Source organism: Pogona vitticeps, chromosome ZW-PAR (assembly GCF_051106095.1).
Source record: "Pogona vitticeps strain Pit_001003342236 chromosome ZW-PAR, PviZW2.1, whole genome shotgun sequence".
Classification (NCBI taxonomy): Eukaryota; Metazoa; Chordata; class Lepidosauria; order Squamata; family Agamidae; genus Pogona; species Pogona vitticeps.
In genome coordinates, this window is record NC_135800.1 from 11,693,859 (window position 1) to 11,764,188 (window position 70,330).

The following is a 70,330-nucleotide window of genomic DNA, read 5'->3' on the forward strand; positions in this document are numbered from 1 at the left end:
TCATCTGAGAGTGCTGCCTCGGCCTAGCTTACTTAGAGTCCTGTCAGTGGTGCAAATTAAGTCTAAGGACTACAAGGCCCACTTGACCTTTTCACAATAATATCTGAGAGTACCAGGGTGTTCTTATGTGGGCAGACCTGCGAGAAGGAGTGTTGTATCAAGGATAGCTGAGATTGGACTCACTCAGCCCATTTTAGCATGTGCAAACTCCTGATTGCTCTCTGTCCAGGCTTACACGTGAGTTTTCGAACCCGTGCTTGCGACAAGCACTGCGCCATCCTCATCCTTCCCCGCAGCAGCGTCCGTGCCCTGTGTGGACTCAATAGCAGCACATCTCTGTGTTAGCTCGCGAGCCATGACCCTTAGCCTAGTTCTCCTGTGGCCTTTGGACTCCCTAGCCGATCTACGCACCCCGCGTGGTTGACCGGGCTGCTTTCCCAGTGTTTGAGCCTCCAAGGCCTCAATTTTATCCTGCAATTTTTGCCAGACCGGCCATGATTCCTCATCAGAAGAGGAATGCGGCGGTGACGCATGGGTTACCTGCCTCCTCTGTGCCGGCTGCTTCCCTTTCTTGTTTCCAACCCCTTTTCGTGGTGCCATTTTGCGAGGTTACTGTGCTACCCAGGCCGATACCCTGATTCTCCTGCTGTTCCTCCCCTCTTCTCTTCTATTTCTTATATATATATGACAACCAATTCGCACTTGGGTAATACTTAGCCGGGTCTGGATATTTAATAAACCCAATAGGAAGATTTATTTAGTTATGTATTTGGATTGGCGCCCTTCCGTGCACACTATGCAGTTACAGCAAGCCTGGTTACAGTCCAGGCGCGTGGCACGACGGAACGCTCAACCCAGATGCAGCAAGGTGCTTATGGATAGGGAATGATCAGGGCCAAGGCCTGCTTCAATACCTTAGCAAGGGTTGGATTACAATTGGTGTATAATTACTTTGTTGCTTCCAGCCCCCCCCTGAGGCTAAGGCACGCTCCACCAATTGATTGGCGTGAATGAAAAAGGGGGATATCCCCTATGTCCGCCAACCCTGAAGCGTATTTCCTCTTTTCCCCTTTTTTTTTTTTTTGAAGAAGAAATTGGATGTGATAACTTTATTCAATTAAATATCACCTTAGGCTGTACTCGTTAACCAGTCAATTAATTCATATGTTTATATATATGGCTCTGTAAGAGTGATCAATGTACAAAATTAATTGCAGATGAAGTTGATTGTATATAAGATTTAATCAAAGTAATATTCTCAATTTAGGCTTCACTATGCAACCAGCCAATTAATTCGGATATATGTATATAGTTATATAACTAATCAATGCATAAAATTAATTGCAGATAAGGTTGATTGTATATACAATTTATTCAAATAATATTCCCAATGGAGGTTTTACTATTCAACCAGCCAATTACTTCACCTATTTACAGATTTATACCCGACTAATTAAATGTATATAAAATCAATTGTAAATACAGTGGAGTGTAGTTAATTTTGCTCATATAATGTGTACAATTTATGCTGTACTAAGCACCTAGCCAATTAATTCAGCTCTTCGTATATCAAATGTAGATAAAAGTAAGTATAGCACACTTTATTAAATAAGCAAAGCTCAGTTGGCGCTTTAGCACTTAACCAGCTACTCAATTCGTCAATGAATAGATTTATCCGCTACTAATCAATGCAACATTCCATCAACAATTACTGTTTCCTGCCCAATGCTGCGAAATTAAAGTGCTATGGCAGTGCCCGGTACTAGGCAGCCCGTTGCGTTCAGCAACAGTGGCCGGAAACCAGCGCCGCCGCACTGAGAAGGCGGGTGGGCGGGGCCAAAAAATGGGCGGGAAATTTAACATTGCAATGGCCCCCGGCGCTCCGACCGGACAAAATAAAGCCTTGCGGGTGGTTCGCAACCGGAAACAACCGTGGATCGGTACCCTTTAGGTGCCGGCCGCGGTACCGAGCGATGCACTAAAGAGAAGAAGGAAGCCGACTCAACAATTCCTGCGTAGGGGAGGGACGGGGTAATCCTAGAGCGGGTTAGGTTCGAGAAACTCTTGCGGCGCCGCTTATTAGAGAGCGGTTTGAGAAATCGGGCGAGGCGGTGTAGCGCGCCCTGGCGCGGCGCCGAAGGGAGAAGACCGAAGGCAAGACTCCCGGGGCGATCTCAAGTAAGGAGAGGGGGGGGAAGACGAATTCAGCCGCAGTAGGTGTTGCCTATGGTTCCTCCCAAACTTTCTCTGCTCCATTAATCGTGCTTCAGTTATGTCACTACATACTTGGGTGTTTCCTTTCCCAAATTTCCATCATTCTTTTTTGAAAACCACGGGCTGTTTGGTTTGCCTCGCAATAACATTTGATAATTTCTCAATTTTGCATTTACACCAGGCATAGTCAATCAATATTATAAAAACATTGACTGGAATTATATAGCAGATGCAAGTCTTAATCAAAAACCTTAAATATCAACACATTATTCCTCATATTGCTTTTTTAAATTTCTTCCTCTGATGTGATTTCTGAGATTTGCAACTGCTTACAGTACTGTATGTAATTTCTTGATATTGTTCCCAAAGCCTCAATGACTGCGGGGACCACTGAAGTGTGCTTTTTCCAGATGCAAGATGGCCAGGTCTCTGTACTTGATTAGTTTTTCCAATTCTTTATTTTCAACTCTGGCATCCCCTGGAATTGCAATGCCAATTATCCAGACCTTTCTTCGGTCTATCACTACTCTGTCTGGTGTGTTATGTTCAAGGTGTCTGTCCGTTTGAATCCAGAAATCCCACAAGATCTTGACTTCCTCATTTTTGACACCTTCTCTACCTGATGCTCCCATGGGTTTTTGGAGGCCGGCAGGTTATATTTTTTGCATAATGCCCAGGGCACTAACTTTGCCACTCTGTCATGTCTAACTTTTTAATCTGTTTGTGCAATCTTTGAACATTCACAGACAAAGTGTGACACATTTTCATTTTTTTCTTGGCAGAGTTGACATTTGCTGTTAGTACTAATTCTATTAATTCCTTCAGTTTCTTAATTTTAGCCATGCCTGTCTTGAATTATTATGTGTTTAATTTTTCCAGCTGTTATTTTGAAATTGTTGTTTCTAGAGATGGGGCTATTCGTCTGAGAATACCCACACACAGGTGGATATAATGAGGGTCCATCCAGTTGCCCGTTCACTGCGGCCGCCGGCTCCGTCCTCCCTTCTAATTGCTCTGGAGCTGGGGGTCGACCAGCCCCTCGTCAGGCCGGCAGGGAGGCTCGTCTTCCCTCCTTCTCCCAGGGGTGGACCTGGCTCAACATCTTTTGGGGGCCCTTCCATCCGGACCCAAATTCTGCTGGTCTTTGGCTGTACCTGCCATGAAAATAATAGACTGTGATTTCATTTCAAAGCAAGCTGTCATTAATATAAATAGAGAGGGGAAAGAAGTGTGTGTGTGGGGGAGATGCGGCTTCCCCCTCCGCTAGGCCAGTCTCACTCTCTGCCCCCTGACCCACCCACCCTGACCTGCTTTCTCCTCTGGAAGGGTGGCCTGGGTGGAGGGCACAGGTCCCTTTGTCCCCCCCTTGCAATGATAGGGAGGAGCCATCTGAACCCTCGCCTGTCTGGTTTTGTCTGGCGCAGGCGGGAAGTCCAACCCTACTCCCCGGAGGCTAGCACATCTGCTATTTAAAAAGGAGGCCCAAACCTACCAGTGGAAAAATAATGAACCAGCAAAATTGATGGGTCCCCGGTTGGGTCTCCCACTGGCAGACCCACTGCCTCCACCAGCTCCCCTTCCCAGGGTTGGTCCCTGGGAAGGGGCCAAGTAGATGGAGACCCTAACCCTCACCCCCTGCTCCTGCCCGAGGCCATACCTGGAGGAGCCAAGAGTGCCCGGTTTGATCCGCCAAAGGTGAAGGACAATGGAGCCACCAGCTGCCCCTTGGCCTTCTTCTTGCAAGAGGCGCTGTTGCTGCAGAAAGAGAGGGCTGGGTAGGTGGGAGGAGGTCAATCCTGAGACGATTCCGGCAGGATTTGCTCCTCTGGCAAGGGAAGAGCCATCGTCCAGCCATGGGACCTCTGCAGGGGCACTGGCAACTGGACTACGATGCTCATCGTCCCAGACCACTGACAACCTGGCCATGGGGGCCTGACCTTGGCAGGAGACGGCCGCCCTCTCCCTCCATGGAGAGCGGCCAACCAAGTGCCAGAAAGAGATCCTGGGGGGGGTGTCCCTGGTCTGCTGCCCCTCCACCCGGCCCACAGGCCTCCCTTGAGACTGAACGACTGCCCTCACCTGGGCTGGATCTTCTGGGGGGCAATGGAAGGAGGGGTCCTGTCTTCCTCATGCTTCCACTTTCGGGGCAGGGAGGCAGGAGGGACAGGGGAAGGATGGATCGGAGTGGAAGACACCCGGGGAGGACTTGTAGGGGGAGGAGGAAAGGGGTCAGGAGACATAGGAAGAGGATTCGGACTGGCAGGAGAGAAGAAGGGGGTTCCTATCTTCGATAAGCACCTTTCAGACCATGCTCTCCAAGAGCAAAGGAGGAGGGACCTGATTCACCGCTTGGTACACAAAGGTCAAGAGAAGGGCCAGTCCTTTCACTGCCTCTCGGACCAAGACCGTTTTCTTGTCCCCTTCGGTTGCCCGCTTCCCCCGCCCCCTGGGATTTGTCTTCTTTTCTATCCTGAGGAGAAGGACCAGGTGAGGAAAGAGAGAGAGAGAGAGAGAGCCCAGCCAGAGAAGAAGACGATATACGAAGTGTTTTAGTTTAAAGCACTCTTCATGTGACATTTATTGCTTTCCTTCAGAAGACAGCAAACGACAAAGGCACCCAGAGGCCCCTTCCTTTCTGTCCACACTCCGACCCACAGAAAACACTCTTCCCAGATAGTTGATCTGTCTCTCGGTCAGAGCAAGGGGAGCAACATTGCAGCGCCAATCAAAGCCCACACTCTCTTTCCTGGCTGTCCCTCTTATAGGCAGAGAACTCCCTTCTGGGCAAGCAGGGGTCAGAGTCCGATTTCCTGGGCCAATCCCATCTGTTGCCATGCAGGAGGGAATGCTTCCTTTCCCATGTGGACACTTTTGTCCATCGGCTACAGACTTGGCTTGAGCCAACCAGCTTCCCCTCTTCTGGTCTGGAAACAAGTTCCAATTTTGCACTCCCTCTTCCAGCTGCAACTCCTTCCGGATGGGGAAACGGGTACGTCTTGCTCCACCACACACAGACAAAAAACACGCTCGGTCACTCGTAAGACAGTCCCAGAGCCTTCCTGGAGAAGAGGCCAGGGTTGCCTCATCTGCCACAGGACAAAAGGAGGACTGGACTTTCTGGGACAGCAGAAGGACGGGCACAACCTGGGGAGCACAAAGCCCTGGCTGCTTGGCCCTTGGACTCCGAGTTGCGCCTTCCGTTCCTCCTCGCAGTCGGCCTCCGAAGCTCAGGGCCTTTTCTCTTCCCTTCTCCTCCTCGAACTTTCCTGCTGGTTGCTCAGCTTTCCCTTCTTCCTTTCACCCTTGCCCCATTTTGTGGGGGACGCTCCTCGTTTTGGGAACCTTCTTCCCTGCTTCTCTGCTGTGATGGACACAAATCTTTGGCTGAACTGGACCAGCGGAGAGCCTCCCCTCCTCTCTGGCTGGACCGTCTGCCCATCATCAGCACCTGAGGAAGGACCTCGCTTTTGCTGACTTCCCACAGGAAAGCGCCATAGGCCGGTCCCTGGGACGGGGGAGAGAGGGAGAGCATTAACAGGTGTGGGAAGCTGGGCACCCCTCAGCTGCAACCAGGCAGACCCCACCACCATCTGGCCACCCCCTGGAGATGATGCTTTCCTATAAAATGATGGAATCATGAAGTTTTAAATGGCCTCAGAGGCCATTGCTTCCAACCCCCTCCTCCAAGGAACATTTCCTCCCGTGGGCGATCTTGGGCAAGCCAAGCTGCCGTTGTTTTTTCCTCAGGCCACACTCTTTTTTCTCCTGAGGCTCCCTTTCCCTCCTTCTGGACTCCCTGTTTCCTTGGAGGGAATTCCCTCCCGGATGCCCTTCGCTGGGTTTCCACCGGGTCCCCTTTGAAAACACAGCTGGTGACCAGCACCTCTGCCTTCACCCTCAAACTCACGCGGGTCATGTGTGTTCTTTTCTCCCCATCCTCTTGCCGAGGGTGGGGGAAGGAAGGGGGCAAGAGCCGGCGGCCCCCCGCCTGCCTGCCCAGGACCCGGCAGGTATTTGTGGGTTCCCTCTCACCCGCCACGTAACTTCCTCACCCATCTGCCTCTCTTGGAAAGAAGGCAACAGGCTTTTCGGTTCAACTAAACAAACACAAACTAATTTTATTTAAAAACAGGGTAACATTAACATTAATATAAATAGAGAGGGGAAAGAAAGGGAGAACGGGGGGGCGGCAGAAAAAGGAAAGGAAGCAATCTTGACATCGCCGGCTTGCTTGCTTCTTCTTGGGGACCCTGCTCTGCTCTCTGTGGGGAGACCTGGCCTCACCCTCCGCTGGGCTGGCCCGCCGGCCTCGCTCTCCCCCCGCCCCGCCCACCCTGCCCCACTTACTCCTCTGGAAGGGGGCTGGGGTGGAGGGCACAGATCCCTCTGCCACCCCTGCCCCAATGGGGAGCAGCCCTCTGAAGCCCTTCCCTTCCTGACCTGCGTCTAGACGTGTCTGATTTTGTCCGGCGCCGGCGTGCAGTCCATCGGCTCCTCCCCGGAGGCTGGCACAGCTGCTATGGAAAGAAGAGGCCCAGGTCTACCAGAGGAAACAAACGAACCAGCGAACTAACAAACCTCCCGGGGTTGGTCCCTGGGAAGGGGCTGAGTGGATGGAGACGCTAACCTTGACCCCAGCCCCCCTCCTCGAGGCCTGCTTATCTGCTGTGAAGGACACAAATCTTCGGCTGAATGGGACCTCTGCAGGCACACTGGCACCTGGACTATGATGCCCATCGTCCCAGACCACTGATACCCTGGCCAAGCCGGGCTGACCTTGGCAAGACATGCCCTGGAGAGTGGCCGTCCATGTGCCAGGAAAAGATGCCGGGGGGTCTCCCCGGTCTGCTGCCCCTCCACTCCGGGCACTGGCCTCCCTCTAGACTGACCAACTGCCCTCACCTGGGGGGTGACAGAAGGAGCGGTCCTGTCTTCATCTTCGCCATGCTTCCGCTTTTGGTGCAGGGATGCAGGAGGGTTGGGAGCAGGGCGGATTAGGGTGGAAGACACCCGAGGAGGACTTGTAGGGCCAAGAGGAAAGGGGGCAGGAGAGATAGAGAGAGGTTGCATAGGGGCAGAAGAGAAAGGGGCAAGAGACATGGGGAGAAGATGTAGAGGGGAAGGAGAAAAGGGGGCAGGTGAGATGGGGACAAGACGCAGACGGTCTGGAGAGAAGGGGCTCGAGGACATAGGGTGAGGATGGAGCTGGGCAGGAAAGAGGCGAATGGGGGGGACCCAACGAGGAAGATTCCCTTTCCAGGAGGAAAGCTTGCCTTGCTCTGCATAGGGAAACAAAGGCTTTCTCAGTGATCAGGACCCTCCCCCCCAATCAGTTCAAATCAGACAGGAGCCCAGGAGTCCCTTGCCCCCCCACCCAGGTCCATCTGTCCCCCCCCATCCACAACCCGACAGGCAAGGCTCTGGAGGAGGGATGATCTGCCTGGGGGAGGAAAGCAAGTTGTGGGTCCAAAGGGGAGAGAGAGGGAGAGAGAGAGCAGTCAGCACCCCCCATATATCCTCCCCCAGACCAAGGAGCTTTCCTCTGGGAAGAGGGGCAGCTGACCCGGTAGGAGTCCCTTTTTCCTTCTCCCTCCTTCTCCCTGCAGAAAAAAGGGGACCTTCCCTCTGGGGGGGTCTCCTCCAACCCTTTGCCCCTAGACTTTGCCCACTGCTCCCTTTTCCCATGGGGGGGCTGCAGATGCCTGTGTTGGGGGGGAGAGGTCTTGGCCATGTACAGGTGGCCAGGCTCCCAGCCCCATGGGACCTGGGTTGCAAACAATGTCCTGGGTCGGGAGGGCGGAGGTCTAAAAGCCCCTCCGGCTTCCCACCTGGTTCTCTGGCCATCATGGGGTGAACTTCGCTCCAGGATTGCGCGTGCCCCGCTGAACTCCCCTTGTGGCCCTTCATGGAGCAGGCTGGTGGGTGTTCGGGGGGTGGGGGGGCACTGGCCAGAAAGAAGGGCCCCTCCCAGCTGCACATCCCCCCACACCCTTGGTGTGCCTTCTCCAGGCTCAACCCTAGCTCTGCCCTCCCCCTGGAGAGATGTGGGGAGCAGGAAATGGGGAGGAAGGGGCACCTTGGGGCCCCCAGGGGGCCCAGGCTGAGGCCAAAGGGGTCCCTGGGCATTGCTGGTTCCTCTGAGCAACGGTGAATGCTTTGGCCTTAGGGTGGGGGGGCAGGCACCAGAGGAGCAGAGCGCGGTCCTTCCAGGGTCCCGCCAGCAACACGTAGGGGACCCGCTGTCCCTGGGTGGCTGCCTCGTTCGCCACCGCCAGCATCTCCTGGGCCTTCCTCTCCATCACCTCGGCCGGGGCGGGCGGCAGGTTCCACACCACTCCCCAGGACGCCATCGGGAGAGAAGGGGGTGAGGAGGAGGAGGAGGAAGAGGAGGAGGAAGGTGGACCAGGGGAAAGGAGAGCAAAGAGGAGGAGGCGAGGAGGAGAAGGAAGAGGAGGAGGAGGAAGAAGGACCAGGGAAAGGGCCAAGAGGAGGAGACCAAGATGAGTGAAGAGGCGACCAAGAGGGGACCAAGATGAGCCACGAGAGGAGGAGCAGGGAAAGGGACCTGGACCCACGGAAGCAGAGTGGCCGGAGTGGCGGTTTGACTGTCAATCTGTAAAACTGGAGGCAGGGCATCTGGTGGGAGCATCTTTGGTTGCCTTAGCAACGGTGGAAGCTTCGACCTTAGGCTGGGCGGGCCTTAGCTTAAGCCCCGCCCCTGGCTGTGCCCACCTGGCTGCTCTCTGGCTTCTGCACCTGGGATGGAGGAAGGTGGCCGACATGCTGACCCAAGGCATGCTGCCGCCTGAGATTAAGGGGTGGAGCGGGTATCAATGCTTCGCTTCGAGGAACTGCCGAGAGGGGCCTCAGAGGAAGGAAGCAGATGAGGGAGATAATGCCAGACCCACCTAGATGGCTCACGCCTTTCTGGTTTTGCCTCCTCTTACAGTCCCCTTCCCTGCTATGCTCTGACTCCTCAGGGCTTTCTTTTCATCTGAGTCTGATGAGATGCCTGCTGTTCCAGCTTCAGCCTTCAGGGGGAGCCAGTTGCTCAGGATCTGCTCAGCAGGCATAATCAGAGGACCTGAAAACAAGTACAGTACTGTACAGAAAACCTAGCCAAGGAAATGTTTCAAGTGAAAAGATGCCAAAGGCTGTTCAGCTCATTTGGCGCTGCTGCTTAAGGGCACATCCACACAGATGTGTTGCCTCTGGTCATTCTGGGGTGGCTCTTGATCTTTCTGATTTTATTTTATTTTTGCAGTTTTGAAAAGTTCATGCCAATATTGGCATCCCCATATGGTGAGGAGGTTTGTTGCCGGGGGCTCTCAGATGCACAGGGCCACCCCGCGACTCCCTGCCCCCGTTCGGCTGAAATTGTTCCTTCCCTGCTCTGTTTTGCTCTCTCCTCTGTTCCAGTTTTCAAGCCAGTCCCAACCACATTCTGCTCTCCTGCTTGCAATGAGAAAGATAACAACTAACTTATTTAACACATGGACAGTCTGCTCTGCCTGACATATATTTGTGTATATAGCATTGCATATTTCCTTTTGACAACTATTAATGATGAGGAACCTTTGAGAGACCAGAGGCAATGGATTGTGGGATCTGTCATTCTTGCGAACTCTGTAGCACTCATAAATGATTAAGGGAAGTTTGGGGCACTTAATCATCTAATTTCACCAGATTGGCAAAACACATTCAAAAGGCTTTTGGCTTCACAAGACTGGCATTGCACATTATAACCCAACAGGGTCTGCAACCCTGAAGTGGAGTGGGAAGGGGCCGATAAGGCCATCTAGTCCAACCCCCTACTCAATTCAGGAATCCAAATCAAAGCAGTTCTGTCAGACGGCTGTCCAATTTTTTCTTGAATGCCTCCAGCACTGAAGTGCTCACCACTTCCCAAGGTAATAGGTTCCATAGTCATGCTGCTCTAACAGCTAAGAAGTTTTTTCCCCTGATATTCAGCCTAAATCTGGCTTCTTGTAGTTTGCGCCCATTATTATGTGTCCTGTACGCTGGGATGATTGAGAATAAATCCTTACCCTCCTCTAAAAGACTATCAAGTATTTGAAAAGTACTATCAAAACTCTTCACAGCCTATTGCTTGGATGTCAAATCCTCCTCAAAGAAGCATGACTACAAGATAAATTTGCATAAAAGGGCCCATTTTTTAATTCTCTGCATTTTTAATAAAGGGGGCAGAGAAGGTGCCAAGCAGGATTCGCATAGCTTCAGAAATCCAGAAATCATTTCAACGAATCAATATGGCCTGGGTCCTGCTTTTCTTTACACTTCTCAATTCTTGTGCAGGTAACCAAGAGAAGAGCTAACATTAAGTAGATCTGGAAGTCAAAAAAGGAATTAATCGTGATGCGTATTAACTATGGGTGTGTGTGACGTCCCTCTTTCACGTCACAATGGTCAGGACACTCTCTCATTCACACTTTATTTATGCTGCCACCAACCACTCCCTCATAAGACTCTTCAGACAAATGTATGATTTTAAAAATAAAAACTTGCATTTTATTGATAACAACAGAAGGAATGGTAAATCACTTTATCGACTAAAATAAAAAGGCAATCAGTAATAATAAAGTATCCCCTCATACACACTCTCTCTCAGACCTTAACTAACTCAGTACTTCATGCCCTAACTCAACTCTCACTCTCAAAAACTAAAACTGACCCACATCATTCACTCCCCCCCTTATATACACAGCTCCACCTCCTGGAGTCCCACCTCCTGCTCTGCTATAGGCAGATGGGTTCCAGCATAACCATGATAGGCAGGTGACGTCATCACAGCCGTCACATAGTGTGAAAATTTACTGGTATTCAAGGTCAGAGAATCAGCTTTAACATTCCTTCAGCCCATTCTTTTCTTTTTCATAAAAGTGTGGATTCCCAGCCAATAGTGACTCAACCTGCTTCCCAGCCAGTGTTGCCTGGACAAGCCACGACCCTTCACAGCATGAAAGGCCGTGGTAGCAGCTGGGGCAGCCACACTGGCTGGGTTCAACAGAAAGCAGGGCAGCCTTCCCCCCCCCCCCGCTTTGTGCACTGCAACGGCTGCAGCAGCAGAGGAGCAGGGATTCCCCGACCGCTTCACTGCCTTGGCGTCAGGGAACTCAGGATCTCTCACCATCACCCACGTTGAGGCTGGAGACGAGGCCGTTGGCTACTGTTATGCTTGGTCTAGCATTGCTAGCAGGTTCCACGGGGGTACAGCCTGATGGGGAACTGAGACAAAAACCTTCCCTCTTAAAAACCTGAACTGCTTCATTGGGTCTGGAAGTAGCATTTCTTTTTTTGACAACAGGGCAAAATTCTCAAGTTGTTTGTAATCGTCATTGTCTAAAAATGTCCCTCAATTCCATGGGTCCATTTCTTCATTGCCAAATAAAGGCTTCATTGTGGAGATATTTCTTCCTCCATACCCAGTCATTCCAGTTAGAAGGCAGGTGAGATGGGCCCCGGGATATGTAGTCCTTTCTTATCAGAACTTTGAAGAGTTGGTACAGTATTTACTGCCAGGAGAAAGATAAATGTTTTCACCTATGGCCAACAAGCCAGGATTGTCCCATTTATGAGCTGTTACCACTCATTCCAGCAGGAATTGCTGAGTTGCTGTCCAAGGAAGAGAGACGGGACTGAAGGAAAAGTTATATTCCAGGATTGGATCTACTGAACACAGGAAGTGAATCTGGTCGGCTAAGGGGATGCCCAGGGAAAAGGAATTTAAGACCTAGCAAAGAGAATAGAGGGATGCCCCCCCCCTTTCTGGTTGTTAGCTAGCCTGCTTGTCAGCAGCATGAAGGAGGGAGAGATTTAACCTGCTTGTTAGAATCAGCTTAGCTATCCAGAGACAATTAGAAAGCATTTGTTAATTAAATATTTTATTATTTTAATTAGTGATACTTTAAAGGTAAAGGTAAAGGTTCCCCTTGACAATTTTTGTCCAGTCGTGTTCGACTCTAGGGGGCGGTGCTCATCCCTATTTCCAAGCCATAGAGCCAGCGTTTTGTCCAAAGACAATCTTCCGTGGTCACATGGCCAGTGCGACTTAGACATGGAACGCTGTTACCTTCCCACCGAGGTGGTCCCTATTTATCTACAGTACTCGCATTTACATGCTTTCGAACCGCTAGGTTGGCGGGAGCTGGGACAAAGTTACGGGCGCTCACTCCGTCGCGTGGATTCGATCTTATGACTGCTGGTCTTCTGACCCTGCAGCACAGGCTTCTGCGGTTTAGCCCACAGCGCCACCACGTCCCAATAGTGATACTTTAACTAGCCTAATTACTTAAGTATTTGACTGCTATTTAGCATTATGCATTAGCAATCTTTTTATTTATTTATTTATTTTTATTTATTCATTCTATTTGTATCCCGCCTATCTGGTCATTGCGACCACTCTAGGCGGCTTACAGCACATAACACAACAATAAACATATAGAAAAGAAAAATTAGCACACTAAATAGCAATTCTTCAAGATGGAAAAATAAAAAATAAATCATAAAAGAAGAAGAAAAGGGGGGAGAGTCAGGAATTAACTGGAGGGAAGGCCTGCCTAAACATCCATGTTTTTAGTTGGCTTTTGAAAATACCCAGTGAGGGAGCCGCGCGAATCTCCGGAGGTAGATTGTTCCAGAGGAGAGGAGCCACTGCCGAAAAGGCCCTGTTTCTTGTTTTTTCCTTCCGGGCCTTCCTTGGCGTCAGGCCCCTCAGCTTCACCTCCTGACTTGTTCAAGTGACACAAGTAGAGCTTGGTGGGAGTAGGCGTTCTGCCAAATATTGAGGCCCTAAACTGTTTAGGGCTTTATATGTAAGCATCAAGACATTGAAGTCAATGCGGAACCGAATGGGCAGCCAATGGAGAAATATGCTCCACTAAGGAGTCTGGCCGCTGCATTCTGCACCACTTGGAGTTTCCGTGTCAACTTCAAAGGTAGCCCCAGGTAGAGCGCATTGCAGTGGTCTAATCTTGAGATTACGAGCGCATGTACCAAGGTAGTGAGCGCCCCTGTATCAAGATAAAGTCGCAGGCAGGCTATCTGCCAAAGATGGAAAAAGGCCGTACAGACTACTGACGCCACTACTGAGTCTCCATGGTGAGCGCCGGGTCCAGATGGATCCCCAGGCTGCAAACCCCACTCTTTGCGGCAAGGGTTACCCCCCCCCAAACAAGACAGAGTCACCCAAGCCGTCAAAAGAAAGAACCTACAACTTCTTTCTTTTGACTTATTTCTTTTATAAACATAATAAATTACTTTTACCCAAGTGTGAGTCTGGGGAAAGAGGGAGGGAGTGGATCTACCAGAAACCCAAGCCTTTGACTAAGTTTGCTTCGTTTGTTGTTTGGGTGACCTGCCTTGTCTGCTTGGTGTTAGTCCCAGAAATGCAACCGGAAATATTTCTGTCTCGAGAAAGCGGACAGGTAGAAACCTAAGTTTAGAAGCTTGCCTGTGACTGCCAGGACACACACCCTCAAAGTGTTCACCCAGCGTGGGAACACAGGGTGGTGGTCTATGGCATCAGAGAGGCTCTTCCTAAGGGCAATTGCCTTTGTGTGGCGAGATAAGCAGGGGTTAATTTCATTACAAGTAGGTTTCAATTCGAAGGCAGGTGAGATGGGGGGGGGATGACAGGAAAGATTCCCCTCTGGAGAATCCCCTCACCTATGGGCTTCTCTCTTGCTGAGTGCCTGGAACTTGCACAGATATCCTTCAGGAGCTAAACAAGTATCTATTTATTTTCCCAAGAGATGCATTGAGAACATGAAGTTCAAAACTTCGGTGCTCTGACTCTATTTCTCTCCCCACAAATTATGTTTCACCAAGTTCAGTGGTACCTCCTCCCAGGGAAGTGGTCACATGGGTACAGGAGCAGCTTCTGGTTTTCTCTCTCCCATGTGCAAATAGGAACACACATTCGCATGTCCTGCTCAAGTTGCCATTTGTGCACCAGAATCAAAGGAGCTGAGAGAGGCCTCCACACTTCCTTTACTTCTTGTTTCCTCTTCAAACCGCTTGGTTGTTACTGTGGAGGGACCCCCCCCCCACGGGGCTTCCACCCTCGGTGCTTCCGCTCCGCCCATTCCTTCTTGCATGGAAGACAGCTCAAGGAGAAGGAGGGTTTTCTAGTCCTGCTCTCCCTCTTAATGGATTTCCATTCAACTTGAGACATTATTTCTCTAGATAAAAGCTGCTAAAGCAGAGGTATCCACTCAAGAGCCAATAATGTAGAATTTACATTTTACTAGCAGAAACACCAAATATTCTCTCAATTCCATGAGTACCTGCTGGAGGGGGGAATCTTCACCACTCCTTAGGATGCCCTTCCAGGTCTACTATCCAGTCAGTCAGAGGATTCCCTCCACACTCTCCTTTTGCCCAACACAAACTCTACTCCTTCCTCCAATTCCTATACTGTACCCCCTCTCCTTCAATCCCATCATTTAGCCTTTAGTTTTAAACGCTTTTGGCCCGTAGAGGTCACTGTTGGTTTGGGGTCCAGTAACAAGAAGCATCAAAATTAAACTAGAGATGGTATCTTCTGAAGTCATCACCATCATTAAGTTTATGTAGCAAATTATCTTAGATTAATTGCTCTCCCCTCAGTTGAGCTGTTAGCACCAGGCTTAGGGAATACTTATCAAATTTGTGTATCACATAAAATGGGGTGGAATAGCTTTATACCCTGGAAGACAGAAATAAACTTCAATCTTTAGAGACTGTGGCACTGGGCTGTACACAATGGAATAAAATTTAACAGGGATAAATGTAGAGTTCTACATGTTGGGGTGGGACTTGGGGGGAACTAATGAACAGTTACAAAATGGGGGTACCGGGGGCAGAAATACTATGAGTGAGAAGGAACTTGGAATTGTAGTACTGTAGAACACAAGCTATGAGCCCTCATGCACATCACACTCGATGTGTGTACAGTGGTGCTTCGCTAGACAATGATAATCCGTACCACTGAAATCACTGTTTAGCGAAATCATTGTCTAGCGAAAAGCATTTCCCCATTGGAATGCATTGAAAACTGTTTAATGCGTTCCAATGGGGAAGAATCGTCGTTGTCTAGTGAAGATTGGCCATAGGAAAGCCGCTTTGCGAACCGCCGATCAGCTGTTTAAATCGCTGTCTTGCGAAGCTTAGGTCCTGAAAACACCTGTTTTGCGAGCGCAGGGGGAGCTGTCAAAATCGTCATCTAGCGAAAATTGGATTGCAAAGCAGGGACCAAACATTGTCCAGTGAAATTCCCCCATAGGAATCACTGTTTTGCGAATCACTCTAGCGATCACAAAAAGTAATTATCTAGCAAAAAAACTGTCATGTGGGGTAACTGTCTAGTGAGGCACCACTGTATGTGTGCTCCTGTGACTACTGCTCCTCTCCCCTTAGCCTCTAGGGGTAGATTTTGGTGACAAAAAAATCAAAGTGACACGAGAGACCCCTTTGCAGGAACTGCTCCTGTCCCTTGAGACAAAGCAGGACATGGCCTCCTACTTCTGAAACTCTCTTGATGGTTCATGCAGAGATGAAACCTGTTCTATTCAGGGCACGAATTAGAAAAATGGATATTCATTTTGCTTCATCAAGGTCAACAAATCACAACTTACAAATGTATGTTTTTTTCTGACAGATTGATCAGTCAACTTGCAATTTATTTTATTTATTTATTTATTTATTTATTTATTTATTTATTTATTTAAAAACCCAATAAAATGGCCCCACAAGGACTAGAAACACCAAATTCACGGGGAGCTTCCCACGACTCTCCTCTCAAACCACTTGAATATTCATGAAATGTGGGTTTTGGATGTCTGAGTTATACACCCCTATAAAGTTTACTCCCGGCCATCTAGAGACATCAAAATCATATTGAAGCTTCTACTAACCCTTCTCTGCAATTCCCTCCGAGTTTGGTGAAAATTGGGTTTCAGACGTCCAAGTTACACACCCACAAGTTCAGTCCCCAAGAAAAGTGCCCTTTAGCAGCTAACTTTTGGGGAAACCCAATCTTCACCAAAGATGAAGGCCCTATAGAGAAGTGTCAGGGGAAGCTTCAATGCAATTTTTTGTCTTTCAAGAGGCTTAGGGGGCATTTTATGGCCAAACAAATCAATGACTCAGAAATCATTATCAACCTCTTAAAGCCTCCTAAGATTCCCCCAAAGACATGCACACATACATTTAATAGAAGCAGAAAACATCTCATATTCATATGGGCCCAGTGGTGATCTGAAGATGATGGGTGTGGATCTCTATCATGCAGAATGTCTGGTACAGCCTTCCAAAATCTGACATTAGAGGCGTAGCTTTCAAATCACATGGACTCAAAACTACCGAGATGTACAACAACCTAATAGTGTTCTGAGGACTTTGTTCAACTGTCACACATTTGACCCCACACTAGACATTGGGACAAATAAAAAAACGAATCACGGTATTTGTGGAAAATTGCTGATCCGTTAAATATTCGTCCCTTCATATTCGTGGGTTTCAGAGACCCCCACAAATACGAAGGGACAAATATTTCCCCATTTTATGCGTCCCTTTGTGATTAAAAAAAAAACCATTCTGCCTACCAGCAGAACTAGGCAGCCACCCAACCCCACAGTCTCTACCCGCCCACCTCCTTCCTCCCCCTACCTTAGCCTCCCCACCCCCGCCGACACCCACTTACCGTAACCATTGGCACCACTGCCGAGGTCTCCATCAGGCCTCTGCAGCCATGGCGTGTAAAAAGGGAAACTGGCTGCCCTTTGCAAATATGGTGGCTGCGGTTTCATTCAAGTTAGGGAAGCTGCAGCGGCCATCTTTGCAAAGGGCAACCTGGATTCCCTTAAGGCAGGCCAAGGGAAACACACCCTGCCCCTGCCCCCTGCTGCCACTGCCACACCCCTGCTACCACCTCCCCTATGGTGGTGGCGCGGCAGTGGGAGGTGTGGCAGCATGGGGGTGGGGTGGCAGTGGGGGGCCGAAGTGGGGTGTTTTTTAATAACCCCCATGAATCGATGAATATATTCATTATCCATTGCTTCATGGGGGCAACTTTGTGCTTCGTGAGTCATCAGCTTTTGACAACTCACGAAGCGGGACGACTCACCAAAATGGTGCGTCGTCCCCATCTCTAATCATGACCATCTCTGTTCTGAACAAGAGTGATGGAGCCCAATATGTCTTTTAGAACAACTCCTGTATGAAAATCACTGCTATCCTATTTGTTTTTGCTGTGATGTCAAGTGTTCCGCAAAGAGACATGATTGCAAGATAAATTTCCATGCAGGAGGTCATTTTTGAATTGTCTGCATTTTTAAGAAAGGGGGCAGAGAAGGTCCCAGGCATGGTTCTCATTGCTTCAGAAATCCAGAAACCGTTTTGCCTAATCTGGGTTCTGCTTTCCTTTACACTTCTTAGTTCTTGTGCCGGTAACCAAGAAAAGAGCTAACTCTTTTCAGATTCAGATTTGGGACTGAAAATAAACTATTTTAATGTGTGATCAGTAAGTCACTGGGTGCTTTGAGGTGAACTTTTAAAAAACAACAGCACAGAGCTTGGTGGGGAATCGTTATTGGTAGTCTTTATTTTTTATCAAGTTCCAAGCTATCAATTTTCACTTACACACACAGTTTCATTGAGCTTCATGTCTTTTTTTATTTAAAAAATAATAATGACTGAATTCTCTGTCTCTTCCCCCCCCTTTCCCCTCATCTTGTTCCATGTAGGCTTCAGAGAATTCATATCTGGAACTCAGTGCCACAAGATGTAATGCAATCTTCTGATTTAGGTTGATGGAAAAGAATCATTAGACTTATTTTTGGAGGAAAGGAGAAATGAATTAAGAAATGCATTTGGGATGGTTTAGTGGAAGCTGTTCCACTAAAGATAGCCTACCTCAATGATAAATCTCTGATTAGCACTGAAAGCATTTGAGTCTCAGAAGGATGTGTCCTACGAGGGCATTTTGTATTTAAGGATTCAGAGGTGCTGGGATGCTGAGCAGCAGTGATGGAACGAAGCAAGCGAATGGCCTAACCCAGAAAAAGCGGGAGGAGCTCTGGCTGTGATCTAGGTACACACAATTAGCTCTTAAGGACTTCTAATTATAGACTAATTTCTGCCTTCCAAGTATTTTGCAATATTTCCATGATTTCTGCAGATCCCTCCCTTCCCAAGGGGATGGGGGATGAACTTTGCCTTTTTCTGGATTTGAGCTTTATAATTTAAAAAGAAGAAATCAAAGATGCTTAAAAGGACAATTGCTACTTTACAGGAGCTGTTCCCCCCCCTCTTGTGTTTCAAGCTGCTACCCATCAGTGATGGGATAATTCTGTTCTCCTCTTTCCCCCACCCAGCCCAGGATGGCCACCAGTGGAAACCCACCGAGATCTGCTCTGGTTTCTAAGTGCTCAGTAGCATGTGGTCGGTTTTCCCTCTCCCCCCATAATGAGGACTAGCAACGTCATTTTCTAAAACAAATCTGGAGAGCCTCGCATCTTGTGTTTTGTTGATGAGCCCGTTTCTCAAGGGTGTCCCTTGTTTGTTGTGGTTTTGGAGGCCTAAAAGGCAGGAGGTGGAAGGAAAGGGACGTATCCGGCCCAAGTACACGGTGAGGTCCTGATTCTGTTCAGCAATGGGAGCAAGTCCGTTCCTTTTCAAGGGCATCTCCTGCACACGTTCCCCTGGGTTCTTCGCTTACAGCTTCTTCACTTGTGGGAGGGCACACAGCATTTCAAACAGGAGATTTGCTCCCAGGAGAGCTGTATTGCCTGTAAACCAGAGGAAGACAAAATATTCCTAAACCACCGTGTAAAGAGACCTGAGCGCTTGTCCCTTGATTTGAAAAAGATTGGCTGCTTTCAGCAGGGGAAACAAGAGTCATTGTGGCGAGAGTTCCACATGCACGCAGGGCAAGGCACAAGACTGGACACGCCGTCGACCTTCAGAAGCTACGTCTGAATCTCGTTCTGATCCATTACTCTGTCTGCCCAAAAAGCTCAGTAACAACTTTTTAACTTTCACCGTGACCTTAACAGATTGGAGAGCAAGGGGACTTATAGCAGGGAAGAGAAGAAATAAAAAGGTTGCATCTAGGCAGGAGAAATCCAACGCACACATATAGGATGACTAAAATTGTGCAGTAGTCAGTGTGGCAAAGGATCTGGGGAGCCGTAGCAAGGCCAGAAAGCTGAGCAGGAGCCAGCAGCGTGATGCAGCAGCAAAAGAAGCGAATGGAATTCTAGGCAGCATCAAGTCTGTTGTCCAGAGGAAGGGCGCCGTATTCTGAACACTGGGGGGAACGGGGTCCAATTTTGGGCCCCTCCGTTTGAGAAGGATGTAGCTGGAACAGGTTTGGGGGTGGGGGACAAAAGGGGTGAAGACCCCGGAAGCCAGATGTTCTGAGGAATGGTGGAGGGCGCTGGGAGAGGCTCGCTGCCTGCCAGAGCGGAGGCGGAGGGGACAGCCAGCGCCAGACATGGACGGTGGGGCCAGCTGTCGTCTGCGGGCCCGAACTAATAACAACCAAATGGCCGAGAGGACTTGATGGTCCTTGGAGACTCTCCCAAACTTAATTCTACGGTTTGTGGGAAAGGGAAGACCCCAGAGGTGCTGCAGCTCGGAAGCTCTGGGCATGAACAGCAGCATGCCTTGGGGGGGTCTCATGTTTGGGAAAACAGGAAGGCGCTCAGCCCTGCTGGGTCTCCCCACTTACCCGATGTGTCATAGATAGGAGCCACTTCGACAAGGTCGCCGCCGACGAGATTCAGCCCTTGGCAGCCGCGGAGGATCTCCAGAGCCTGTTGGAAAGCAGGGGAGGGCAGACGGAACTCTAGAATTGGTCTCCCTCGAACCCACAGCTACAGTAACTGGGGGGGGGAGGGCATGGAAAGAATCTGGGAGACCTTTGCCCCCTGCCCTGCCTGTGGTTCCACCAGGACCCAGCAGCCACCCTGCCCCCTCTCCCCTGACCCCATTCGGGTTGCTGGCCACCTTTTCCTACACTCCTCTCCCCCCACCCACCCCTGCCATTCGGAAAGGCCGGAATCCTCCTCCTCCTCCTAAGGCTAACCAAGCATTAGGCTAAAATACGCTAATTTCCTCCCGTTCCCCCTGCACCACCCCAGGCTTGTCCCTTCCTTTGGCTCTGGACTCTTAATGCCATGGGGCCTGGGAGGGGGGGCTTGTGGGGTCAGTGGCCTCTCCCCACCTGTTGGCCCACCTCACAGGGCCATTGAGGGGGTAGATGGGGCCCTGGGATCCTTTCCTGGGAAAGTTTGTGCTCCTCGGAGGAAAGGCAGGTTCTGCAGTAAATTTAATGTGTACATTTTCTTCCTCCTAACATACATGAGTGGGTGTAAATCTTGTTCTGCAGGAAGAATCCCCGTTTGTGTCAGTAGCCAGAGCGGTCTCTGGAACGACTCACGGGGCAAGGGGGGGGGACACTCACACTACTTTAAGGAGCTGCCGCGGATGTCCCTCCTCCTGCAGCAAACCGCACAACTGGCACACCAGGAGGAAAAGCATGCCTGGACCTACGCGTGCACCCTCGTCAAGTGCAGGATTCTGGCCGGCACCCTGGACAGGGGGAAAACGGGCCCAAACTCCGGGAGCTAGAATGGGCTGCCAAAGAATCCCAGTCCATCTGAGCTCTGCACCGTTTGGCCCGACAGCCAAGCCAGAGGAATCGGGGAAGTCGGCAGGCAATGCACGGAGAGAACAACGGTCCCCGGAGTGTCCTGGCCACTGCTTCTCAGAGGCGCACTGTCTCTAAACATGGAGGTTCTACTCCGGCCTGCTAATAGCCCAGACGTCTCCATGGACCTCCTGCTTTGCAGATTCCCCCCCCCCCCCGGTCCCATTTTAAAAACCCTCTAAGCTCAAGGGCCTTGGCACAGCTGATGGCAGGGCGTGCTTTGTGAAAAACATTGTTTTAAAAAGGCCATTCCAAATCTTCTTTTCTGGGAATATCAAGTTTTGTTGTGTGAGGAGAATCCTAGAATCATGTTGGAAGGGACCTCTGAGGCCATCAAATCCAAATCCAAGCAGATCTGACACAGGATTATCCAAATTCATCTTCAATGCCTCCAGCGTTGGAGCGCTCACCACCTCTCAGGTCACAGGTTCCACTCTCGTACTGCTCTCACAGTTAGGAGGTCTTTCCTGATATTCAGCCGAAATCTGGCTTCCTGTAACTTAAGCCCATTATCACGTGCCCTGCATTGAGGGATAATTGAGAACAGATCCTGCCCCTCCTCTGTAAGACTTCCTTTCAAGTATTTGAAAAGGGTTGTCTTATCATCCCTCAGTCTTCTTTTCTCAAGGCTAAACCTGCCCAGATCTTTCCGTCTTTCCCCCTAGGGCTTGGTTTCCTGCCCCCTGATCATCCTTGTTGCCTTCCTCTGAACTTGCTCGTTTGTTGGCATCCTTCTTGAAGAGTAGTGTCCAGAACTGGACACAGTACTCCAGATGAGTACCAGGGCCGAATAGAAGGGAACTACTGTAGTACCTCACGGGATTTGGAGACTATACTTCTGTGAATGCAGCCTGAAATAGCATTGGCCTTTTTTGCAGCCACATCACACTTTTGGTTCATATTCAGCTTCTGATCTACGACAATTCCAAGATCCTTCTCACTGAGACAAGTATCCCCCGTCTTGTAACTGTACATTTGGGTTATTCCCCCCCCCCCAAAGGTTTAGAACTTTACACTTATCCCTGTGACATTTCACTCTTTTGTTTTCAGTCCAATGCTATCAGCCTCTCAAGAAAACAACTCTTTGACTCTCCTGCTGGTTTGGTGATTTTATGAACTTCTACCAACCCTTTTTCCACCACTCCCTCTCAAGCAGCTGTGGCTTTGATCAGGCAGCCTTGGGGCGTGTTTGTGTGATTCCAAATTCCACAACTAAAAATGGCCAGGCAGCCTCTCTTAGGGTTCACCACATCCACACTCCCCCTGCCTCCCCACTGTGCACAACTGCAAAGACGTTGTGTTGTGAATCACCTGTTCTTTCATGATTCTTACCTGGGCAGGGGTGAGTCCTGCAATTTCGGGTGTCCCAGTGCCGGGGGCGTAGGCTGGGTCTATTCCATCGATATCAAAACTGATATAAACGGGCTTGTCTCCCATCTGCGTCCTCACTTCGGCCATCAAGGGGGCGAGAGACTTCATCCAGCAGTCTTCTGCAAGCACGACCCGGAAGTCCTGTTGCGGGTGAGCGGGGACGACGAGCTTTAGAGCGGCGCATTGCAACCCCGAGAAAGCAGCCTCACACTTTGCGTTACAGTTTAGAAAGGAGATCGGGAAGGTGGAAGACGGGCAGAGGAGGGTGGCCTCCTCAGAGGAGGGCTGAGGGTCTGGACCTTCTCATCTCCAGGGCAAAAGGAGCCTCTGCCGAGGGAGATTAGAGGACTTGAAAAGGGATTTTAGGGTGCTTCCGATACCTGAAGGGCTTCTGCATGGACAAAGGAGCCTGATTTCAAGGCTCAGCAAAAGAATCCAAATCAGAAGGGAAGAGGCAACAGCACCTTCGCTCCAGTTTTCCAAAGGACGGTTGATGGCCCTCCATATTTCTTGCATTTCCGTCCACTGATAATTTCAAGAATGCCGGCAGTGGAACCGTACTGACATCCATGGACACGGACCCGAGGGACTGCCGCAACCGAGACCTTCTCAGGCCATCACCACCTCACCTGGCCTTTGAGTCACCCCCCCACCCCTTGTGGCGGTGGCGCCCACCCTCAGGACCCTCGACGGAAGGGGATGCGATGCCACCCTTGTTAAGGTATTGGCATTTTGTCCACACAGGGTGTGTTCTTCAGCCTGGGGAGTTTGTTAAGTGGCGGTTGGGGGCCCACCTCTCAGGGAGGTTTCCACTGGAGGTGATTTGCAGAAGTGGGGGGGGGGTTGGACTAGATGACCCTTGGAGAACCCTTTCAGCTCTCCTATTCTGGGTTCCTGTGGACCAGAGTCCACAAACCCCAGCTGTTGAGAGGTCAACTGTTGCTTCTATTTCTTTTTTTTTTAATTTGCACATTATTTTGTTTTTAAGGAGAAACTTAGCCATAGGTGGAACAATCACCAATCACCTGCTCTCGGCTATACTTGTATGGGTCTGTAGAGTACGAAGAGCCACGGATGCCAATCTGGACGACCCGCTTGCAGTCCAAGAGACCCTCGTCCACGCAGCGCCGGAAGGGGGTCCCGTGGTAGATCTTTTCCCCTAATGCCTCATCCGCGGTGTCAGTGTGAGCATCCACATGCACCAGCCCCACGGGCCCATGTCTGGTTGAATAGGAGACGTCACAAACAACACAGAAGAAAAGGTCAACCTGTTTTTTGTTTTTGGTTTTTTTTGCCATCATAAGAATTTGCTGTCTGTTTGTGCAAAATGTTTCTCCACTGCTTTTACTGAGCATTGTTTGATGTTGCCCTCAACATTCCCTCTAAGGCATGCAGCCACACCGCTCCACAGCACTGCCTTGGAGGCATGCCATCAAGCCCCCCGTGCGCTTCCGGTCGCACCCAGAAGCCTGTGCGCCTGGAGCGGGGGGTCCCGTCCAGCGCTCCAGACATTTATTTACAGGGACGGTTGGTCCCCACCTGGAAAGAGTGCTCATTCTACAAGAGGTCGCCGTGTTAGTCTGTGCCAGCCTCTCTGGTGAAATCCAAAGAAACAAAAAACGAGACAAGACAATATGAAAACACGCAGCACCTTAAAGCCTAACGGTTGTATTTTAATGTAAGCTTTCGGGGACACGTCCACTCTGTTTCTTTGGACTTCACCCATTTACATGGTCATGTTCTGTGCCACCAAGTCCGAAGAGACGTACAGCGACCCTAACATGGTTTTCAAAGTAAGTGAGATGTTTGAGGAGTGGTCTTACCAATTCCGCTCCACCACGTCAGTTCCTGCGGCCAAGCGGGGACTTGAACCCAGGCCTCCGGACTCCTAGTCCATCCCTTTATTCACTGCACCATGCTGGGCATCCTATTTATATTATGCTATTCTTATTCTTCTACTACTGCAGGTTATATTTCTGTCCTGCCTTTCCTCCCCTCACGGTCCTTACCACAAGCCAGTGAGTTAGCTTGGGCTGAGAGATCGTCACCCAGTGACTTTGAGGCCTGAGGGGAAGAGCTAAACCTTTTTCAGTTTTTGCCAACCTCGCAGGCTGCCTTTAGGAGGTTTGGGCGGGAGGGACCCTTCTGTGTCCAGCACTAACCCCTCGTTCCTTCCCTGCCTCTGAATTCAAAGAGCTTCTTTCTCGCTCTAGAGTCCATGGAAGTCTGCTGTTGAAAGCAGTCAGTCTGACGTGTGTTACATACAGCACTGATGTTACCTGTCTGTCATGGGTTTGGAGGGAAAGTTCCATCCTATGGGGAGTGGAAGGCGGGACATCAGGAGGAGGGGCTGTACTGTATATATATGTGAAGCCTGTGTGGTGAAGAGGAGACGCTGGGATGTGAAGAAGCAGCAGCTGGGAAGAAGAAGCTGGTGTGGGAGTCTGTGTGTCAGACAGGGTACTACTGTGTGTCAGAGTACCAACCTGATAGGTTCAGGTGTCTGTTGGTTAGCCAGAACTGATAGGTTCAGGGTCTGTGCTTCAAGTTAAGGGTTCTGTGTGAACCAAACTGTATGCATGTATGATTGAGAATAAGCCACGTTACTTTATCTTATTCACCTGATCGTTTTATTTTTCCCTGTGTGTTGTTTTAAATAAACCTTATTCTTTTATTTGTTTAAAAATCCATCCCTGGTCTGTGTGACTTCTTATAGGGAATGGTTGGTGGCAGCTTAGTTAACGTGTGGCAGATCCCAGTAGGTCTGGGTTTGTCACATTGATTGGTGTCCAGCGTGTGGGATACGACTGGTCCAGTTGTCCAGCGGTCCAGCAAAGCCTTGGCAAGTGTGCCCAGAGCAAGGGGGGGTCTAGTCAGGGACAATCTGAGGCGCGTAGGTAATCTTCTAGGTGTACCTCACGGGGAGGTGCGCTAGTGGAAGAACGTGCCAACTGGGGAGACTAGATTAGGGTGCTCTGAGGCGGCCTGGTTTTGGCAGGAAAAAAGCTGAGGCAAAACTGTGTAGTAGCAGTGATCTAGCCTGCCTGCTGAGAGGCCCAGCAGAGGGGGGTAGACTCTGACTCGCAACTGTTGCAAGTTAAGTGCTGAAAGAACAGCAGCCTATAGAAAGCTGGTTCTGAGGCAGAGGAAAAAAAAAAGTGGTCGCTTTATTTTGAGGCTTGACTTTTTAAAGCAGCTTGTTCTGAGGGGGGATTATGCCCTTGACTCGAAGCCAGATGGCAGAAATGGGTGAAGTGAAAGACCCCCAGATTGACCAAGGTTCTGAGGATGAATTTGGCTCAGTGCAAGGTGACAGCACAGGAGAGCAGAACCCAGAACTCAGAAAATTGCTCATAGCCCAACAGCATGAACTGAGGATGAGGCAATTTGAAGTGGAGGAAAGGGAAAGAGAGAAACAAAGGCAATTTGAGTTAGAGAGAGAGAGAATGGAAAGGGAAGAAAGATTGGAGAGAGAGAGAATGGCGTTTGAATTAAGAAAATTGGAACTGATGAATCAGAACAATAATAACAATAGGGATTCTGAGGGAGGCCAATTGTCTAAGGCTGACCTGAAGAAATTCCCTGTGTACCACAAGGGAGATTGTCCTGAGGTGTTCTTTTCCCTAGTGGAAAGAGCGTTTGTGGACTTCTCAGTGAGGGAAACTGAGAAGATGACCATCATGCGATCTTTAATCAGTGGTAGCCTGGCTGAGGTCTATGCCGAGATGCCTGAGGAACTGATGAAAGATTTTGCAGAGTTTAAAAAACTGGTGTTTGCAAGACATGGGATAAATGCGGAACAGCTGAGACAAAGATTTAGGTCAATCACCAAAAAGCCAGAGCAGACTTTTACCCAAGTGGGGGCCCAATTGGTGAGGCTGCTTAAGAAATGGCTATCGCAGGAGGGGACAGAGACCTTTCAGCAGCTTAAAGATTTGATAGCGCTGGAACAGTTCTATTCAGTCCTGCATGGGGAATTGAAATTCCAGGTGAGGGAAAGGAAACCAAAATCTGTGGTAGAAGCTGCCGAGATCGCAGATTTTATTTCGCAAATAAGAAAGCCCTTGGGTGAGGGGAAATCTGTAGGTAAACCCAAAGAAACCTACAGCAAGTACTCTCAGGGACCGGGGAAAAGCCAGCAAGGGGGAGGGGCCCATGGTGAAGGGAAGCCCTCAGACATGAAACCAAGACCTCAGATTTTGGAGGGAAAACCAAAACAAGATGAGAAAGACTCAAAATACGCCAGAAAATGTTATTTCTGTCAGGGAAAGGGCCATCTAATCTCAGAGTGTGAGAAATTAAAGCAGCTAAAAGGAATTGTGCCTCAGGATTCGAGTGGAACCAAGCCAAAAGCTGTGTTCTGTGTCCAGAAAGAGCAAGGCTCATTGTCACTGAGGGAGCCTGTTGCCATGGCGACTCAATCTGGAACAGTGACATCTGCTGATCAGGCTGAGGAAAATGGTCCTCTTGTAGAGGTCAGGCGCTGCTTGCTCGTGAGAACAGATTCTCAGTTGTTTGAGACAGCAGGGGTGGACGTAGGAATACTTGACCGTCAGTATCGGGGGCTGCGGGACACTTGTTCCCAGATAACCCTGTGCCATCCAGATATTATTCCTAGGGAATATATAATCCCGAATGAGAGCATAAAGGTAGCAGGGATTGAGGGGCAGATAATCTCACTGCCAGTTGCGGAGGTACCTGTCAACTTTCAAGGCTGGAGGGGAGTTTGGCGGCTAGCAATTTCATCGACTCTGCCAGCAGCCGTGCTCGTGGGAAATGACCTGGCTGAACATGTGAAACGGGTGCTAGTGATTACACGCTCACAAGCCACCACGGGGACAGTTCAGGGGGGTAATGATGAGCCGGAGACGGAAGCAGGTGGGGGGAGTTCAGAAGCTGTGGTGGAAACCTTGACCACAGACAGCAGATTTGGACAGGAGCAAAAGGCAGACGCCACTCTCCAAAAGTGTTTTGAACAGGTGACTGACGCCCAGCTAACACCTGAAACCCCAGTGAGATTTCTGGAGAAAAAGGGGATTTTATATAGAGAGACCCTAAGGAATATCTCAAAAGGGGGAGATGGGATCAGAAGTCAGCTGGTGGTACCTGAAAAGTATCGCCCCATGATCTTACAAAGGGGGCACTCTGACATGTTTGCTGCACACTTAGGGGTGAACAAAACACAGCAGAGAATCACACAGAATTTTTACTGGCCTGACATAGGGAAGCAGATCAGGGAGTTCTGTAAACAATGTGATGTGTGTCAAAGGCAGGGGAATAGCCGCGATAGGACCAAAGCAAAGTTGTGCCCTTTGCCTGTGATTGACACTCCGTTCAAATGCATAGGGGTGGATATTGTGGGACCTTTGCCCAAGGCCACAAAGAGGGGGAACAGGTTCATTCTCACCACTGTGGACCATGCCACGAGGTACCCTGAAGCCATACCCTTGACTAACATTGAAACTAACACAGTGGCAGATGCCTTGGTGGGGTATATGTCCAGGATGGGATTTGCCTCAGAAATAATCACAGATTTGGGCGCATCGTTCACATCAAAGCTCATGAAACGCTTATGGCAAATCTGTGGAATTAAGCACAAGGAAACCACTGCTTATCATCCTGAAAGTAATGGGTTAACTGAGAAGTTCAATGGGACTCTAATGCGCATGATTAGGGCTTACTTGGCAGAGAATCCAAACAATTGGGACCAGAAGCTGCAATCCCTTTTGTTTGCTTATCGATCAGTGCCACAAGCCAGTACAGGGTTCAGTCCATTTGAACTTTTATTTGGGAGAAGGGTGAAAGGGCCCCTTGATTTGATCAAACAAAATTGGGAGCAGATCACCCAGGATGACCCACAAGACGTTGTGACATATATAGACTCTTTAAGGAATGACCTAAAGAGAAACCTAGAGCTAGCAGCAGAGACCCTGCAAGCTCAAAAGGTCAGAAAGAAAGCTTGGGATGACCAGAAAGGCAGGGAGAGGCACTTTGACCCAGGGGAGGGAGTGCTCTGGCCTGGGCCCTGCAGAGAGAACAGACTGCAGCTGGGTAGCCCAGAAATAAAATACTTGGGTCACATGGTAGGGGGAGGAGTGATAAAACCCCTGGAGGCCAAAATAGAAGCTGTTCGTGATTGGCCCAGACCCAACACCAAGAAAAAAGTCAAATCATTTCTTGGGTTGGTGGGCTACTACAGAAAGTTCATCCCGAGGTTTAGTGAGATTGCGGCTTCGCTGACCGATCTGACGAGGAAGAAGGCTGATGACCGCATCCCGTGGACCAGCGACTGTGAGGAGGCGTTCCAGAGGTTGAAGCAGGCGCTCATCAACTATCCAGTGCTGCGGGCTCCAGACTTCGACCGGGAGTTCATCATCTACACCGATGCGTCTAACAGCGGGGTAGGAGCAGTTCTGTGCACTGACCATTCACCATTGCAATGGTTAAAGACAATGAAAACCCACAATAGCAAACTTATGAGGTGGGCTTTAAATCTGCAGGACTATGACTTTGAAGTGAAGGTGGTCAGAGGGTCAGTGAACTGTGTTGCTGACGCCTTGTCAAGAAGACCTGAAGAATGAAGACGGCGAAAGAACATGGACTATGTATATATATTGATGACAAAAAGTTAAATGTACCTGTTTTTTTGAACTTGGTTTGTATGAATAAAGGTAAATTGATGTAATGTATATGGTAAATGTTTAAATGCCTAATTGCTATGGTTAACTTAGAATGTAAGTATAAGTAAGTATAATATGATATGTATAACTGTTGTTGTGTGTTTTATCCAGGTTGTTTTTTGGTGAAAAGCACCTTAGCTTTCCCCCTACAAAACAACTTATAAAGAGGGGAGGTGTTACATACAGCACTGATGTTACCTGTCTGTCATGGGTTTGGAGGGAAAGTTCCATCCTATGGGGAGTGGAAGGCGGGACATCAGGAGGAGGGGCTGTACTGTATATATATGTGAAGCCTGTGTGGTGAAGAGGAGACGCTGGGATGTGAAGAAGCAGCAGCTGGGAAGAAGAAGCTGGTGTGGGAGTCTGTGTGTCAGACAGGGTATTACTGTGTGTCAGAGTACCAACCTGATAGGTTCAGGTGTCTGTTGGTTAGCCAGAACTGATAGGTTCAGGGTCTGTGCTTCAAGTTAAGGGTTCTGTGTGAACCAAACTGTATGCATGTATGATTGAGAATAAGCCACGTTACTTTATCTTATTCACCTGATCGTTTTATTTTTCCCTGTGTGTTGTTTTAAATAAACCTTATTCTTTTATTTGTTTAAAAATCCATCCCTGGTCTGTGTGACTTCTTATAGGGAATGGTTGGTGGCAGCTTAGTTAACGTGTGGCAGATCCCAGTAGGTCTGGGTTTGTCACAACGTGTTTGTCAGTTTGCTGTCAATCTGTTTGCAACAATAAGCAATGAAACATTTTTATTCTTTCTACAATTAATACCTCAGAGTTACTGAGAGTGTCAGTGCCAGGTGATGAGGAAAAAAGGGATGAACTAATGTGGAGAATTTGAAGTTGTTCTGCTCTGTGAATCCTTGCACTTGTGCTGTGCAGCTAGAGGAATTTAACCCGAAATTCAAACTGCAACATGACCAGCTTCCCCGGGTAGTAACCCTCTAACCATGGCACCACAGTAACTCTCTTCTCCATGCTCCCTTCTCAAGATGTAGAACATGTCAGATTTTAAAAACATGCACATCCAACTTTAAAAGCCAGCTGGCCAGCTGGAATAACACAGCTTTGGCTGCATGCCTGAAGCTCGACAGGGAAGGACCCTGGCTGACTTTGGGAAGGGTTTCTATAATGGGGGAACAGCTAATGAGAGGAAGCCCTGCTCTGAGTACTCCCCAGCCCATTATAGCCTCTTGGAGGGTTGCAGCTTGTGGTCTTTCCAACATGCCGGATTCACCATCCTCCCCCGGAAACTACAACTCCCAGAAGCCCTAGCGACCACAGCCAGTGGCCAGGACTGCTGGGAGCTGTAGTGCAGGAACATACGGGGGGCTCAAGTTAAAGATCCCTTGCTCCATGAAAGGATGGAGATCAACCACCCACCCACCCACACACACACACACACACACACCAGCGTGGGGGCCAAAGTCTCCAGCCCAGCCCACCCTGAGGACACGTGGCCAGGGAGCCCTCCACGGAGGAAGGGGGAAAGCCGAGGGCCGAAAAAATTGGTATTGCCTGCTTGGGGAACGAACGAGTTCACGTCCGATGCCAGCCCTGCTCCTGGGACCGAAGACTTACTTTTCTGCCACGGCCTGTAGGATAGGGTAGGTTATCGTGTGGTCTCCGCCTGTCAGAAGGAAAAGATGCAGAGTAATGAAAGTGGCCCACAGCTGGATGCCTCCATAACAGCACCTGGGTGCCTAGGGATAAAGCACCCGGATTTTTTTCAGTATCCGGGAGAGCGAAACCACATGCCCCACCCCCACCGACCACAGTGGTCTCCTTTGACCTCTCAGCTGAGCTGCAAACTTCACAGCAACTGGAGCCAGAAAAGGGGTGGTGGTGGATTTTCTAAGGAACACCACCTGGTTGAAAACTATTGCAGGTGTAACACAGGGTAATTGGATAGGTAATTAGGACCCATCAACACTGCAAAACACCCACCTTTCGAGCAAACTGCTAGAACCGGTGCGTTTACTTTTGCTCAATGCTGCTGCCCAGGGCTTGCAACTTTTCTTGGAAAGAAGGGCTGAAAGGGTTCTCGTGATGCATGGCAGCACTGCAGCATGGGCAACGGCACCTCCACGAGCCCTGGTCTACTCTGCAGCATCGGCGGCTGAAGCGAGAAGGACCGGGGAGTCTCACTGTCCCACTCCCCAAACAAAGAGAGTATTTTTGGGCTCCTGGTCTCTTATTTTACACAGAACTGGGCAACGAACTACCTGCCACATTAATAATACCAGAATGTGATAAATTCATGGAAAATAGCTAGCGCCCCCTCTTACCAAATCACTCAATCCCATTCTCCAAAAGTCTGCCGCTTTGTCACCAAAATCTTTTCACCGGACCTGTAAAACTATGAGAGCAGGTGATCTTTCGAGACCTGCCGGGTTCTTCATCAGGCTGGGCATGGAAGAGCTTTTGAAGAGGAGGGGGAGAGAGAGAGCGCTCCAAAGGTCATCCTGGCTAGATTGTGAAGCACACACCCTTTGTCTGTCGTTGAACTCAAGTTCCCACATGGAGGTTTGGCACGGCTGTTGGAAGGACCGAGTTTTGCCTCATCATATCCCTAGATCTCTGGGATGATCGAGAACAGATCCTGCCTCTCCTCTATAAGACAGCCTTTCAAGTCTTTGGAGAGTGTTCTCCTCTCCCTTCATTCTTCTTTTCTCAAGGCTAAACCTGCCCAGTGCTTCCAGCCTTTCCTCCTCCAAGGGCTTGGTTTCCAGCCCCTGGTCCTCCTGTATGGCCTCCTCTGGACTTGTTCCCATGGGTTGGCCTCCTTCTCCGAGTGCAGAAGGGGACCCTCAGGGTAGAAGAAGTCAAGAGGGGGTGATGAGGAATCCTGCTGGGTGCAAAGGCTCAACCCTTTCAATCCCTTGTCCTGGGATTTTGCACCCAGCCTTTTCTGGCTAGTTCTCCTTGCGTGTTGCACTCAAAGCCATCCTGCCTTCTTACCCAGTGTAAGGGGTATGCAGCCCCCTGCCACAATCTTCTGGAAGGCTTCTCGGATTTGTCTGCAGCTGTCCCTCAGGTTATAGAGGTTGACGTTGACGTCGCCGATGTCAGCCACCACAAGGGAGTGGTAGGGATCTGCCCCGGTGCTAGGGTTGAACCGCCTCACCATCGCAGACTCCGCCCGGATGTGACGGGGGCCGAACCTGGAAGAGGGTGGTTTTCTTTTTATTTTTGCGATGCACAATGAATACAATGGCTACCTGAAGAAGGCCAGAAGTTTGCTTTTCAAACTCCTCATATGCAGCGGAGAAACAGACCCCATGGTCCACCAGGCTTAATACCAAAAGAACAGGATGCTGGCCACCCAGCCACCCGCGGTGAGGAATTGGCAGAAGACCTTGCAGGCAAAGTTGCTCGGATCCGCTCGGACTTCAGCGCTGGTCCTTGCGGATGCCACTCTGGGCCCTGCTTTTCACGTTTTAATGGTGCAGTTTCTGTTTTTACAGCCTGATGATGTGAACAGGATTCCTGGAAAGGGGAATGCCAGGCTGCACGTGTGTGTGTGCCGGACCCTTGCCCTTCCTGACTAATGGAAAGCGCCCAAGGGGGAATGGCCACTGAGAGTCTGGGAGTGGCGAAGGCTTCGAGGAAGCCGTAATAAGACCACGAGGCCCTCCCTGGATCCCACTTGACTGGGCAACTCTCGGCCAGTCTCAAAAGCTCCATTTCTGGGGAAAGTACCAGAGCATGTGGTGGTTTCTCGGCTCCACGGATTCCTGGAGGAAGTGGATAACCTACACGCATTTCAGTCTGGCTTCAGGCCATGTTATGGGATGGAGACTGCTTTGGTCGCCTTGGTGGATAGCCTATGCCAGGATCTGGACAGGGGGAGCGTGTCCCTGTTGGTTCTGTTGGGCCTCTCAGGGGCTTTGGATGCCACCAACCATGGTGTCCTTCTGGCCCATCTCTCCGGGATGGGACTTGGAGGCCCCGTTTCGTAGTGGCTCCGGTCCTTCCTGGAAGGGAGAATTCAGAAGGTGGTGCTGAGAGGGGGGGCTCCTGTTCAAGACCCTGTGGGATCCCTCAGGGTCCTGCTTGTTCCCCATGAAATCTCTGGGAGAGGCTCTCTGAAGTTTTGGGGCTCAGTGTCACCAGTATGTGGATGACACCCAGCTCCATCTCGCCTTCCCATCCGATTCCAAGGAAGCTCTCTTGGTTCTCAACCAGGGCTTGGCATCCGTCATGGGCTGGAGGAGGGCAAACCGACGGAAACTTAATCCAGACAAGGCCGAGGTGCTTCCTGGTCAGCCGGAAGGCCGATCAAGGAATAGGGATACCATCTGTGTTAGGTGGGGTGACGCTCCCCCTGAAAACTCAGGCTCGCAGCTTGGGTGCCTGTCTCGGTTCATCCCAAGAGCTGTGGCCAGGAGTGTCTTTGCAGAGTTAAAACGGATGCACCGGCCACGCCATTGCTTGAGTTTTCTGATTGGGCTAGAGTGACACATGCCTTAGTTACCTCTCGCTTGGATTACTGTAACACACTCGACCCTTTGAAAAGACGGTTCAGAAACGTCAGCTGGTTCCAAAGGCAGCGGCAGCCGGACTCTTGATTGGGGCCAGTTATAGGGAGTAGAAAACGCCCCTTTTAGAACGCTTCCACTGGCTACCCACCCGTTTCCGGGCCCAATTCAAAGGGCTGACCATTCCCTATCACGCCCTCTCTACAGCTTGGACTGTATCTCTGCCCCCCCCCAGCCCACGAGCCTCCTCTCTGTTTAAGAGAGTCAGAGTCCTCTTGGTCCCACCGCCAGCGCAGGCATGGCTGATGGAGAGACGAGGGCCTTGTCTGTGGCAGCCCCCCCCCCAGTCACAGAAGGCTCTCCCTGGGGAGGTCAGGGTGGCCCTTTCCCTTTGATCCTCCCCACTGACAGCTGGAGACCCTCCTTTACAGGCGGGCTTTTAACCACCATGACGGAGTCCCTGAAGGCCATTTTAAAGTTAAGGTAGTTTTTAACGTCTTACTGGTCTCTTGATTGTAAAGTGCTTTCTGGCCTGCCCCTCCTCCCTGGTGGGGGCTCCGGGACCACCAGGCAGGCAGCCTCCGCCAAGGCTTCCCACGGAGCAGGGGCGGCGGGCGCCATCCGCCACATGGGCTCCCTCCAGGGGATCTCAGCTGGTCCCTCCTCTCCTGGATGGGGGGTGTTTGGGTCCAGGGTGCCCTTGGGACCAAGGGCAGGGCCCCTGGGGAGGCCTTGCAGGTGAGCTCAGAGGCACCTACCTGGCGGCAGAGGCAGAGGCAGGGCGTTGGATTCCCCCCCCCCCCGGCCTCCAGGACAGGGGCTGGACTCTGTGACCCACAGGGTGCCCTTTCCAGCGCTGCTGCTCTCAGAGACTATTCGTGTCCCTCTGAATAGCTCTCCCCCCCACACCTCTGCCCCCCCCACGGGGGCGAATTGCTTAATGTCTCCTGCACCAGCCGAGAGTTGGGCCCGCCCGGGCGCCCAGGCTCAGAGGCCACCTCGGGCACAAGCACCCCTGGCCCTCTTTGAGGCGGAGAAGCAGGGCGGGGGGTGGGCTCCGTCCCCACCTCTCCGGCCCTTCTTGCGTGGGGGGGGGACGGAGGGGGGGGAAAGGCCCGCTCGGGTTCAAAGGGCCAGCAAGCCCGACACACACACACACACACACATACACACCGCGCGCCCCGCCTTCCCAGATTTCCTGCCCTTCCTCTTGGCGACGTCAACAGCAACTCGGGGGCATTGCACTAAGTTGCCACTTCTCACGTTACGCTGGGACAGACAACCCGCGGGGCGGGGCGGACCCTCTCCTGGGCCTGGGGGGGGGGGGTCCGGGCAGAGGACAGGCGAAGCCCTGCCGTGTCCTTTGGGCGGACTTTGCGGGTGACCCCGAGGGCAGACGGGAGAGAAGGGGATGACGGCGCCTCTTGTCGAAGGAGGTCGCAAAAGGTCCCTTGGAAAAGCAAGAGGGAAGCGCTCCCCCTTTTTTGGGGGGGCGCGCCGGTCAGGAGCGCTCGGCCTCCTCCGCCCCCCCCCTCCCCGAGCCCGGTCGCTTAACGAAGGCGAAGCGGGAGGGGGGGCTCGAGGGGGGCTGCTGGGGGGGCCGCTGGTTGGGGCCACCAACGGGGCTCTCCTGCCCTCGCCCCCACCCCCGGCGCGGCTCCTAAAAGCCCCTTCAGACTGGCGGGGGAAAGCCCCGACCGACAGGGCTTCGTGGGCCAGAGTCCTTCCTTCGGTCTTGGTTTTCTTCATCTCTTCCAGTGTCATATTTGAGTCCTCTTGTATTATTTGCATAGGTCCTGTTTTTAGCTTTCTAATATTGCCTTTTAACGACCTATGCCGCCTTGGGTCTCTTTGAAGGAGAAAGGCAGAGTAGAAATATTTTACGTACGTACGTACGTACGTACGTACATACATACATACATACGTACATACATACATACATACATACATACATACATACATACATACATACATAAACACATTTTAAAGGATAGAAGTGTACTGTATAAAAAACCCGAAGATTCCAAGTCAGCTGCAAGCTATGATGAAACCCATACAAAAACCAGGAGTTAGAATTAGTGGAAGATGGCGAGTTCTCACGTTCGTTGCTTAGGAAAAGGCCTGGGGGAAAGTGGATGTCGTTAAAGCCACAGGGAAGAGAGGTCTGGCAGGCGTTGGGGATGCTCCTGGCTCTGCCCGGGCTGGGCTGTGGTTTGAGGAAGCCATCAAAGGGTTTGATCCTGGCTCCACCACCCATTGGATGCACATCGGGTGGGCTCCACGTCCACAGGGCCACCCCCACTTCTTCTCAAGACCTCCTGTCGCGTGGTCCTTATGAGCTGGGTTTTCTCATCGTTTTCCCCCAATGCCGTTTGCAGCCGATGGATGGCATTGCATTGCCCTCCCTCTCCCATGTGTAGTTACTGTTTCACCAGGCCGCCTAACCGTCTCCACGACATGCGAAGGGTGCAGTCCGTGTGCTTGACGTCCAAGCAAGGTGGTTCACAGGCTGGGGTGATGCTGCGAAAGGTTCTCTTCCTTCTGCTACTCCGGGGAGGGAGGCTTAGAGACCCCAATCGGCCGAGGTCCACCTGCCAGCGGGCAGAACAAAAGCCCCCCCCCCGGCAGATTTTAGATGGCATGGGAAGGGAACTCACTGGGGATGATTGCCATTTTAGAAACAGGAAAGATGTTTGTCTTCCCCATTGCACCAAAGTAATTGGGTTGCATTTGGATATCATGCCCCTTGCCTTGAGCCTGGATCTTCTGCTCCACCTCAAGCGGCAAAATGGCTTGGATCAGGCCCTCTCTCAACCGCTGGAAATCCGACAGTCTCCATTCTTACTTCCGAGACTTTGGCAGACATCTTCCGCGTGCTGTCGTTTAGTCATTTTTTGGCTTTCAGGACTAGAAACTTGCTTCCACTTTCAAAACAAAAAGCTGTGGTTGGCTGGAGCCTTGAATTCCCCAATCAGCACGAAATATCCATGGAACAGAAAATTTGGTGTTCTGAGGTATCAGTCCCTGCGCTTGGTGTCCTGTGGGACCCAACTCTGGCAACACAGCACTGGGGTCGAAGTTCTGATCCAGAATAAGGCCGATACTTAAGCAAATAATCTCTGGCGTGTTAGAGAACACAAGCTTTATTGCACCAAGTAATCAACTTTCCCACAACCGGCCATAAAAAGCTTACTATTCATGGCTACAAAGTCTAACATGTTATTAACCTGCTGTAGGTGAAAAATGATTCCCCCCCCCCCCCCCATGGAAGTCTCATGCAAACACCGACACTCCATCTTAGCTCTTTCCAGAGAGGTCCTGCTTCAGGGTCCATGTTCCCCCACCTTCTTCCCTGATCTAGGGTTGTCTGGATGTGTCCCGCTCCCACCATCCCACAGCTGGTGCTGTTCTGACAGCCCTAGCAGAGGAACGCTCTCCCGAAGAGACAGAGCCACCCGGGAGAAAGGGCCTCTCCTTGCAGGAAGCAGGGCAGATCTCGCCGTGGCGGGGTCTTGCTGAAGCAACCTCTCGACCAGCTTCCAGGGGCACCGTTTCCGGCAAGGGCGGCAGCTCCTGGTCGCGGTAGCGCCTGCTGTCCAGTGTTGCTTCCCCGCTGCCATAGAAAGGTTGTGGGCACCGAGGATCTCGTAGGCCACGGGCCTGACCGCCCACGTGTCTGCTCCGGTGTAGTCTATCAAAACGCCTGGGCCGGGAGCAGCAGTGGCCACCTGCAGAAAGAAAGGCCGGAGGGGGTGGGGATGGGATCCATCTCTTCAGAGCCAGACGCCACAAAGGAGAGGCAAATGGAAGGCCAAACTACACTGTTTACAAATTTATGTATTCATTTGTTTTCATTTAAAATACATTTGCCTTGGCTTCCTCCTTAAAATGACCCAAGGTGGCTTTCAACGTTAAAATGACAACATTTAAAAGCTAAGAACAGTAAATATACAAATATTTAAAAACAGAATTAAACCAGTATTATATTAAAACACAACTGTATTAACTGGGTTTTTTTTGTGGGGGGGATAAATTTTTTTTGTCATCTACTGTTACCTTTGTGCCCAGGGGAAGCCCCCCCCCAAGTCCCTTCCTTCCCGCTTCCATCCCCACGACTGCTGGGTAAGGTAGGTGGCCGAACCCGTCCCGCCTGAGGTCACCCCGTGAACTTGGTGGCTGTGTGGGGATTTGAACCCAGGCCTCCTGAATCGTAGCAGCTGCGACCACGACACGACTTTGGTTAATAATGAAGAATAAGGAGAGCAAGGCTTGGAGAGTGTCAGCCGGTCCTTCCCTGTGGTGCCGTGAGGAACGTCCCACTCCGAAACGGCGATCTGTGGCAAGGGAAGACCAGTTGGATAGCAGTAATTACGGGGGAGCCTGAAATGCGAAGGCTCTTCCCAGCTTCTGCCTGGAACTCGCTCAGCCAGGAGGAGCCCCACCGAGGGCAACGCTGCTCCCCGTGGGGAAAATGCCGGCCTTACCTCCGGGGCCATGAGGCAGCTGTTTCCGCCACGATCCACGTACCAGCTGGGGAAGGGCAGCTTCAGGCCCAGCTTCTCATCAGCCAAGCAGCAGCCAAAATATGTGGTGACCAGCCCCGGGCATCTCTCTAGGAAAAATAGGGAGCATTAGACGGGGTGGGGGGGGAATGGAACTAATTGCTCTTATGTTAACAGCAGCTAGACTGATATTTGCAAGGAACTGGAAAAATAATAATCAACTGATATTAGAGGAATGGTATAATGAGATGTGGATTCTAGCTATTAATGATAAATGAACTTGCGAACTGAAAGTCAGAAAAGATTATTGAAGGAAAATAGTTTTAACAGGATTTGGAACCCTCATCTAGAATACATATTTACAAAACATAAAGGTTATACCCTAGCATAAGAATCATTGGATTTTTGGAAGGAGATGGGGCATGGTGATGTAAACTAAGATAAAAATTTATATTCCCAATGGTGGTGAGTTCCACTGTATACTTGAGTTATGATTCTGTTTGTCATTTATGTTTTTGTTGTAGTAATAAAAACAAAAACAAAAAAGAAGTGGGGACCATTTGCCTCGTGGGGTCAGGCCTGAGTCTCATCCTCGGGACAAGAACTGTGCAGTGATGGTGGCTGGACTCAAATTAAGAGCAGCTTCACTTCAGAATCCCCTACTATGGCTTAACGATCCCACAGCGCTGAGTTTCCGCTTTCTTGACTGAGTGGGACCTCAGGACTCCGAAGAAGAGATCAAGGGCTGGCAATCGGGGAAGTGAAGGAAACGGGGCGGAATCCGGAGGGCAGCTGATACAGAAGGGCTCTCCCTTGGCCTTCCATTGGCACAGTCCTGAGTCCAGAAGGGTCTTTTCAGGACCTCTGGACACGGGTGGGCCGCCAAGCGGCAGGGGCCCATTTCTGACGGCCCCCATAACCTCTGGGAGTTATGGGTCCCTCTCCAAGTAAAAGCGCCAGCTTCCTAAAAGACGTGGTGGCCTTAAGGGCAGACGGTGCGATGGTGCAATGGTTTGCTGATGAGACTCAATGGCTTGAGTCGCTGAAACGACATGAGAAAAGTCCCTGGGAGAGGCCACAGAGAGGAACGGGGTGGGGTGGGGGCAGGCCGGGGAGGACCGGGTGCTCAGGATACCCCCCCCCAAGAAGCCCAGGAAGGGCGTTAAGGACCCGAGGTCCCCACTCCGAGCAACGAGAGAAGAGGTTCAGCTCCGCCATGATGGCAAGGAGCAACGGGCAGGCCCCACGCGCCGCGAATGGGCGAAAGCGGTGTGAAGAGGGTCTTCTCTCCTCTCCCGCCTCCACCGGTCCTGGATCTACTCAGGAGGGATCTTCACCAGGTGAGCCTGAATTCCGAGCCTAGAAACAGACAAAAGGCGTCTCCGTCTCTTTTATTCAGAACGTGCCAAAGGGATGTGGTGAGCAGGACTCCTCCATCCCCTGAAGGGCTGCAGCCAACATTCTCTTGTTGGAAAGTGATGGCCGGAAGCCAGTGAAGAGGGGGACGGGCCCATTCTTATCACTCTGCAAGCTTGACACTTCCTGTTCTTGCCAGCTAAGGATACATAGGCATCCTTCAGTCTCGAAAGACTATGGTAACATGCTCTGAATTGAGGAGTGTCCCCTCCAGAGCATGAAGCCTGGGTAAAGTAATATGGAGGATAGGATGTTACCCAAGCAGCAGATCCCCCCTCTCCATGTTGCTGAAATGGTCCAATGGAAAGGCAAGAGCCAATACAACTGGTTCCAGCAATGTCACAGGAGTTGGCAGAACGACACGAGCTGCCTTCGGGACTCCAGATCTGGATTTTGCCTCTAGGTTAACTCCTGAAGCCTTTTCTATGAGTGGATATAGCCACAAGGCCGTGGAGGTTTGAAATCAGAGTTTTGCTTCTCCTAGATGGGCTGCCTTCGAATGTATTTGTTAGAAAATTACATTTATTGCAAACAGTTTATTTACTGAAAAACAGATACATATACTGTATATGTATTGACATAAAATTAAAATAATGTCTCAGTTTTTAGTGGCTAATTTGTAACAGCTAAGGATAAGATATGTCAAAAGCCATGGGAAACAAGAAACCTGAGGCAGATGATGACCTCTCTGCCCTCTCTGGACTTACTTTCTTCATCACCACCAGGAAGAGGGTGCGGCTTTGCCCAATTCCAGAGGGATTCAGGGTGGAAGACAGGACATCCGGATAATCGACTATGGCGCCAGGGAATGGGGCACCTTGGAGATGAATACTCGGACATTTTGGATTTCTTTTAGTTTTGCCTGCCGGACGGAGGACATGATCCTGAAAAGTCGGACATGTCCTCCTTTTGCCGGATGTCTGGCAACCCTAATCCTGCCGCCTCAGGGGCCCCCTCGCGCCCCGTGGGACTGGGGTGGGGGGAAAGGCAGGCGAGAGGTTTGGGCCACGGCGACACCCCGCCCATAATATAAAAAAGGGAGAGGAAATAGAAATGGCGAACCTCAAGCTGAACCCATTGAGGGACGTGAGACAGGGGCCACCTATGTTAAAAAACACCACAAGACGGAGCAGCCAGCTAGTCGAGGAGGGAGGGAGGCCTGTAGGTTGGATTAGCCTGTCCTGCTCTGGCTTGGTGGGTGTTGACTGGACTTGGCCTGGCTTGGCTTGGCGGTTCTTAGCCTGGGCCACCTGATAAAAGCATTTCTTGGCCTGGGCCAGCTTGGCTTGGTTTAGCCTGGCTTGGCTTGGCGAACATGAACACGAACCGCATGTTAAAAATAAGACACAACCAGCCAATCGAGGAGAGAGAGAGAGCAACATGTAGGTTACCTTGACTTGGCCTGGCCTGGCCTACCTTGTCTGTGTGTGGCGTGGCCTGGTTTTGCCCTGCTTGGCTTGGCCTGGCCTCTGTTTTTTGCCTTGGCTTGGCTCAGTCTTGGCTGACCTTGCCTAACCTGGCTTGTTTTGGTTTGTACTGGTCTGGGTTTGCTGTGCTTGGCCTGGGCGGGTTTGGCTTGGCTTGGCTCTGGTTTGACCTGATCTTGCTTGGCCTGGCTTTGATTGGCCTGGGCCAGATTGACCTGGTTTGGCATGGAGAGGCTTGGCTTACATTGGCTTGGTTTGTCCTGGCTTGGCCTTTCTTAGTGTGACCTGGCCTGGCCTTGCTTTGCTTGACTTGGCTTTGTCTGGAACAGCCTGGATTGGCCTGACTTGTGTTGGCTTGCCTTGCCTTGTCTCGTCTTGGCCTAATCTTGCAGGGACTTCCCTCTCTTGGAATGGCCTGATTTGGACTGGCTTGGCTTTGGCTGAAGTTGGCCTGGTTTGGTTGGCAAGAGACTTTGTGAACAGTTTGGTTCTTCGAAGATGGACAATGATGTAACTTTAATTACTTTGTTTTTATGGTCTTTCTAACATGACATGTCATCAAAGTGACCAACATGAATTTGACCCAACTCCGGGAGGCAGTGGAAGACAGGAGGGCCTGGCGTGCTCTGGTCCACGGGGTCACGAAGAGTCGGACACGACTAAATGACTAAACAACAACAACAACAACATGACAAAATCTTATGTCAATATGTTTTGACCTTCCTTTTAGCTTCTCAGAAGCTGCTATTTCAATATAAGCTGTATTGTCTTCTATTACTGGCATAGGCCCCTTTATTTGTACATTCAATTCTTTCAATAAAGTTGTGTAACAAATTAAGTTATTGCAGACTTCTGACAAAGCTATAAATTCAGACTCAGAATTTAGCTTATCCTTCATGGCTGTGTTCTTCTAGTCATGTAGGCAGTTACTTAATTATTGCCACCTGTACTAATACCATAATTGGTTGCTAATTACAACATATTTCTTTTAAGACCTCATAGCCTTTGCCTGGGCTTGCATAGCCTGGCTTGGCCTTGCATGGTTTGGCCTGTATTGGCTTGACTTGGGTTAACTTGACTTGAATGGCTCGGTCGTGGCTGACCTGTCTTGTCTTGTCTCAGCCCGGCATGGCCTGGTTTAGCCTGGCCTGGCTTGACATGAACACAAACTGCATGTGAAGAACACGACACGATCAGCTAGGCAAGGAGGGTGTTCGAGCTGTAGGTTGGCTTGGCTTAGCCTTGTCTGGCATGGATTCGCTTGGCCTGGCCTTGGCAAACATGTCCTGTCCTGTCCTGGCCCTTTTTAGCCTGATCTGGCTTGGCTTGACTCGGCTAGGCCTGGGAAGGTTCAGCTCAGCCTGGCTTTTCCTGTCCTGTCCTGTCTTGGCCTGGCTGGGCCTGATTTGGCTTGGCTTGGCGTGTCCTGTTCTGTGGTGTCCTGGCTAGGCTTGGCTTGGCCGAGCCTGCCTTGCTTTTCTTGTTTTGCTTTCGCTTGTCTTGGTGTATCCTGGCCTGGTCTGACCTGGCATGTCCTGTTGTGGTTTGGCTTGACTTGGCTTTGCCTCGCCTAGCCTTTCTTGACCTGTCTTATCTCAGCCTGGCTTGGATACACTCGGCTCGGCTCAGCTGGTCTGCCCTGTCCTGGCTTGGCCTGGCTTTGCTGCGCCTGGTCTGGATTGACTTGGCTTGGTTAGTTTGACTTGGCTTAGTTTAGCCTGGCCGGGTCTGGCTCAGCTTGAGTCGGCTCAGTCTGTGCTGTCCCGTCTTGTCCTGGTTTGAGTTTGCTTCGTAAACTTGGTCGCTGAGCTGGGAAACTTTCCGATCGGGTCAGCTTAGGTGGGTTCGCCTTGGCCTACCTGGCAGGGTTGGTGGGAGGAAAATGGTAGGAGGAGTTTTGCATTCTGGGCCTACTTAATCTCATAGGCAGAAGGGCAGGTTGTCCTGCCGTGATCAAAGATATAAACACTGTGATGAGAATCTAATAGAGAGAATTACCCATCGGTTGAACTTCACCAGATAGACTTCGACAAGCCTAGATAATGGGGATTTTAACAAGTTTCATACAGCCATAAGTTCAGAGTTTTAAAGAACTGGAAGGAACCCCAAATGTCATCAATGCTAAACCCGCTTGAATTCCATTTTTTTGTGAGTCTACAGAAGTTCTAAAACTTCACATAATAGCTCAAGGCAAGTGGGTGGAATTGAGACCTTGCAAATGTTGGACCACAGCTCCCAACATACCTCACTGTGGACTCTGCTTTTCAGGACAGATAGGAGTTGCAGTCCACTAATATCTGGACAATGGCATTTTCCTGCTCTCTTTGTTTTAGGGCCTCTTTCTTTCTTTCTTTCTTTCTTTCTTTCTTTCTTTCTTTCTTTCTTTCTTTCTTTCTTTCTTTCTTTCTTTCTTTCTTTCTTTCTTTCTTTCTTTCTTTCTTTATCTATCTATCTATCTGTCTATCTATCTATCTATCTATCTATCTATCTATCTATCTATCTATCTATCTATCTATCTATCTATCTATCTATCTATCTATCTATCTATCTATCTATCTATCTGTCTATCTATCTATCTATTTATCTATTTATTTATTTATTTATTTATTTAACGTATATGCCACCCACACTACCTGAAGGTCTCTGGGCGGCTTACAGCATTTAAAATACAATAAAAAGGCAAAATAAAAGGGCAAAATAATTAAAATGCAATTAAAAATATATATATTCTAAAAATTGCCATCAGACCCACAGCTGATATTATTTCAGTTAAAAGCCTTCTGGAACAGGAAGGCTTTGAGCTGGTGCCGAAATGTCATCAGCGTTGGCGCCAGACGAATCTCAGTCGGGAGATTCTTAAAGTGTCTCAGTCAGAACATATTAAAGTGTGTTGTTTATGTACTGCCCTGTGGAGCCTTGTGGTGCAGTAGTTAAACTGCTGTACTGCAGCCAAAACTGTGCTCACGACCTGGGATTCAATCCCAGGAAAGGTTGACTCAGCTTTCTAGCCTTCTAAGGTCAGTAAAATAAGTACCCAGCTCACTGAGGGGGGGGGGGCAATGTATAGCCTGCATTATTAATTTGTAAACTGCCCACAGGAAGCTTTAAGTGCCATGTGGCAGTATATAAGCAGCATGCTTTGCTTTACTTTTTGCCCCATTGTGTTTAAAGCACTCTCTGGATAGTTTACAAGTTGATTATGCAGGCTGTGCACAATTGTATACTTACATTTTCCCCCTGCCCCCCCCCCCCCCCAAGCTGGGTACTCAGTTTACCGACCTTGGAAGGATGGAAGGCTTGAGCCAGCTATCTGAACCTGTTGGGTTCGAATTCAGGTTGTGAGCAGAGGTTTGACCTCAGTGCTGCAGTTTAGCCACTCTGCCACGAGGCTCCTGACCTTCATCTGTCTGGGGAAGGTGGCTGGCTGGAATATGCCTCTCCGTCCTCTTTCTTGCCTCTCCAACATCCAGCTCCCGCACATGATTCGAACAGTGACCGGCCTGGAGGGCATTGGCCTAAGGTGGCACGGCCGTGTGGCTCCTCGACTGGACGTGGAAATCTCAGTAGCATTGAAATTCTACATGAAGCACAAGAGCTTTGTGGCCACCTTCCCACGCCGCTTTGGCCTTCTTGCCACCTGTACTAACCTGTCTTATTTTCGGGAAAACATGGTAGGATTAGCATTGCATTTGCACAGACAATGGAATTAGTGCTGGCGGAAAGTATTTTGAAAGTATGCTGTTGCAAGATTTATAGCAGCAGGTAACGCAAGGGCGTTGGTATAATATTTACAGAACCAAATAGTGCAGTCGTCAAACAACGCTGCTCTTGGGGTATGAATAAACACAGGGTTTATTCATACACAGCAGATCAGAGCAAGAGTTCCAGAGAGGCAGTTGACAATTCAACAGCAAGGTTTAACAATCGGCCCATCCCAATTCCCATGTTATTTGGGCAAAGCGGTTTCCTGAGTTCCTTTCCTTAGCCCTCCAGGTCTTTGTGCGCGCGCTATCTTTAACATTTCATGTCTCTTGCATTACCACTAGAAATGAGAACATTTCTAAAATGGATCCTAGACCTGCTGGATCCATTCATTTCGCGCGCCTCCCACTGCTCATGATATACATAGATAAGACCCTGACGAAAAGCAAGGTGGAATCGGGGTAAACGGGATGACATCAGGAACCAGCCATTCTTGCTTAATATTTTACTGTGTCTCTGTGCATTGGTAAAACACACCATGAGGGAACTTTTTGGGGCATACTGAGGTTATCCAGAGGCTATTGGGGAGAATAAAGGTGAGAGGGTGAATATCCGAGTGGTTTTAGGTCACTAGCCAGAAGTTGAGAATTTGATTCCTCACTGGGTCTCCTTGACAGGAGCTGGACCCCATGATCCATAGGGTGTCCCTTCCAGCTTTGCAGTTCTAAGATGGTGATGATGGTGGTTCCAGGTACAAAATTAACTCTTCAACTCTGCATAATGGCTGCTGGAGTCGGCTGCCTGGATGCTCCTTTCTGTGGATGATGCTCCTTGATGTTCTTCCTCCTGAAGGTGCTTGATCTTTCGGACTTGGGACCGGATGTCCCTTCAACTAGAAAAGGCATCTCACGGCACTTTAACAATTAGCATGTTTTATTGGACGTAACATTTCATGAATGAATAGCTCACTTTTCCAGATGCATCAAAAGAAAATGTAGTTGTCTTTAAAGTACAGAATGTTATAGCTGATAATTTAAAGCAAAATTAACAGAAAATAACGTGCGGTGGAAAGAAATACATGTTGTCTAGGCAGGCTCATTTGGATGGAGCCCAGCATCGTGGGTTTAGAGCTGCTGCGTCTCAGGTCAGAGTGGCCACAATAGCATCTGACCTTTTTAAGGTGCCACAGGATTCTTGCTTGTTTTTGCTGCAAACAGATTAAGATGGTTACACTTTCAAAAAGAGGACTGTTCAAACCTACATGGTCACCTTAGTTCGACTTGGTATATGGCAGCTCTCTGTCTCCCAGACCGTGCTGGGGAAAATCCCTCTCTTCTTTTGGACCTCAACCTCCAGAAGTCCTCAGGCAGCATCACTAGTTTGAGGGGTTCTGGAAGATACTGTCTAAAAAAGGAGCTTTTCCAAGCTTTGGAAATTTGCAAGCTAGGAAAGAAACCATCCGAAGAAAGCCACCACCTCTTTGAAAGGAGGTTTACAAGGGAAGGTGGCAAAGAAAGTGTGCATTTAGCTCTCTGTTTGCTGAAGACATTCTGTAACAATTCCTAGACTTGTCCAAGGCCTGAAACACAACATGTCTGAAATAAACTTAAATTGGCAAGAAGGTAGTTTTGAAATACAGTAAATACAAGATGGAAGATTCTTCTGGGCTAAAGGCACAAGGTGGCCAACAGCTCTGGAACGGGTTTTCTTCCTTCAGATCTTCAGGTCTTCTGGTCCGAAAGAGAAGGGCAGAAGCTCCTCCAGAGTCTTTCGGACATACGCTCCATCTGCCTTGGTCAAATAAATGTCCCATTGTTTGCCAAACTGGGAAAGAGGTAAAAAACAACATGAGATAAATCGTCCTAAAACTCCAGACACAACTTCAGAGAGAATGGAATAGCAGAGGAAACTTACTGGATTCGTCTTGGTATACCAAGACTTTTTGATGATCAGGAACAGAGATTCCCTTGACTGTGGAAGATGGGAAGTGTAGTGGTTAGACTTTTGGACTGGGGCATGGAAACCCAGTGAATCGTGCTGGGCCAGTCATCGCTCAACCTGATCTACTTTCTAGGGTTGCAAGGGTCAAGCGTGATAGTGGGGGGGAAGCATCGTTGCTTCTTTGACCTCCTTTGAGGAAAGGGAGGACAGAAGTGCAACCTGTAAATCAGAAGAGTTTGGTGAATGGGCTGCAGCTCAATGGTGAGGCACATGCCTCACCTGCAGAAGGACCCAGGTTCTGTTGCAAGCAGCATCAATAGGAAGGGCTAGGAAACCTGTCTTGACACCTGGAATATCCATGCCAATCACTGTTAAAGATCTTGGGCTATTTCGACCCGCAGTCTGACTCTCTTGGATGCACACCTGAACATTTTTGTGATGGGGGAGCCAAAAGCAAGGCTGTCAAGAAGCTAGATTTATTTTATTTATTTATTTATTTGATTTATACCCCGCCTATCTGGTCCAAACGGACCACTCTAGGCGGCTGCCATTACAAGTCCAGATGCTTCAGAAAAATCACCCAAGGCTGGTCGAAGCTGAGATACCAAACTAAGGCGACAACTACATTGACAAATGCGGGAAAAGCTCCAGGATTAGGATGTTCAGATTCACAATATTTTCTGTTGACTACATGGTGTACAACTCACCTCCAATCCATAGTTCCCAGCCCCCTGCCTGTGGGATTTACACTTTTTTGGAATCGAACTGAGGCAATGTGGAAAGGGTTGTAGCTGTTCTGTCACAAGCCATCCCAGCCAGCTACAGCAGCAGTGAGAGAGGCAGAGCAGCCAGGGAAGCTGGTTGCTGTTTGAATCCGCTCCTCCCCAAACCTGGTGCTTTGACCAGCTTGTTTTCCTCTTCCCTTCCTGTTTCTGTTTTCTCTCTTTTTCTTTGAAAGTCTTGCTGACCCTGTGCTAGGGTGGCTAGGTGACCGGAAGGAAAAAACAGAGAGCAAAGAAGCAGCAGAGAGAGAGGAGAAACTTATTCATCAGCCTAGTTTTCAGCTTGTCAAAGAAGCTGTCCTCTAACCCTACGTCTTACAACACAGCAGACATCTTAACAAGTCTGAATGCCAATTTTCTCCCCTCTCTCTGCTAACTGCCATGTGGCTGGCTGCAGAGAATTAACACAAGGGAATCTGCTTTCACAGTGGATCTGTTAGTATTTTCCCCACTGGGTATGATGTGAACCCTAAGATCCATTCGTCCTCTTTGGGATTAATGGGCACATCACCAGAAGAGAATGGATAGCTCCAATGACGCTGGCAGGGCTGGGGGAGGGGCCGTTGGACTTCTGGAAGGTAGCACCAGGAGTGGAAAGTGTCACTGGCAGAGGATCTTTCACAAATAAAGGCAGGGGCATGCAGTCTAACTCTTGTTAATAGTGCACACAAGAAAGCAATAGTAAACTGATTCTGAACATTTCTTGAAAGCCCTACAATGAGACTATCCAAAAAGAAACAAGACATAGTGCTGGAAGATGAGACTCCCAGGCCAGAAGGCACTCAATTAGTTACTGAGGAAGAACAAAGAGCAAGTAGAAATATTGGTGTGCTACTAGAGGATCTATATTAAAGCCAAAAGGATTGTCTTGTGGTTGATGTTCACAAGGGTGAAAGGAAAGTCCAATACCGCATGACACAAACAGTTGGAACATGGAATTTGAGAATCGAGGAAAGCTGGAAACCACAAACCAAAAAACAGGACATTTAAACATTTTAGTACTTGATAAGAGTGAACAGGAGTAGACAGACAATTATGAGGTCTTTTATTCTGGAAATGATAAAATCAGAAGGTATAGAATAGCTCTAATGCTGAGACAAATTGTAGTACAGGCAGCTAGGGATTATAATGCAAAGTCTAACCAAAAATATCCATCAGACTTCGGGGGAAACCTATCAACATAACCATCATTCAAGTCTACGTTCCAACTACAGATGCTAAAGAAGATGAAATGGAAAGCTTTTGTGCAAGCATGCAGAAGGAAATTGATCACACACAAAACAAGATATACTGATCACAGGTAAATGCAATGCTAAAGTAGGAAAAAGAGCAGAATGAAAAGTTGTTGAAAAATTTGTCCTTTGACTCAGAAAGAAACAAGAGAAAAGTACATGCAGTTCAGTGAACAATGTGTTTATTGCAAATGCATGCTTCAGGCAACCAAGCAGATGACTGTACATGAGGAAATCACCAGATTGCCAATACTGAAATCAGACAGACTTATGTAATTTGAGGTACTAGATGGAGAAGCTGTATTCTCTCTGTCAAAACAAGACCAGGAATAGAATGTAGTATTGACTATAAATGTTAATATCACACATGAGAGTAAAGCTGAAAAAGAACACTGAAAGAATTATAGTGCCAAAATAGAATGTAAATAACATTTCTGATGAACTTAAAATCAATACAAAGAACATATTTGCATTACTAAACTCAATTGACCATGAACCAGAAGAATTGTGGATTGGGACCAAATATATTATTGGGGAAGAATGCAAAAAGACATGAAATGCAAAAGAAAAGAAAAACCTAGCTGGATGATGGGGAAAAAAACCTTAAAATTGTTAAGGACAGCTGAGAAGCAAACACAAAATAAAAATAAAGAGAAGGTTGAAGCAATACACAGAAGAGATGAAAGGTTAACAGATTCCTTTGAAGCAGAATCCTATGATGGAATCTGCCATTTTAGAAAATGAAGGGAAAGCTACTCTCAAACCACTTGGAAGAACTAAATTACCCAGAATAAATGAGATAGCAACCAAATTATTCCAAGCTACAGAGGCTATATTTATCAAAATCCCAGCTAGACTATATTGACAAATATGGGGAACAAAACAGTGGCCCAGAGACTGGAAAAGTTTAATATACCTTCCAATCCACAAGAAAGGAGACATCAAGGAGTGCAGTAACTCTAAGACCATTTCTCTAATTTTCCATGCAAGCAAAGTGATGCTCAAGGTGCCGCAACAAAGTGAGAAATGCCTGATGTTCAAGATGGCTTCTGAAAAGGAAGAGACACTGAAGATCATATTGCAAATATCTGCTGGCTACTGGAGTGCACCAAAGAGTTTCAGGAAATCAGTCTTCTGGTTACAGCCTTTTACTGTGTGGATCACAGAAGTTATGGATTGTTCTGAAAGAAATGGATGTGCCTCAGCACTTGATTGTCTTGATGTGTATCCTGTATTGTGGACAAGAAGCTACTTTTAGGACAGAATATGAAGAAACAGAATGGTTTCCTATATGCAAAGGGTCAAACAATGGTATTTTTTAATCTCCCTGTCTGAGTCAAGACAGCTCCCCATGTCTCCCTCACAGTTTTCTGTTCCCTCTGAAATTAGCCAAAACCCTTACAGTAGCTGGTATGAATTTTCCTAGTGATACACTTGTGTTGTGAACTATTCCTTCTAACAAGTATTGCGGGTGTCTTGGTTTTGAACAGGAAACTAAGACCTGTTAACTTTGCAAAATAGCTGCTGCTAGTAATGATGAAATCAGATTGAATTGCTTTGTTGATATGGATCCAGGCAACTGCTAGTATTTTTGGATGCCCACTTTGCAGATTATGTCCGTAGGGATGGTCAGAATGAGCAGCTGGCTTTCAAAATTTACCAGGAGGGTCACGCGTTCTTGCCAAGGGCCTGTGGCCTTGGTCTTCTTTAATTTAAATTTGGAAGAGAGACAGGTATTTTTCTCACTAGACACGAAGGAAAACTGGAAACTGGCAATACATTATGTGCATGTGTAGGTGTAAAGCATGCCAGACGTTTACCTCTCTGAGCACTTGTCGGCAAGCCCCGCAGGGCACGGCATAGGATTCTTGACTGTTGCTGTTGAAGTAAAAGAACAAAGCAGAGTTCAGGGATCTTGTGTGTGGTGCAAGGAAACTCAACAAAATATGCAAAGGCACCAAAAGTGTAAAGAAGGAGTGGTTGTCTCCCATCCTGTCCCCTCCCCTTTTTGCTGGTTCAGGTTTCTTGAATATTGTAGACAGAGAGTCAGACCAGGGCCCAGGAGACCTAATTGCCATTCCCCACTTAACACCAGGGTCTGGGTCGAGCTCCTGGAACCAAAGGCTGGATCTCAGCCATGGATCTTCTGACTTTGGGATTTGGCAGCTCTAAATAGGTGTGCTCTGTCATTCCCAAATTTTCCAGCCATGAAGCTCTTTTCCTTCCTGCCCTCCTTTCTGCCCTGGAACCATCTCTGCTTTCCATTTCTCATTTGGTAACCAGTGTTTTCAAGCCTTCTATATCTTCTGAGTTTGGCCTTCATTTACTCACCTTAGGACTTCTTTTGAGCATCTACTCCATGTAGCAAATGAACTGGATGGCCTGCTCTAGAAGCAGAAGTCATACCTACCAGCTGATGGCGATGGCTTGAAATGTCGTGTGCCCTTCCGACACCGCCTTCTGAATGGCTGTCCGTTCAGCACATACACCCAGAGGATAGCAGGCGTTCTCAACATTGCAACCTGAGGGAAGTCCAAATCTGGTCAGGATGAATCCCTGTCGCAGAACCTTAGCATGTGTATCTGGAGGGTCTTGGAGGGCACCAAGCTTGTGTTGCTTGGTTGGGCTGCTCTGATGTCGCTGCTCTGATGGAACCATAGGACTTGCAGTCCAGCCTTCTGCAGGAAAGTTAGTGTCACTGGGATTCATACTTGACTGGTGTTGTGAGGAGGGCCAGACTGGGAAGAACGTTGGCCACAGCGGCCAGAGTCTTCGGCTTGGGCTTCCTCTCACCCTAATGCATCTCTCAGCTTCCATGGACTGGAGAGAGCAACAAGGGGCTTGTTGAAATGATGGGTGGTGTCTTCTGCTGTTACATGGCAACGTCGGGTTCTTTTGACTGACACTGAGTGGCAGGTTCATGGCAGAGAAGGAGAAAGTCCTTCGTGCTATTGGTGGCCCTCGGCTGACAGTTCCCCTCCACTAGAAATCCTGGAGTGAACTCCCCCTGCCAGCTCAGTCCACAAGTCACCCGCGCTTCACACCCCCTCTTACACGTCCCTGGGAATGCATCCCCTTGAACCTAATGGAACTGACACAGACGCAGCTCTCCCAGGAGACGCACTGAGCATTCGGCCACCAGTGAGGGTCATTCCCTTCAGCTCCTCCAAACATTCTGGGGAACTCAAGGCCTCTCCCAAGCCAATTAGAAAGGGACTTGTCCCCCCTTTTAAAGAGCCCAACATCATTTGCAGAGACCCATCCAAAACCCACTGGTCCCAGCATCAGCTGTCCCACTGTGCCAGGTGCTGACACCTGGCTGGCTCGGGAACCCCTCGTTGGCTGAGACAATGGATGAATTGCACTTTGGGCAACAAATCACATTTTAGCAACTAATCCGTGAGCTGAGCTGCATGGGGTGGACACAGTGCCTCCCTCCCTCTCCCCCTTCCTTCCTAATAAAACCTTAGCTGTGCAGATTCTAAACGGGTCATAACAAGCTTCTATGTATGATAAACATACACCCCCGCCCAGCATTTGCATTGTCCAGGGAAGGGATTGACATTTCCCCAAATGCATAAACCCCGAGGAGCTTTATAGACACACTTGGTCCTTGAAGTCCATCTAGAAGCTCCATCTGGGGGTGGGGGGCCGCATGCTCCTGAAGCCCGCTCCTCTGTCAGTTTTAGCAGGGAAGACTAGATTGCGTTGGGGAAAGCTTGCAAAAATAACTATATTTTCAGTGCATATCTGAAATGGGGCAGGCAGCATTCGGCCAGCGTCCACTCCCCCAGGCCAGCACAAAGCAACTCTCCCCTCATTTTAATTTCCATTCCACCACCACCCCATCTCCCCTGATGGAGGTACAGCAGCATAGTGGATACAGTGTCAGACTGGGACCCAGGAGACCAACTCTCAAATCTATTTAGCAATGGAAATCCACTAAGGGCTGGGTGTGTGGCATGTGTGCATGCTGGCAATAGTGGACTGTTGCTTGATCATCTTACAAGAGCATATAGCAGCAATAGGCCCCCAGGAGTTCCAGTGCTGGCACCAGGGGCCAAAATCAGGGACCCCCTCAGCCCACAATGACTGCCGACTCTGATCTAAACCCATAAATCCTTATCGCTAGACAAATTTCTGCAGGAAGAGGATTCTGCACAGTGGGGGGAGGAAGGAGTACATTAAAGGCTTGCTCCAAAAAGCAGTAGCCTGGCGTGGAGTCTTAGAATCCTAAGCTGCCCAGGATGTCGTAAACTGACAGTAAACCCTCCCCCCCAACTTGGACCTGGTCAGAGACCGGCGGCTGGTGGCCTTCCCTGCGCCAGCGGGAGGTGGCTGGGCTCCCTTACCTGAGTAGATCTTTCCCTCTGAGGTCAGGAGGGCAGCGCCCACCGGGTAGTGGCTGTAGGGGCAGTAGGCAGCCTGCAGGGCTTCTCGGGATGTGGCCAGCAGGAGCTGGACTTGGGCAGGGGAGATCTCCTCCGAAGTGGCCCCTGTCAGCTGCGGAGCACCATCCTGTGTGCGGGCCATCGGCCAGCTCTGGGATTATCCAGCCAGCGACGACTTCTCAGTTGCAACCTGGACTGGAGGGGGTGGGGGTGGGGAGAGAAATTGCATGCAGACACCACCACAGAGATGCTCCTTCCTTCAGTCCTCATGCGTGGCAACCCCCTGCATCCACCCCGTCGATTGCTTGGGGCCTTTAAAAACACCACAGGCTACGGGCCCAGAGACAGATGTGGAAAAGAGCCCAACCCGAAGATCCTTCTCTATCTCTCTCTCTCTCTGGCAGATTGGGTTTTTTTTACAGAGGAAAGCGAGTTTTGATCTTTGATCTCCAGCAGGCTGATCCCAGCCAGGGGCAGAGAAGGCCAGCCTGCCCTGCTCTGCCCGCCCTCCGCAGCTCGGCTCTTGCTGGAAATGAATTCACCATGGTTTTCCTGCTGTTGCCAAGGCCGACGGAGAAATCATGCCAGTGTCCCCAGCTGCTCCCTCTCCTCGCTTCTTCTGTGAATCTCTTTTGTTGTTCTTCTGTGATGAGAGATGCTTTCTCAGTGCAGGGGGAAAAGATGGGGGAGAAGCAAGAATGCCTGGCTCACGAGGTTCTGGAACATCTGGTCCGTAGCCTTCAGCACTCCCTTCGTCATCCCTCTCTGAGCATGCCAGGCGGGAAGGGATGGGTGGATGGGCCAGTGGTTTGGAGTCTGAGAGTTGGGATAAAAGCATGCCACTCAGGTCTCTGTGCGAATGTGCCAGGAGTGAATTTGCAAATTCGTTGAGTCATTGAAATTTGCATACTCACGAGATCTCTCTGAATAACAGGCATATGCTTATCTGGAAAGCCATGCAGCAAAGGAGAGGGAGAGGAAGGTGGAGATGAAGGAGAAGCCACTGCAGGGAACCAAAAGAGCCAGGGGAAGGAGACAAAAGGGCTCATCGGGATCCCCCTCCCACAGGGCCAGAAAACAGGGGACGCCAGCCAAAGTGGGGAACGTGGCTGAAAAACCAGCCTCAGGCAGGGGTGGTCAAAAATACAACTCATTTTATCAGAAGTAATGAAGGACTGTCCTTTACAAAAGGCAACAGAAAGATGGGACTTATTCTACAAGTGGACTGAATCAACAGGCAACGTATGAATAGCATATATTGAAATGAGAACTTAAACCTAGAAGGCAGAAAAGAGTAAATAGAGTAACTTGGAATTTTGATGTGGCAATAGGTATAGAATGGACGTTAGTATGTGATTGTTTCTCCTTTTCCCCATTAAACTCAATTCCCCTTTTCCTTTTTGTCACCCTTCTTGTTAAAAAATAAAAAAAGAAAAAAAATACAACTCTGGGGGTGTGGGTTTTTTCTTCAGACTGTTTCTCATTTCTTTGCCTTCTCCTTTGAAACAGTTTCAGGAGTGCACTTTGTGTTACAGCCCGTATCCATGCACACCAGCGACAAGAGGAGTACAGCTATAGTACACATGTATGTGATGTGTACAAGTATACGTATGTGTACCCATACATGTACAAGCTTATGTATATGTATACATATGTATGCATCCACACAGATTAGATCTGTGTCTTTATGTGGATATATAAAGGGGGGGGGGAGACCTCGATTTGAATTCCTGCTTAGTTGTGGAAATTCACTGGGGTGAGGGGTGGGATGTCAATGTTAGAATCCCTCCTTAACAACAGCAGCAGCAGCAGCAGCAACAACAACTGTGATGAGATGGGATTTATGGTTAAGATCTTGTATTGAAGATGGGTTATGTAATAATGTAAAATGCAAGAGAGGTTCCATCTTGTTTCCCTGCATAAATGATTTTTGCAATGCTGACAAAGTATCTGCTAGTGAGAAGGAGGGAGAGTGCTCTTCTGTGGGCCCGAGAAGAACATTCTACGATAAGATAGATGGACTTTGTTGTGACTCATTGCAAACCACTGAAAACCCAAATAACATCTGTTACCCATGGGAAGGAGGTCAGATGGTACAGCAGGACTGTTTGTCTAACGACGTGCCATGATTGGATGACACCGTGAGAAGGGGGAGATAAGGATTTGCCAGTTACTCTAGAAAAAGGAACTTTTATCTATGGACAATGTCACTCATGGCCTACTCTTATGACACGCATGGATTGTCCCAGAGACATGCATGGATTACTTTTGTGACACACACGCACTCATGGACTATTCTAAGGACAATATGACTGAATTACCAAAATGGGATACTGTATTTCTTTTACAGGATTTTTCCTTTTGTACAGTATTTTTCTTCTTACAGGATAATGATGGACTTTGGACTTTTTCTTACTTAATTGGACTATATTTTTTTTCCTGATGGATCACCTGACTGAACTAGAGGGAAGGCTTTTTCTTATTTGCCTTCTGAACTTGTTTTCATTTGTTTTCTTGGATTTTTGAATTCTTTTTACTATTTTTGAATACTTGTATATTTTTCATGATTTCTATACTTCACTACAATTTTGTTATTGACCAGCATAATGCTTATTTGCTTGCTTTTGCATAAACTGACTTTTCTTTATGGAACTTACTTTTTTCTTTAATAAAACAATGATTATAAAAATCAATTGGTTTCTTGAACAGTAATCTTGTCTTAGGTCATCTGATGGTGCTGCCTCGGCCTAGCATACTTAATGAGTCCGGCCAGTGGTGCACAGTAAGTCTAATGACTACAAAGCCCACATGGTTTTCTATCAGAAATATCCTAAGGTACAAGGGTGTTCTTATTAGGGCAGACTTGTAAAAAGGGGTGTTGAACATGCCTAGCTGAGCTCTAGGACTCTCTCAGCACATTTTAGGGTGTACAAACTCTTGATTACTCTCTGTCCGACCATCCAAGGTTCTCTAGGGAACCATGGGTGCTGACAACAACAACCATCTTAGAACTGTATTGCTGGTAGGGGACTCTGTCAGGGAGGCCCCAGCGGGGGAATCGAACTCCCAACCTCTGGTTATCCAGCAGTTAAATGTCTCACATACCTTGAAAACCCTATTAAGGTTGCCATCCCAGTGGATGGCAGATAACACATGCCGACATATCTGTCACATCTGTTTCTATATCTGTATATCTCTAGCCGTATCACTGCATGTGAGGCTTTGTCTTACAGATGGAAATTGGAATTTCAATATACTGTATATACAGTCACGTGAAACAGAAAATGCACCCTCTTTGAATTCTGTGGTTTTTTTTGTACCAGGACATAACAAAAATCATCTGGTCCTTAGGTCTGAAAATTAGGTCAATACCACCTCAGATGAACAACACAGGACATAGTACACCGTGTCATGATTTATTTAATAAAAAATAAAGCCAAAATGGAGAAGCCATGTGTGAAAAACTAAGTACAGTGGTGCCTTGCATAACAAGCACACCGTTTAACGATGAATCTGCATAGCGATGCAGATTTTGCGATCGAAAAACGGATCGCATTGCGATGTTTGAATAGGGTAAACATCGCATTGCGATGATCGGTAAGTGTTTCGCTTACCGATCTTCGCATTGCGATGTTTTCAAACAGCTGATCGGCGGTTCCAAAATGGCCACCGGAAGAAGAAAATGGCAGCCCGCAGCGTTTTCGCGCCAATTCCTCGCTTAGCGAGGCGGCGAAAATGGCAGCCGGATTGAGGATTTCCGCTTAGCAGTGAGTTCTGTCCCTATAGGAACGCATTAAACTCCGTTTAATGCGTTCCTATGGTTTTTTTTGCCCCGTATAGCGACGTTTCCGGAACAGATTATCGTTGCTATGCAGGGCACCACTGTATACCCTTACTTTATTCTCAAAGGCTTTCACGGCTGGAATCTGATGATTGTTGTAGATTTTTCAGGCTGTTTGACTGTGTTCTGGGTTAGAGCACAGAGTTCTAACTCCTGTCCTCTGAAGATGCCGGCCACAGGGACTGGTGAAACGTGAGGAACAAAAACCTCTAGAACACGGCCAAACAGCCCGAAAAACCTACAAGAACTATACCCTTACTGTTTCCATAAAAATTAAAAGGCAAAGTAGCAGCCAGGTGCTGCAAATCAAATGCCCTCGAGTAACTGATCATCAACAAGTGTGACCACCCTTATAAAAGCTGAAGTTTTAGTAGTTTTCTGGTCTGGAGCATTCAGGTGTGCCAAGGAGGAAACACATCAGCAATGACCGTAGAGAAGCAATTGTTGCTGCTCATCAATCTCAGAATGTATATAAGGCCATTTCAAACAATTTAAAGTCCATCATTTTACAATGAGGAAGATTATTCACAAGTAGAAAAAAAATTCAAGACAATTGCCAACCTTCCCAAGAGTGGACATCCAAGCCATATCACCCCAAGGTCAGACCATGCAATGATCAGAGAAATTGCAAAAATTCCAAGAGTAACATCTCACACTACAATGGCCTCAGTTAGCATGTGAAACATTGAAGTTCATGACCGTACAATTAGAAAAACGCTGAACAAGTATGGTTACTTTGGAAGGGTTGTCAGGAGAAAGCCTCTCTTCTCTAGAAAGAACATGGCAGCGTGGCTTCAGTTTGCCAAAATGCTTCCAGTTTTACTGGACCTATTTGATGGCCCTCATGGAGAGCCAATTCCTGTATTTTACTCTTTACTATTTTTGCTGACTTAATTGATTAAGCTGATTAATTAATTCATTCATATTTTGCAAATCAGCAATTCGCACTGCCTCAATACAATCCCCAGAGCTATTTCCAGGAAGGGGAGGAGAGTGCTATCCTTGCCTGCCCTGCCATATAGTTATTAAAGATGAGGAGCCTTGTTTCAAAAATAAGTGGCAACCTTGATCCAGCTTTAACAAGGTTGGGTACACAGACCTAGGAATCGGTTCATGCTCAGGAATCTGTAATTTCCAGTTTCTCCTGTGCTTGTCCTCCTCTTTGTGCTCAGGTCTTTCTATGCCAAATATGAAGAACTATGCAAATTCTTACAAGAAATGAGCCAAAACTAAATCCCTCACCCCATTTTTAATCTTGATTAGCCCAGGTTGGTTTCCAAATATCACACACAGACAAGCGCACAGGGCCTCAGCTGCAGAGCTGTCCCTCGGCATATTCTCACCACCTACTTTTGCTGCCGGAAGCTGCCAATTCTAGATGTTTTAAGATTCAGCATCCTAAAAAGTCAGGGCAGAGATGTCTCCCAAGTTGCATAAAATGTACACATTGGAACATAGAGTGACATATGGACATTGCTAAGTGCAAAATTTAGATATGACAGATATCGTTGAAACAGAGACCCAATGCATCTCACCACAGTGCAGAGTTCTGTGAACAGATGACCTGTGTAGCCCACCAAGTGCAGCTCCCTGGAGATGATGGCCTCCTTCATAGCCTGTCCCTGGCTTCCCTCCTTCTGGTTCTTGATCTTTAAATCAGACAATGGGCTGGGGCTCCTCCAAAGAGGAGTCTCTGGTCTTTTTATATGCTGTTCATTGAGCCACCCATGAGTTACACAAGATTCTCTTTATAATTGTGAAAGAACAGTTAGAGGTACAGTGTGTGTGGGAGGAACCAGTTACTTCATTCCACTCTGAAGTCAGACCCTCTTTCCTGCTTATTTTTCCCCTGTACATTACTTCTTTTCTTCGCTCGGCGCTACTTCCTCATTCCCTTTTGTCCACAATGTGAAATTGCTTCCACACTTCCAAGAATGCACCTACACAATGCATAGCCACTGCGGTTTCATACAACTGGTGACAGGGTTTGTTTTCCTTTTCCCTCCCTGCCCCCTTTCCTTTTGTGCTAGCTCTTTTGACACAGGACGTCTGAAGGCAGGGATGGCCTTCCTTTTATTGATCTGAAAACTGCTTTGGGAGAGCCAGAGTCTGGAAATACAGTGGTGCCCCGCATAGCGACGATAATCCGTGCAGCAAAAATCACTGCAAAGTGATTTCGTTGCTATGCAAAAATAAAAAGCCCATAGGAATGCATTAAAACCCATTTAATGTGTTCCTATGGGCTTAAAACTCACCTTTAAGCGAAAATCCTCCATACAGTGGCCATTTTTGTTGCCCGGTAAGTGAGGAATCGGCGTGAAAACACAGCGGGCAGCCATTTTTTTTACCAGCGGCCATTTCAGAACTGCCGATCAGCTGTTGGAAAATCATCGCTATGCGATAATCGGTAAGCGAAACAGCGAACCAATCATCGCAAAGCGATTTTTCCTATTTAAAACATCGCAATGCGATCGCTTTTGCAATCACAAAATCTTCATCGCTATGTGATTTCATCGTTAAATGGGGCGCCCGTTAAGCGAGGCACCACTGTACTACTTTGGGTCCGACTCCAATAATAGCAGGCTAAAAATGATAAATATACACATACTAAAATGGACTAACAAATAAATACCACACTAAAAACGGTAAACAAAAGCAACACTGAAACACACTCAAAGCAGTAAGGTACAATCATCCATTTAAAAGATAAGGTTACTTACTTGTAACCATAGTTCTTTGAGTGGTCCTCTGTGAATTCACACATATGGGTTTTGTCTGCACCTGCGCTGACTCTCTTGGAAGATTCTAGAGCTGAAAGTAACAATTTAGTGGTGTGATTTCCCCATGAGGCCTATGCTCTGCCCACCTTCCCTTTCCCTCAGTTCCTGAAACTTTTCCGCCAGGCACAGGTATGACAAGTTAAGTAAACTGTGATGGAAGAGGGGAGGATGGGTGGGTAGTGTGAATTCACAGAGGGCCACTCGAAGAACTATGGTTACAGGTAAGTAATCTTTTCTTCTTCTTCTTCGTGGCCTCTGTGAATGCACACATATGGGTGACTAGCAAGCTTCACTCACCGGCAGGTGGGACGTCACAGCAGGAAGGATGCCAGCACAACTCTGCTAAAGGAAGCATCATGTCTCGCCCCGACATTGAGCCAGTAGTGTCGGATGAAGGTCGACGGTGTGGACCAGGTGGCAGCACAGCAGATGTCTGGAATCTCAGTGCTGCGGTGGAAGGCAACCGATGTGGAGAGGGCTCTAGTGGAATGAGCCATCAGGTGTTCAGGAGGTGGTTTTCCTAAAAATCCATAGGCAAGATAAATCGTAGAAACTATCCATCTAGAGATGGATTGAGGCGATGCAGGGGTCCCCATGTGAGGACCATGGAAGCAAAGGAAAAGTCTATTAGACTGTCTGTGTGACTTGGTCCTATGTATATAAAAGGACAATGTTCTCCTGACGTCCAGAGTGTGGAGCATATGCTCTAACGGGGACGATGGGGACTTGAAGAAGGAAGGCAATATAACAGGTTGATTTAAATGAAAATTAGAAACTGCCTTTGGTAGGAAAAAGACATCAGAATACATGGTCACCTTGTCAGGGTTCGAAAGGCATTGAGTACAACCTGTAGAGACCACTGAGGGAGAATACATTGAAGTGGTGGTTGGGTGTTGCGGAGCCCTTTGAGAACTCTCTTGAGGGCAGGATGTGAGAAGAGTTTTGCTGAGGGAGAGTTGTCTGGTTGGTGGGCAACAATGGCTGGTTGGTGGGCAACAATGGCGGAGATGTACACCTTCAGGGTGGACAGAGCGAGGCCGTTGTGGAAGAGGTGAAGAATAAAGGTAAGTAATGTTGTGAGCAAAACAGGTATCTCAGGTAAGTTGTGCTCAGCAGAGTATTTAAGGAAAGATTTCAATTTGTTTTCATACAGGGAAATGGTAGTAGGTTTACGGCTCGATGTAGGACCGTCATTATCTCGGGGATATCTTCCACGCTACGAGATCGAGGGAAGCTAGGTCTGGATGATGGACCATGCCTTGGTTGAGGGTCAGAAGTTCTGGGATCAGGGGAAGATGAATCCAGTCTGTGGACATCAATACCAGGTGAGTAAACCACAGTTGCCGAGGCCATTTCAGGGCTATAAGAATGGCATGGGTGTTGGACTGTCTGAGCTGAATAATTGAGCGCTGGATAAGCGGTATTGGTGGGAAAAGGTAGAGTAAGTCCTTGGACCAGTGCACCATGAAAGCATCCCCAATCGAATGTCTGTCCGCTCCGGCTCTGGAGCAAAAGATGTGGCATTTGTGGTTGCTGCTGGTCACAAAAAGGTCGATTGACAGGGAGCCCCGCCTGTGACATAGCTGGTGAAATATGGAGTCCTTCAGGGACCATTTGTGCATCGTTGAGGGGAGACAGCTGAGGCGCTCGGTGATGTAGTTGTCCTCCATGGTGATGTGGACCGCTATGGGGTAGATATGTCTGTGGTAGCACCACTCCCAAAGGTTGACAGCCAGGTAAAGTAAGGAGCAGGAGCGCGTGCCTCCTTGTTTGTTCATGTAAAAGAGTGCTGTCATGTCGTCTGTGGCCAACTGGACCACTTGTCCTTTGATGAGTGGGAGAAAGGCATCGGAGGCTCTGATGATGGCCAAAAGTTCCAAATGGTTTATATGGAGGGTCTTTTCTTGTTCTGACTGTGATGAAGTGTATTTTTCTAATTAGAGATGGGTTATGTAGTCATGTTTTAACCATAGAGAAATCCATTTTGAGTCTGACACAGGCTAAGTTCTGGAAAATTACTAGTAGTTATTTTCAGCTTCATGTCGCCAACCTTATCGCTGCAGCTGGAGAGAAAAACACGGCAGAGTCAAAATATCTCTAACCTGAATTATAAACAATTCTTTGGTGTTGGTGGGAAAGTAGGGCGTACCCTATGCTAATTCTTTCCTTCGTGATTGGTCGAACATGCCAGGAAGGGGCAGGTTGGAGAAATTTACAAGAGGTTGGAAAAAAGAACTCTGAGAGAGAGAGAAGAAGAAGAGAGTTTTGGGTATCTGAAAAAATGGCGTTGGATATCTTTGATCCAGACGAAGGAACCTGATTTAACAATATGGACTGCGTAAGAATATCGTTTGTTTAGCTTAGTTTATAGTTTAGATTTTGTTTTGTTTTCAATAGTTAACTTTTATAGAAGGTGCTGAAACGTTATGCTGTTGCTTAGAAATGAAACTGTAGAGAAATGTTTTCTTTGTTCACTTAAATAAACTCATGTTGTTTAATAATTGGCCTTTCTAAGTCCTTTGAACAGAACAGTTTCCCTATAGAAAATGAATTTGGCCTTACGTTACCAAAATTGAGTCATTGAACAGTAAAGATACGGTATTAAGTGGTTTCTTTTTAGTAAAATCGGAACAGACTTAAATGCAGGTTTTCCAAGAGTTCATGTCCCGGAACTGTGTTTGACTCAAGCAGTTAACTTCAATCGGGAGTGAAGGAAGCCTGGATTTTCCTGTTTCGTGGTTTTTGCTCTCATTTATGAGACCAATAACTGACATGGTGGCCGCGGTGTTACGATCCACGGGCCTGATTTACAACCTGATTTCAGTAGTGTTACACCCGTGCTTTCTTTTTACACACAGTTTGCTTTGGATTTATCCAGATGCTGTGGTAAATTGAAGCTGAGGGTCAGGCACGGACTGGTTTCAGTTTGAAACAGGGCAGCAACACAGCGTGGGTTGTCCTGCTAACTGTTTAAATATTTTTTTTCTCTGCTCTATTTTCTTTTCAACTGAAGCCCTGGCTGAGAAGGGTCAGTTGTGGGGGCGAATTCTGTTAAAGGACTAAGTGTAAATTTCTAAAGTGAGCTTTTTCATTGCTAAGCACAGCTAGGTCACGGCACCTTATCAGGTTTTTCAGGGCAGTTTTATGGCTGGCGGTAATTGATTGCCGAAACAGTGGGAGGTTTACAGCTCAGCGGCTGCAAGCAGTCAGCATGGCTCAGCATGTTACTGAGAGGAAAACTGGCCGGAGGAAAACATCCAGCGAATTGCGTTTGCTGATGGAGGAATCGGAGGTTGACGAGGAGCAATCGATTGTTGAAGATTCGGTTGAAGAAGACCAATTGGATTTACAAATGGGTGGGTACCCCCAGGAGTTTGACCCACTACCTATTCCAAGCCGGAGAAATTCCAGAGGGCGAGCGCAGGAGCAACATCCCCAACCCCGACCTACAGAGGAAGCCGTTGGTGAGAATCCGTCTGGTGCGGGGGGGCGTAATCCAACCACACCGATGCATGCGTCTGAGGAGTTAACCCAGCTGGTTGCAGATCTAGTGAGGACCCAAAAGGAGTTTGTTAACACTTTGAATCAGGCTGAGAAAGTAAAGACTAAGTGCAGAGAGCAGAAGGTGCAAGAGCTGCAAGAACAGAGAAAGGCTAAACAGGCAATTAAAGACTCTATAGCCAGTGTGGATAGGGGAAGTCTACCTAGATACCAGGAGGGCGATTGTGTGTTGAGCTTCCTTAAGAATTTCGAGCAATCTTGCCAAGATTTGGAGATACCTAGGGACTGGTACGTCAAGTTACTCCGTACCCAAGTTGCTGGACAGTTGGCCACAATAATAGCCAAAGTGGCTGAGGAAGATTATGATTGGTCTGAATTAGTTTGGGTTATTAAACAACAATTTGGTTATACAAAAGAGCTACTGAGGCAGAATTTTAGAAAAATCAAAAAACTGCCTAATGAGAGTTATGCAGCTTTAGCTGACAGGCTGGAATTTTTAGGAGACCAATGGCTGGACTCTTTGAAAATCAGATCTGTAGCAGATATGAGGAAGGCATTGTTCATGGAGCAATTTATGAACTTGGTCCCTTTAGAGTCGAGGAGTTCTTTGCTTGAGAGAGAATTTAAAGACCTCCAATCCCTTGTGCTGAGGACTGACGAAATGTTATCTTTTAGGAAGCCTGAACCAGCGCCTAGAGCCAGAACAGAGGCGCCTAGAGCAGAGGCACCTAAGAGACAAAGCCAGCCTGATTTTAAAAAGCCTTACTATCAAGAGTATAGGCAGACCTCAACTGATCAGCGCAGGAGTTTAGCCCCAAATCAAAGCAGACCCACTTTTGCTTGTTTTAAATGCGGTGGCCCTCATCTACAAAAGGACTGTGGACTATCTCAAGGACCCCCTAGTCAAGCTAGGAAGTCAGATGTTAGAACACCGGTACCTGCGCCACGCAAATCTAAGGGAGGCACACCCAAAGTATCTCTGGTAAGCCCTAACACCCCAGAGAGTCAACAAGTACCAACTCAAAGCCAATCTGTTATGGGTACAGTGCCTAGACAGAATCAACCCAGTGGGAGTACTACCGCTTCACTAACCAGTGATAGACAGGCAGCGGTAAACCACTATGTGCCTCAAATATTAGATGTTTGTGGAGGAGAAGAATTAGGAACTATGAGACAGTCTCCACAGGGGAAAAAGTATACCCTGATGGACCCAGGTTGTGTGATCCCTGAGTCTCAGAAAGAATGGGTTATGAAGACTTATTCCGAGGAGGTGATTTTGTATACGGATGAAGGACAGGTGGTTTTAAATGCTTATAGTGATTCTGGTGCTGAACTTTCTTCCATATCCCGAAAATTTTTGCACCCAGAGCTGATTTTGGACAATTTAAGGTTACCCATTAGGACCTATGGTTCAGGAGAGGCGGGAGAACAACATATTCCTCTCGCGTTCGTGGAGTTATCGTTCAAAAATTGGCTTGGTACTAAACTTTGCCTCACCCATGAGGGGAAACCTGACTTCTTGCTGGGAAATGACCTCACCTATTTGAATTTCAAGCAAAGTCAAGAAGGTCTTACTGTTAAAGTGGTCACCCGGTCCCAAAGCCAAAAAGCAGAGACTGGGGGTGGTTCTGAAGAAGCTGTCCCTACTACAAACTTAGAACAGCAGCAGCATCTAGTGGCAGAACAAGGTAATGCATCTAATACAGAAGCAGAAATAGAGGAATCAGTGCCTTTGGGGTCAGCTGAGTTTAAAGTGAAGCAAATGACTGATCCCTCGCTAGCTTCCTTGAGAGCACAAGCAGATGACTATACTCAAAACCCAATACCACAGCAAGTTAACTTTGTGTGGGGCCAAAATGGATTTTTGTATAGAGAATATCATCCCAAATCACACTTGAACATGCAACCCACACAACAGCTTGTAGTACCACAGGAATACAGACTGAGGATTCTTGAGTTAGCTCATGACAATCCATCTAGTGGTCACCAAGGTGTGCAAAAACTTTAAAAAGAATTTCTCAGCATTTTTATTGGCCTGGTATTAACAAAAACGTGAAGGACTATGTCAGTTCTTGTGACTATTGCCAAAGGGCTGGTTATCAGACAGATAAAACAAAGTCTGAAATGTACTTGATGGAAATACCTGATCAAGTTTTCCAGTGTTTGCAAATGGATGTCATGGGACTTTTTGTTCCAACTAAGTCTAAGAAGAAATACATCATTTCTTTCATCTGCCAAGCTAGTTGTTGGATCGAGGCCTATGCATTGAGCAATCTAAGAGCTTCCACCATCGCACGCATCATCATAGACTTGTGCTCACGTATTGGAGTACCATCTCAGATAATTTGCGATCAGGCGGGGGCGTTTCGTAGCTCCTTAATGGACAAAATTTGTGAACTTAGTGGAATAGAAATAAAATTTAGCTCCGCCTATCATCCTGAAAGTCATGGGTTAATCGAGAAAGGTCAACAAACCTTACTGAGGATGATCAAGACCATGGTACAGGTGTATGGTAACATTTGGGACGATCTGTTACCATTTGCTTTATTTGCTTATCGAAGTTCTGCTCATACTTCTCTTGGTGGTTTCTCTCCAAGTGAAGTGGTATTTGGGAGGAATCTACAAGGACCTTTGGATTTCCTGAAATCTGATTGGGAAGGTGTGGTGAAAAGCAGCACAGTTCCAGTTGCTGATTTCGTCAGAAATCTGCAAGAAAAACTGTTAGCTGTGCAAGAATTGGCTAAGGACAATTTGCTAAATGCTCAATCAACCCAGAAGCTCTACCATGACAGACATTCCAGGCACAGGGAATTTGCTGTGGGAGATTTGGTTCTTGTTTTAAACCCCCTCAGACCTTCTAAGTTAGAAGTTGGCTGGGAAGGTCCAGGGGAAGTGGTAGAGAAACTGGGGAATAACAATTATTTAGTAAAAATGTTGAATTCTGATAAAAAGCCTGTAAGTTACCATGTCAATAGATTGAAATTGTATAAAGACAGAACTGCAATGGTTTTGCAATATAATTTTGCTTGTTACCAGTCTGAAAGTGAGCCTGTAGATATGCTAGCTGAATTAGAAGATGCTGGTAATTGGTCTGACAACCTTGTTTTGACAGGTACTTCACTCCAAAAGGAAAAGCTGTACCAAATCCTAGAAAAGTATCAAGGTGTTTTTTCAGATAAGCCAGGTTACACAAATTTGGTCAGTCATGAAATCATCACTACTGATAATCAGCCAATTCAGTCTAGTCCATACAGAGCAGTTGGCGATCATGCTCTACGGATTGAACAAGAGATACAAAAGATGTTATCTCTGGATGTAATTGAGGAGTCATCATCCCCATACTCATCTCCAGTGGTTCTGGTTTTGAAAAAAGATTCTACTGGTAGGATCCTTGATGAGATAAGGTTCTGTGTTGATTACAGGAAATTAAACAGTGTTACTGTTTCAGATCCTTATCCATTGCCTAGAATGGATCATTTAATTGAAAAATTGGCCAAGGCAAATTTTATCAGCATAATTCACTTAAAGAATGCTTACTGGCAGCTTGATTTAGCCGAAAATTCACGAGATAAGACCTCTTTTATCACTCATGTAGGCACTTTTAGATTCAAAAGGCTACCATTTGGATTGAAAAACGCAGGAGCATCATTTCAGAGAATGATAGGTAAAGTTTTACAAGGTTTACCTTTTGCTAGTGCTTATCTTGATGATGTTGCTATTTTCAGTTCTGATTTTGACTCTCATATGTCTCATGTTGAAACTGTGTTATCTAGAATTCATCAAGCTGGACTTACTGTCAAAGCTAGCAAATGTCAATGGATGAAAGGGAAGGTCACGTATTTGGGTCATTTGGTTGGTCAAGGTGAGATTCATACTCTGCAAGCCAAAGTTCAAGCTATCAATGATTGGCCTATTCCAAAAACTAAGAAGCAAGTGCGTTCATTTTTAGGTGTAGTTGGCTATTACAGGAAATTCATCCCTGATTTCAGTGAATTGGCTACACCTCTGACAGAGCTAACTAAGAAGAGGCAGCCTGTCAAAGTTAATTGGACCCCCGAGTGCCAAGGGGCTTTTGAAACCTTAAAAGTGAAGATTATTAATGCCCCTATACTGAAATCACCTGATTTTGATAAGCCTTTCATTTTGCAAACTGATGCTTCAGAATTTGGATTAGGAGCTATTTTGTTACAGCAAGGGGAGGATGGGAACCTATATCCTATCTCATACTTCTCTAGAAAGCTCTTGGAAAGAGAGAGGCATTATGCAATCCTTGAAAAAGAGGCTCTTTCTATATATTGGTCTCTTAATCTTTTAAGACCTTATTTATGGGGGCGTAAATTTACACTCCAAACTGATCATAGAGCCTTAGTCTGGTTGCAAAAGATGAAGTCTCAGAACCAAAAATTGTTGAGATGGAGTCTAGCATTGCAGGATTTTGATTTTGAAGTTCAACATATACCTAGGAAGCTAAATGTGGTGGCAGATGGACTTTCCAGGATGTACTGCGAAGATCCAGATGTTCCTGACCGCTAAAGAAGATGGAAGATGGTTGGAGTAGTTACTGTGGTTAATAAACTAACATGCTTGTTTCCTTTTTGTATATCTGAATGGTGTGCCAAAAGATTGTATTGCTGTTTTTGTTTGTTATAATCCATATATAATCATTTACTTTTAGTTGTTTTATCAATTTACTTCCAATTAGCTCAGAATAACTGTTCTGAATTTAGAAGAAATTTAGCGGGTGTGTGTGATGAAGTGTATTTTTCTAATTAGAGATGGGTTATGTAGTCATGTTTTAACCATAGAGAAATCCATTTTGAGTCTGACACAGGCTAAGTTCTGGAAAATTACTAGTAGTTATTTTCAGCTTCATGTCGCCAACCTTATCGCTGCAGCTGGAGAGAAAAACACGGCAGAGTCAAAATATCTCTAACCTGAATTATAAACAATTCTTTGGTGTTGGTGGGAAAGTAGGGCGTACCCTATGCTAATTCTTTCCTTCGTGATTGGTCGAATATGCCAGGAAGGGGCAGGTTGGAGAAATTTACAAGAGGTTGGAAAAAGGAACTCTGAGAGAGAGAGAAGACGAAGAGAGTTTTGGGTATCTGAAAAAATGGCGTTGAATATCTTTGATCCAGACGAAGGAACCTGATTTAACAATATGGACTGCGTAAGAATATCGTTTGTTTAGCTTAGTTTATAGTTTAGATTTTGTTTTGTTTTCAATAGTTAACTTTTATAGAAGGTGCTGAAACGTTATGCTGTTGCTTAGAAATGAAACTGTAGAGAAATGTTTTCTTTGTTCACTTAAATAAACTCATGTTGTTTAATAATTGGCCTTTCTAAGTCCTTTGAACAGAACAGTTTCCCTATAGAAAATGAATTTGGCCTTACGTTACCAAAATTGAGTCATTGAACAGTAAAGATACGGTATTAAGTGGTTTCTTTTTAGTAAAATCGGAACAGACTTAAATGCAGGTTTTCCAAGAGTTCATGTCCCGGAACTGTGTTTGACTCAAGCAGTTAACTTCAATCGGGAGTGAAGGAAGCCTGGATTTTCCTGTTTCGTGGTTTTTGCTCTCATTTATGAGACCAATAACTGACACTGACCACGACCCGTGGACCTTGTGGGAACGGCAGTGAGCACCCCAGCCGGACAGGCTGGCATCAGTGGTGACCTGGATGGTGGGCTGGAGGGGCAGAAAGGGTCTGCCGGTCAGCAAGTGTGGAAGGTGAGTCCACCATGCCAGTTGAGTGACTAGGTCGCGTGGAACTGGTAGTCTTTTGGTAGGAAGGTCTGACATGGGGTTGAACAGCGTGAGAAACCAGGATTGGAGCAGTCTCATCTTGAGTCTGGCGTGGAGGATCAATGACGTGGTGGACGCCATGAGGCCAAGAAGGCACTGTGCATGATGAGCAGGGACTGTTTGATGGGTTTGAAAGAACGTGATTGAGTCCTTAATCTTTAGAAACCTTTCGTGAGGAAGAAAGGCCTTTGCCTGTAACGAGTCGATGTGGACGCCGATGAAGAGAGCTGTCTGTTTGGGCTGGAGATGGAACTTTTGTATGTTTACATTTAGTCCGATTTTTTGTAAGGTGAGGAGAGTGAAGTCCCAGGCAGCTATGATGTCGTGGTATGACGCTGTGACGATCAGCCAATCGTTGATATAGGGATAAATGGTGATGCCATGGAGGCACAGATAAGCGGCAATGGGTGCCATACATTTTGTGAAATTTCTTGGAGCTGACGCTCGATGAAATCCAGTTGACTTCCATCAGTCCATGGTAGGAAAAATAGTCCATAGCAAAGTTATAATCCATTATGGGGAAAAGCACGTGTCTGACCTTTCTCAGTCCAACTCCATCTTTTCCCCACTCCTTACCAACCTCCTTCTTCTTCCCAGAATTCTTCATAAGGAACACCCCCTCCTGGGTCTTGTTGTCCTGCCTAACTTTCTCATGGAGCTTCAGTTGTTATCATACTTTGTGGCAGGTTTATTTTGACTACGAAAGTCTCTGCTCTCTACTCATTTTAGCAATGAGATAACCAGAGAGCGAGGCTTCTCCAAAACAGCATGAAAACTTTCCTACTACAGAGCAGACTTTAAATCAAGATGGATGCTATTGGGACAATCTTAGGACTACATATCCCATTCTAATACACATAAAAACACAAATCATCACATGGCTTACCCTTCCTTTGGTTCTAGGGAAGGGGTTGGCGTCGAAGTGTTGAACTGTGGGAATGAAAGGAAGGCAGAAGTGGCTGTAGGGTCGACGGAGCCCTGTCTGATTGATGGGGTCGAAATTGCTTGTAGGGCTGGTATCACTGGTACTGTTATTGAGAGTACGGCCGAGAATAGGATTGATTGAAACGATAGTTAGACCTTGGATAGGTGGAGAATTGTTGTGAAGAGTAAGACTTTGCTGTCTTGCGCATCTTATGAAAGTTCTCCATGGCCTCATCAGTTTTACTATTGAACAGGCCAGTACTGTCAAAGGGTAAGTCCTCGACGCGGAACATAGTATCATCAGATATAGTGGATGACTGAAGCCATACATGGCGACAAATGGATATGGATGATACCAAGGTCTTAGATGCAACTTCTGCTGTGTGGCGGGCCACCAGTTTCTGGTGCTTGGCTAAAGTAATAGCTTCAGCATGAATGTCGATGAGATCAGATTTTACTGATTCAGGAGTGGTCTCCAGAAGAGGGAGAACCTTGTTCCAAAGGTAGTGTTGATACACTCCCATAGTCAGCCTTACGACAACATCAAGACAATGCTTGTGCAACGCATTAAAGACATAGATCTCCAGTACTCATTAGCAGGTGCAGACAGGACCTGCTCACCA

At 48.0% G+C, this 70,330-nt stretch overlaps 2 protein-coding genes and 1 long non-coding RNA gene across 4 annotated transcripts; all 3 read right to left on the reverse strand.

Annotated features, from left to right (window-relative positions):
- Positions 1–17,786: 17,786 nt before the first annotated feature.
- Positions 17,787–33,784, reverse strand: AGMAT (agmatinase (putative)). Its single transcript, XM_078382778.1, has 6 exons — positions 31,942–33,784; positions 30,562–30,610; positions 23,323–23,518; positions 22,259–22,438; positions 19,946–20,030; positions 17,787–19,001 (listed from the first exon to the last, which is right to left on the reverse strand). Exons 1-6 carry the CDS (start codon positions 32,108–32,110, stop codon positions 18,928–18,930), a joined length of 753 nt encoding a protein of 250 aa, XP_078238904.1. The 5' UTR covers positions 32,111–33,784; the 3' UTR covers positions 17,787–18,927.
- A 2,189-nt stretch (positions 33,785–35,973) lies between these two features.
- On the reverse strand, positions 35,974–39,167 carry LOC144585164 (uncharacterized). The gene is made up of 2 exons (XR_013539677.1): positions 37,946–39,167; positions 35,974–37,795 (listed from the first exon to the last, which is right to left on the reverse strand). It is a non-coding gene; the product is annotated as an uncharacterized LOC144585164 (long non-coding RNA).
- Positions 39,168–45,423: 6,256 nt separating this feature from the next.
- On the reverse strand, positions 45,424–55,964 carry CDA (cytidine deaminase). Of its 2 annotated transcripts, XM_078382779.1 has the most exons (5): positions 52,816–55,964; positions 50,874–50,985; positions 50,284–50,341; positions 46,423–46,479; positions 45,424–46,332 (listed from the first exon to the last, which is right to left on the reverse strand). In XM_078382779.1, the coding sequence occupies exons 1-5, from the start codon at positions 52,994–52,996 to the stop codon at positions 46,222–46,224; spliced, it is 519 nt and encodes a 172-aa protein (XP_078238905.1). In that variant the 5' UTR covers positions 52,997–55,964; the 3' UTR covers positions 45,424–46,221. The 2 variants fall into 2 exon arrangements, with proteins under 2 accessions (XP_078238905.1, XP_078238906.1); XM_078382780.1 differs by lacking the exon at positions 46,423–46,479.
- Between the last annotated feature and the right edge of the window lie 14,366 nt (positions 55,965–70,330).

Excerpts from the sequence above, each read along its gene's own strand:
- AGMAT (XM_078382778.1), bottom strand. The coding sequence starts at position 32,110 with ATGGTGAGGCGGTTCAACCCTAGCACCGGGGCAGATCCCTACCACTCC. Across the intron at positions 23,519-30,561 it reads CTACAGGCCGTGGCAGAAAA|ACATGGGCCCGTGGGGCTGG; the intron begins GTAAGTCTTCGG and ends CTATTCAACCAG. Across the intron at positions 20,031-22,258 it reads CAGGACTCACCCCTGCCCAG|GCTCTGGAGATCCTCCGCGG; the intron begins GTAAGAATCATG and ends GCTTTCCAACAG.
- CDA (XM_078382779.1), bottom strand. The coding sequence starts at position 52,996 with ATGGCCCGCACACAGGATGGTGCTCCGCAGCTGACAGGGGCCACTTCG. Across the intron at positions 50,986-52,815 it reads AGAGGGAAAGATCTACTCAG|GTTGCAATGTTGAGAACGCC; the intron begins GTAAGGGAGCCC and ends GACTTCCCTCAG. Across the intron at positions 46,333-46,422 it reads GGTATACCAAGACGAATCCA|TTTGGCAAACAATGGGACAT; the intron begins GTAAGTTTCCTC and ends CCTCTTTCCCAG.